At 35.4% G+C, this 72,089-nt stretch overlaps 1 protein-coding gene across 1 annotated transcript; it reads right to left on the bottom strand.

Moving 5' to 3' along the window:
* Positions 1 to 29,745: 29,745 nt before the first annotated feature.
* LOC131164731 (NADPH-dependent pterin aldehyde reductase) lies at positions 29,746 to 53,724 on the bottom strand. Its single transcript, XM_058122160.1, has 5 exons — positions 53,160 to 53,724; positions 53,012 to 53,081; positions 36,375 to 36,568; positions 35,433 to 35,605; positions 29,746 to 30,049 (listed from the first exon to the last, which is right to left on the bottom strand). Exons 1-5 carry the CDS (start codon positions 53,430 to 53,432, stop codon positions 29,980 to 29,982), a joined length of 780 nt encoding a protein of 259 aa, XP_057978143.1. The 5' UTR covers positions 53,433 to 53,724; the 3' UTR covers positions 29,746 to 29,979.
* Positions 53,725 to 72,089: the final 18,365 nt, after the last annotated feature.

Here is a 72,089-nt window from a genome sequence, read left to right on the forward strand (position 1 = left end):
ACTTAGATTTATTTGGTCTAAACCCAATTCAGAGCTTAGAAGGAAAATCATATGCATTCGTCATAGTTGATGATTTTTCAAGATATACATAGGTAATATTCTTAGGTCACAAAGATGAAGCGTGTGAACAATTCATAAACCTATGTAAGAAAATCCAAAATGAAAAGGGATATACTATCACTAAAATTCGAAGTGATAAGGGTAGAGAATTTAAAAATCAAGACATGGAATACTATTGCAATTCATTACGAATAGCTCATAATTTTTCGGCCCCTAGGACACTACAACAGAATGGTGTAGTTGAAAGGAAGAATAGGTCTATACAAGAAATGGCCAAAACTATGCTTAACGAACATAAGTTACTTTAGTATTTCTGGGCTGAGGCAGTGAATACTGCCTGCTATGTTCTAAATAGATTTTTAATTAGACCATCTCTTAATAAGACTCTATACCAATTATGGAATGGTCATAGACCAAACATATCATATTTTCATGTCTTTGGCTATAAATGCTTTGTGCTTAGAGACAATGAACATTTAGGAAAATTTGATGTGAAATCAGATGAAGGTATCTTCCTAGGATATGCCTTAGATAGTAAAGCCTCTAAAGTTTATAACAAACAAACATTGACGGTTATAGAATCTATTCATGTAGTGTTCAATGAGTCAAATCCCTTCTCCAAAAGAACTAATGAAGATGAAGTTGAGATAAACAAGGAATTTGAGAAACTATCTATTGAGAATGATACAGAAAATAAAAATGAAATCAAGGAACCATCCACTAAAACTAATCAAATTGAAAATGAGGTTAATGAACCACCTAGAGAATGGAAGTACATAAAAAATCATCCCATTGATCAAATAATAGGTGAACCATTATGTGGAGTAGCCACCCAATCCTCACTTAGGAAAATGATGAGTCATTTTGCTTTTCTATCTCAAGAAGAACCTAGGAATGTGAATGAAGCAATTGAGGATGAATCATGGGTGTTGTCCATGCAAGAAGAGTTAAACCAGTTTGAGAGAAACAAAGTATGGACACTAGTTCCTAGACCTGAGGATAAAACAATCATTGGAACAAAATGGATATATAAGAGCAAGAAAGATGAACATGGGATAATTGTTAGAAATAAGGCTAGACTAGTAGCTTAGGGATATAACCAGGAAGAAGGAACGGATTTTGAAGAAACTTTTGCACCTGTAGCTAGAATGGAAGCCATTCAATTGCTTTTAACCTATGCGGCTTTTAAGGATTTCAAGCTATATCAAATGGATGTCAAAAGTGCATTTTTAAATGGCTACATAAGGGAAGAAGTGTAGTAGAACAACCCTCAGGATTTGAAAACCATAAGAATCCAAATCACGTTTATCAACTAACATAAGTCTTGTACGGTTTAAAGCAAACTCCTAGAGCGGATTTCTACTAGAAAATGGATTTATCATAGGAAAGATATATATATAACTTTGTTCATAAAGTCTAAGAAAGATGACATTCTCCTATCTTAAGTATATGTTGATGATATCATATTTGGAGCCATAGATAAAGACTTGTGCAATGAGTTTGTAACACTATGCAGAACGAATTTGAGATGAGCATGATGGGTGAACTAAATTTCTTTCTAGGACTTCAAATCAAGCAAGCAAAACATGGAATATTTATAAATCAATCGAAGTACATTAGAGATCGGCTCAAAAAGTTTAATATGGAAGATGGAAAAATACTAGGTACACCTATGAGCGCCTCATTGAAATTCGAAAAAGATGAATAAGGTACACTAGTGGATGTCAAGCTTTATCGTGGAATGATTGGTAGTTTATTATATCTGACTACCAATAGACCTAACATAATGTTTAGCGTATGTTTATGTGCAAGATTTCAGGCGGCACCAAAAGAGTCACATTTGTTAGCTGTCAAACGAATACTTAGATACTTGGTAGGAACCGTGGAAATTGGGTTATGGTATCCTATGTATACATCCTTTGAGATTATCAGCTATTCAGATGCTGATTTTGCTAGTAGCAAAGTGGATAGGAAGAGCATGAGTGGTATATGTTATTTCTTAGGACATTCATTACTCTCTTGGTTTTCCAAGAAGCAAAATTCAGTTGCTCTTTCCATAGCTGAGGCAGAATACGTAGCGGCGGGTAGTTGTTGTGCTCAAACGCTATACATGAAGCAATAACTGACGATCAAACTATAGGATAAGAATCAGGCTAAACACCTTGTGTATGAACATGAGCATGTTTCATTTGGAATCAGGCCAAACAACATGTGTACGAACATGAGCATATTTCATTTGGCATGAGCACATTTCACTTACTAAATATTTGATGCATTAATTGAGGAGGAGCCTTATTAGGCGTAACCCATTTTATTTTATATTTTTGCTCATGTATTTGTCATAATCAAAAAGGGGGAGATTGTTGACTCTATGAGTCCAATCTGATTTTGATAATGACAAATCACTTGGTATTTGATTTGTGCATTGAGATTGTGAACAGAAACTATATTTAGCATGCACGGAAAGATAACAAATCATGGAAGTCATGAAGATTAAAGCATACACATCTTGGCAAAATCTACACATCTTGGCAAAATTCATGGAACTAAAAGAGTTGAAGAATGAAGATGTAAGCGACAAGTTCAAGAGCATCATGGGAATGGGTACTTAGAACTCATGTATTTACATTTTCATATGATTTAATTTGAGGCTCAAATCATAAACTAGAATGACCTTAGGACTCATGCATTTCGTGAAGATCATTAGGGGACTATCATGGACTTATAAATATTTTTAAAACCTCAAAAAAAATATTCTTATAAAAGAGCCAAGAAAGAGAGCAAAGTAGTTTTTCAAACTATAAAGAAAAAATTTAGAAAATAGGAACTTTACAAGACCGAACTTAACGGTCAGTCGCCGGAAGTTACCACTTCAGAAGACCGAAGTTAACCTCAGTCGTCTAAAGAATTTCTTCAGAAGACCAAAGATTAAGTTCAATCTCTTGAAGAATTAATAGTGAAACACAGAACCTGACAGAAGTACCTCAAAAGACTGAACTCAGACTTCAGTCATCTCAACCCAACACTTCAGTCGTCTAGGCCTTTAACCTCAGTCTTCTGACCCTGTGTCCAAGTTGATTTTTTGAAGCTCTAAGGAACTTCAGTCATCTGGGTGTTTATCCTCAGTCGTCTAAACTTGTAGGAAAACTTAAAAATCTAATTTTTAATTAGAGAACTTGCGAGATTTTTTTTTTTTATCCAACAGTTAGGATTGATTCTAAGGGTAAGACACCTATATATTGAACATCTAAAACCTAGTGCAATAAGTCAAGAGAAACAAGAACAAGACTTTTGAAAGAGAAAAGAAGAGAGCAACGTTCTTGAAAGAGAATTGGGAAACTTGAACACATTGTTATACGATTGCCTACACTCCAACTCATACTGATCTAGCTTGGGCAAATCAACTTAGAAAAACAAAGGGATTTCATATACACATCTTGATTTCTTTCTGATATTGAGGTTTGGTAAATCACACTACTTGTTAAGAGTTATTCTCAAAGAGTTCTTCATCTAAACTAATATGCTAATTAATATCTAGTTTTCAAAGAGCTTGTCATTGCAATATCTACTTTTGAATATTTGTTAAAAGGTTGATCTTGAGTGTGCATGTGCTAAATCATTTTTGATAAGATTACCACTTGAAAAAAGCTTTTGGTATTGATTAGATATTTTTGAATCAAGTGAGTTTTCATTCAAAGTTTTGATATTTTTAATATTCCAACATCTACTTGATTGAAAAGTCTAAAATTTATATATAGACACACAAGAGAAATATTATCGTGACAAATTGTGTTTTCAAATCTTTGTAATCTTCAAAGTTTCTTTTTGTATCCAAAAATTTAATCTAAGTCCTCCAAAGCATTGACTTATATAAATATTTTTGGGAGATTTGATAAAAGGAAACGTTAGTGAATCATACTCTTGCATATAACGATTATATCGTTACATACATTCTGAGCTTCAAGTTTCATCATACGATTATGTATTAAGAATTTCAATTGTACTCACTAGCTTTTTTGGAAGCAACATTGAGTTTTTTGCAGAATTGATTGTTATCACGGCGCGAATTGTGAACCGGGTTTAAGGAGAGAGTTTATCTCTTGTAAGCAGCGGAATAGGAGGAAGTTGTACCTCTTGTAAGCATCGGATTGTAAGGGAAGCTTCGTACCAATTTAAGGAGCAGGGATTATAGTGGAATCCTTGAGTGGGTTGCTCAAGGCGAGGACGTAGGTCGGGTTGGCTGAACCTCGTAAAATCGCATTTGCATTCTCTCTTCCCTTATCTTTTGATTTTTCGCATTGCATTTCAATATCTTGCTTGCATGTATGTGTGTTGAATAACCTCACACGAACTTGATACGTAATTTGCTAAATTTAAAAAGAGGGAGTAAGAGGTAAATAAGTTTGGAAAAAATTTAAAATACCCAATTCATCCCCCCCCCCCTCTTAGGATTACACCTAAATCAACAAAATTTGACCTAAAAAGGAGTTTATATATATATATATATATATATATATATATATGTATAAGGGCATGAGACAATCTTAGATTCACTGCCAATATGTAATACACAAATCTGCATCAACCATGTAGATAGCAATTGTACTACCAGTATCAACTCAATCTAGTATATTCACAAAATATTCAATGAACACGCAATAGTTGTGACTAGCATGCAATATAATAAGTTCTTAAGCATCAGTTCATTAGAGATGAAGTTCAAAAATAAAACAATATGTTAGAATAAGAGGTATATAGCAAGTATTTCATTTCAAGCATGCAACATTTTATAAAATATTTTCACTCATCCTTTCAAAAACATTTTTTAAAAAATCATTTCTGATTTCATTTTTGAGAAAGGTTTAACAAAATTTTGGCAGCATGCCGATTGTAATTTGAACAATTTTCCAAAAACATTTCACCTGAAAAGGAATTTATATAAATATAGAAGTGCATGCGAGAATCCTAGATTCACTACCAGCATGCAGTACACAAATCAGCATCAGTTATGCAAATGACATTTATACTACCAGTATCAACTCAATCTAGTAAATTCACAAGATATTCAATGAACATGTATTAGTTGTGACTAGCATGCAATATAATTAGCTCTTAAGCATTAGTTCATTAGAGATGAAGTTCAAAAATAAAACAATAAAAAAATATGTTAGAATAAGATGTATATAGCAAGTATTTCATTTCAAGCATGCAACATTCTATAAAAGATTTTCATTCATCCTTTCAATCATTTTTAGTATCATCTTCAATAATTTCTTTGGCTTTCTATACACTATGACATATTTTCTCTCTTCATTTGTTAAGATTAAGGAAAAGACCTCATATATAGCTAGTAGAACCAAATTCATAACAATGGGAGATTCAAACCCTAAACTAGCATGCCACAAATTTTATTTTATTTTATTTTAGTGAACTTGATCTTCGATAAAATCTCAATCTCAAAAATAAATAAGGCTTAAATTCGTAGATTACAACAGTCAACAAAGATCCCAACACCAATTCCTTATTGTTATTCATATGAAAATTCCATATAAAGATTTGTGGTTTTCGCTCAATTGACAAACAATCCATATTATGATTAGAATTAACTAGATAAGAAATCCTACTAAACAAAAAGGCAATTGTTGCAATGAGGATGAAGGTCAAACATTACAAAGGTGTCGGAAATGGTGAAGAAAAAATTTAAATAAATAAATAGTCATATGCAACCTAATAGGTAACCAAAAAGAACTTAGTCTTTTTTTTGGGGCACTTAAAAAAAGCACTTATTGTAACGACCTGCTTATTTAACCATTATTATTTTTATTTTATTTTTTTTCACTAAAACTTAAAATAATAAACCTAACAGATCATAATCCACCTGTACCCGTGGGTACCAGGCATATATTGAAAATACAGTACGGAAGCTTAAGTAGCAAGGAATATATCCTGAAATATCATTAAATACAAAAACCAAAATTTACTGTATTCAAAATACAACTCCCAAAACATCAAAAACCATTCCTAGGGTAGTTTCGCACAAAATCTATCCGACCCTACCAAAAAGCTTACCCTTTAGAAAGGGCATATCAGCTAACACTATCTCAGCGGGGCTTTATCCACTCTCCTATCGTGGATTTCTGAAATATCCAAATAATTTGGGGTGAGACACCTCTCAGTAAGGGAAAATAAACTAATACCAGTATATGGCAACATGAGTTTTTTTGTGTTATACATAAAAGCATACATAAACATATGTATATATAAACTGTCTGTAACATTTCTAGGAAAAACATGTAAAGTCGTAGCATAGCAAAACATACTGAGTTTCTATAAACATAATCCATCTCTTATAATAATAATACGAAAACAACTCAGGTAGGTTAGCTAGCTAATGTCATGTATTACCCCCACATGACTGGGTTGTGTGGCCCGAAGGCGGGACCTGACAATGGCTGGCCAACCACTGCCAAATCAAAGTAAATGTCTGTAAGTACGATGGGTCTGGGTTGTGTGGCCCGAAGGCGGGACCTGACAATGGCTGGCCAACCACTGTCAAATCAAAGTAAATGTCTGTAAGTATGATGGGTCTGCCAGACTGGTCCATACACCAGGGTGCCAACACTTCAATAACCACATCGACTATCCATCCTCATGCTACCTGGTACGACTGTGATAACACAAATATCACGATAAACATGACCACATAGCTATGGTACCGTGTCTAGTGCAAGTCTAAACCAAACCAACCAGGTTTTGATAACATATATCATATTTTAAACTGTGATACATCATTATTTCATAATAATAATTATCATTTCACTAAATTATATCACATTTCATATATAACGTGGAAATCATCGGCCCGTACGCCTGCTCAATCACATCAATAGCTCAGCCCGTACGCCGGTATATCATTTAAGTAGTTTTGCTCGTATGCCAGCATATTATATAGAAATATTCTCGGCCCGTATGCCGGTTTTTCCATCGTAAAGCTCTACATTTTCTCAGAAACAGAATTTCACAATAAAACTTACTCATGCCACACAAAATGAGTATTAGGTATATTTAAACACGTCGTCATTTACCACAGTATTTTCCAACATAAAATATACATATATATTCATTTTCTTGAAATCAAATACTGTAAGATTATACATATATTTTCATAAAACTACTGGCTTAATTTATCCCCTTACCTGATTCCTGAAAAGCCCCTTAGGTTAAACTGTCCTGCACCCACAGGATTTCCCGCTCAACATCCTGAAAACGATATTTCCTATAATTAAAGTTCAATATTTTTACGCACACTTTGTTTTCTACAACTACAGGGAAAGCCAAGTAATGACTAAAAGCCTTACCCTGAATTTGGGATGGTTTCCAACTCAGCCCCACCCACGATCAGCTCTAACAGATTTGAAGAGAACTCTTTCAAGAGTGTCGTGGTGGCTTCAGATCGTCGAACCAGCAGAAATCAGGCCCAGAAATTAAGAGACAAGAAAGAGAAACCAAAGGGAGGAGAGAGAGACTGATCCTACGCGAGAATTCTGCCAAAAAAATTGCATTTAACACTATTTGTACCCTGGCCTTCATCAACGAGCCACGTCACCTAGTCGACGAGGTCATGAAGACAACTCATCGATGAACTCTTGCCTCATCGATGAAATTTAGAATCACCCAAAACCCTTTCCCGATATTTTCTCATCGACGAAGAGCACCCTCATCGATGAGCCCAATACGTCACGTCTTCAATGAATGCTTTGCTGTGCCCCCTCTTAATTTTCCTTTCCTTCCTCTTTTATTATTTAAATATTATAATTTCTCTAGGTCACTACATTCTCCCCTCCTTATAAATTTTTTTTTTTTTTCGAAATTTGCTATTTACGTAGTTCATCATCCTGTAGAACAAAATGGTCTACTTATTTTATTACTTACCCTTACTTATGGCGAAGGAATACCGTGGTTACATTCCGAGTCCAGGGAGATTACATATACAAAATAAAATTCTCCCCAAACTAAAATGCTACTTACTAATTAAACTATTACATGTACTTGCAAAAGAAATATTATCTGACTACTTACATTTGACTGGTTATACTTTTTGGAATAATTGTGAATACTTCTGCTTCATCTGCTCCTCGAACTCCCAAGAAGCCTCTTCCACTGTGTGATTCCTCCACAAAAATTTTACCAAAGGAATTTTCTTGTTCCGTAACTCCTGCAATTTCCTATCTAGAATATGTACTGGCACCTCCTCATAAGACAGTGAATCACGAAGCTCTAATTCACCATAGCTGATCACATGAGAAGGGTCTGAGACGTATTTCCTCAACCTAGAAACGTGGAATACGTCGTGAATTACGGAGAACACAGATGGCAAAGCTAGCCTGTAGGCCACCGACCCTACTTTCTCTAGAATCTCAAATGGACCGATAAACCTAGGGCTAAGTTTACCCTTTTTCCCAAACTGCATAATTCCTTTTAGCGAAGCTATTTTCAGAAATACACGATTACCAACTTCAAACTCCAATTCTCTGCTGTGGGTATCTGCATAACTCTTTTTTTGGCTTTGAGTTGCACCGATTCTGTCTCTAATAAGTCAAACCTTATCACGTGCTTGCTGAACAAGTTCTGGTCCCACTACTCACCGCTCACCCACTTCATCCCAAAATAAAGGAGAACGATATCTCCTACCGTAAAGCGCCTCAAGAGATGACATGTCAATGCTAGACTGATAACTGTTATTATACGCAAATTCCACCAGCGGCATGAACTAAGTCCAGCTACCCCCAAAGTCTAATACACATGTTCGCAGCATATCTTCTAAAATTTGTATCATTCTCTCAGTCTGCCCGTCTAACTGGGCATGGAATGTCGTGCTGAATGATAACTGAGACCCCAAGGCTTCTGGCAAACTCTTCCGAAAATGTGACGTGAAATGCGGGTCTTGATCTAGCACTCCATGAGGATGAACTATCTCCTAAATGTAAATCTCCACCAAACGGTTGAGGAAGTAGCTGATCTTGATAGGTAAGAAATGGGCAGTCTTAGTCAAACGGTCAACAATCACCCAAATGGCATTGCAATGTCGTCGGCAGCCCTAATACGAAATCCATAGATATATTATCTCACTTCCACTCTGCGATGAAAAGTGACTGAAACTAACCGGCTGGCCTTTGGTGCTCAGTTTTTATCTGCTGACACGTCAAACATTGAGTTACATACTCGGCAATTTCTTTCTTCATACTACTCCACCAGTACGACTCTCGCAGATCCCTATACATCTTCATGCTGCCAGGATGAATTGTGTACAAAGATCTGTGAGCCTCCTCTAAGATGGTCTTCCTGATGTTAGTATCGGCAGGAAGACAAAATCTGGAACAAAACCGTAAACCTCCGTTGTCTACAATACTGAATTCCTCCCTCTAACCACTCTGCACTCTATCCATTACCTCTGCCAATTCTGGGTCTTCTTTCTGAGCAACTTTAATTATTTCCTGCAGAGTAGGCTATACCACTAAACTAGCGATACATACTAAAGGATCACTCTCCACCAACTCTATGCCGAGTCTCTCCAGATCCACCATGATCAGATACTAGATCTCCATAGTCGTCAACACTTATTCCCTCAATTTCCTACTTAACGCATCAGCTACCATGTTTGCTTTCCCTAAGTGATAACTGATAGTACAATCGAAATCCTTAATTAGCTCCAACAGCCTTCTCTGCCTCATATTCAGTTCCTTCTGATTGAAAAAGTACCTTAAACTCTTGTGGTAATGCTTCCAAATCTTCAATGCGTGTACCACTGCAGCCAATTCAACATCATAGGTAGGGTAGTTCTTTTCATATTCTTTCAACTGTTTGGAAGCACACGCCACCACCCTACCATGCTGCATCAATACAAAGCCAAGTCCTTTCAAGGACGCATCACTATAAATGACATAACCCTCACCCCCTGATGGGATGATCAATACTGGTGTTGTGACTAGCCTCTGCTTCAATTCTTGAAAACTCTGATCATAGCTGTCGTCCCACTCAAATCTGACATTCTTCCTGGTTAATCATGTTAAAGGTCCTAATAATGCCAAGTATCCCTCAACGAAACGACAGTAATACCCAGCTAGCCCCAAGAAACTCCTGATTTCCTGGACATTCCTCAGTCTAACCCAGTTCACTACCACCTCAATCTTACTAGGATCCATAGAAATACCATCTCCAGAAATAACATATCCTAAAAACACGACCTTCCCAAGCCAGAATTCACATTTACTGAACTTAGCATGCAGCTTCTTTTCCCGTAACGTCTGCAGAACTTGCCTCAAGTGCACCTCATGCTCCTCATAGCTCCTCAAATAGATCAATACATCATCAATAAACACAACAAAAAATTGATCTAAATATGGATGAAAAATACTATTCATCAAATCCTTAAATATAGTAGGAGCATTCGTTAAACCAAATGGCATAAAAGGGAAGTCGTAATGCTCGTACCTGATCCTGAAGATCGTCTTCGAGACATCCTCTGCTTTCACTTTCACCTGATGATAGCTTGATCTGAGGTCAATCTTCGAATACACTTGTGTACCCTAGAGCTGGTCAAACAAATCATCTATACGAGGTAGAGGATACTTAATCTTGATTGTCACTTTATTAATTTCCCTGTAATCTATACACATCCTCATGGACCCGTATTTCTTCTTCACAAATAATACTGGGGCTCCCCACAGAGATACACTAGGTCGTATGAAGCCCTTATCAAGAAAATCCTACAACTAATTCTTCAATTCTGCCAACTATGCTGGCGCCATTCGGTAAGGTAGTTTAGAAATCGATGTTGTACCTAGAAGTAGATCAATAGGAAAATCTACCTCGCGATCAGGTGGCTGGCCTAGTAACTCATCTAGGAACACATCTGTAAACTTTTTTACTATAGGTGTGCTAGCAAGTTTCAATTCATTCTCTAACATCTCCTTTACAACTACCACAAATCCTTGACAACCACTCAACAATAGTCTCCTGGCCTGGATAGCTGAAACTAGCTGAGGTGACGATCGCACCCGCGACCCTACGAACCTGAATTTTGCTTTTCCTGGAGGTCTAAATATCACTTCTCGTGAATAGCAATCTATACTGGCATAATTGGCCACCAACCAATCCATACCAAATATGATATCAAACCTATGCATGTCCAGTATTATCAAATCAGCGAACAAAACTTTCCCTTGGATATCAACTATACATCCCCGAAGCACCCTACTACACCTCACTGCTGACCCGGTCGGTGTAGTCACTAACAATTCTATATCTAATGATCACATGTCTACCCCACATATTTTAGCACACCCCGAAGACACAAACGAGTGTGTAGCTCTTGAATCAAATAATGCAATAAATTTAAATGAAAGCATACTAACCATACCTATCACCATGTCACCGGCTATCTCAGCATTACCAGGCGTCAAAGTAAAAACTCTGGCTGGAACCGTATTCCTTTGCTGGCCCCCACGTGGTGCCTGATATCCTCCCTGGTATGGTCTAGGAGCAGGAGTAACATTTGGTGGTGTAGGGAAATCACGCATCAAATGCCCCTGTCTACCACAATGATAGCAAACAGCTCGCCCCAGCCAACACTCTCCCTAGTGCCTCCTCCCATAAGTCTGACAGACAAGAGGATTCTGTACCGCCTGCACATCATGACTTCCAGTCACCTGCCTCTGTCCTCTACCATGATTTCCTCTCCTCCACTGACCCTACCTGGGACCCTACTGAAAGCCTGATGATGCAGATCTCTTCTTCTGTCCCTGCTCTTCTGCGTCCATATGCTCGCTAATCTCAGCCAAAGCTGCTCTATCGACCAACTCAACAAAGTCTTGTATCTTCAGCACTACCACCTGCTTAAATATGCTTCGCCTTAAACCTATCTCAAACTGTCTTGCCTTTTTCACCTCATCGGGAACAATATACGGAGCGAAACGAGAGAGCTCTATAAAGCTCACCGTATACTGCTGGACCGATAACTGTCCCTACTTCAGACTTAGGAACTCTTCCACTCTAGCCTCCATGACAGTAGTTGGAAAATACCTATCAAAGAATAATTCTTTAAATTGGTCCCACATCATAACTATCAGCATCGTCCTCTACTGCTCCAGAAGCCTCACAGCAGTCCACCAACTCTCAGCCTCCCCTGTCAGTTTGTAGGTGGCGAAGAGGACCTTCTGTTCCTCCTTACACTATACCACTGCCAAGACTTTCTCAATCTCCTCCACCCAATTCTCGGTGACTACAGGATCTATTCCCCCTGAAAACGTTGGAGGATTCATCTTAGTAAACTTCTCGATAGTGCACTTATGGCCTCGCAACAGACCACTCTGCTCCCTGAAGCTCCTAGCGATCTCAGCCATAACCTGCTGAACCACGCTACGTAATACTGCGTCAGAGTCAGTCCCACCTGCACTCAACGGCCCTACCCCATCACTACCACTCGCATGGGCACTACTTCCTCCTAGATCTATCCTGAAAACAACAAATGCAACTCAGTAATTCTATCCTTATAATATATCCACTAAACTTAGCCTCTTATCTCACACTCTCAGCTTATTTCTAACCCCAGTCCTACATTCTAGGAACATAACCCGACAATAGCTTACTATGGTTTTCCTAAAATAGTTACCCCAAGAAAAACACAGAAATTACCACGGAAGTCCTGCCTCTAGACTGTAGAACAAAATCTCAAATCTTTTCCTATACTTTGGCATCGTTCCTGCTGCATTCTAAAGTCTACAGAACCTGACAACCTAGGCTCTAATACCAAACTGTAATGACCTGTTTATTTAACCATTATTATTATTTATTTATTTTCACTAAAACTAAAAATAATAAACCTAAAAAATCATAATCCACCTGTACTCGTGGATACCAGGGATATATTGAAAATACAGTACGGAAGCCTAAGCAGCAAGGAATATATTATAAATATAATTAAAAACAAAAAAACAGAGTTTACTGTATTCAAAATACAACTCCCAAAACATCAAAAACCAATCCTAGAGTCGTTTCCCATAAAATCTATCCGGCCCAGAAATTAAGAGAGAAGAGAGAGAAACCGAAGGGAGGAGGGAGAGACTGATCCTACACGAGAATTCTGCCAAAAAATCACGTTTAATACTATTTATACCCTGGCCTTCGTCGACGAACTCTTGCCTCATCGATGAAATTCAAAATCACCCAAAACCCCCTCTCAGTATTTTCTCGTCGACGAAGAGCACCCTCGTCGACGAGCCCAATACGTCGTGTCGTCGACGAACGCTTGCTGTGCCCCCTTTTAATTTTCCTTTCCTTCCTCTTTTATTATTTAAATATTATAATTTCTCTGGGTCACTACACTTATCACTTAAAAGAAGCACTTTTGTAAAAAAGTGGCGTTTGTTTGTACTACAACAAACACTTATTGTAGAATGTATCAAAGTTACTCATACCTTGTGCACTCTGGTTATAATTTCAAAGATGCCTAGGCAATTCCATATTATAAACCATTCATTTCTTTTTCAATGTGTTATCTTATTCACATGCATAAGGTTGTAAACAGTAAATTGTAAGTCTGCTTGGATTTCAGAAGGAGCAAGGAATATAAGGAGGTTCAAAAAGACTTACATTTTTCAAAAATTGATTTTCACTGTTAGTATTTTAAGCTTCATCTTTCCCTCATAGGCTCATACATTCCGAGACCCACATAAATGCTAATTATACCAAGTAATATTAAATTCAGAATAAAGAATATACTGATTTCATATTATTACTATGAAACCCAATAATGGCAAATATGTTGCAGAATCAAACTACCTTTTACATACCTTCTAATCACACCCCATAATGCCAATTCATTCAATAGTTTTTTAGTTGTCTCATTGGCACATGATGTGTGCCAACTCAGGATATTATAAGGGTAAAACAAAAAAACAAAAACATTAATATGAATTAGAACATACATAAAAGTATTTTAAAATAAACTAAAACATAATATATTTAAATATTTAAAAAATAGAATTCATTATATTAAATTTTGTCCAATTCAAGTACCTACTAAACCAAAACCATAACCTAAACCAAAATCTAAAAAAAAAATGTAAAGACCGATACTGAATATAATGATTTAAAAACAGAATAGCTGTGACAATTATATTGTTCCAGACTCCCAATCTAGTTCTTGGTCTTATAACTCTGTTAACCACTAAGTTTAAGAAAGGCATCCAATTCAGTAAATCTCAAACAAACAAGCAAAAAATTCTTGAAACTTCACTAGAAGGTCCACATGCAACTGGCCAAAGGAGGCAATTACAATAACCAAGGAACGTATTATTTAGTTAATATGTTTATATTTTATTTTTCTGACTCAACTATATATTGTTATGCAACAATCAATTACATTTAGAAAGAATGCACTAGCAAAAATAAAAGACAATTATCTAAAGGTACAAAAAACTCAATAAGTATTTTAAGGGACAAAATTATAATCCAGATTCGTTTCAAGTAATGGGGTATGCTTCTATCGTTCATTCATATCCATAGTGTAGATGAAATGTCATGAGCTTCTATAACAATATGCTAATATAGTGGCGATATTAATAGAAGATGCAATTATAATACTTGCAAAAGGAGAGAGGTCTGATTCCTAAAACCATCCAATAAATATTTGATCAATTTAATTAATGCTTGCTAGGCCTTAACCCATGCCCCATTTATTATATAATGACCTATTCCAGCATTGGTAAAGTACATTGACATTTAGATTTTTAAGACTATTCATCACTTCTCCAAGTATCATCTACAAAATCAAAGTATAAAAAAACACATGCTTGAATGTTATATTCAGGACTTCTAAAGTCTCAAGGGATGACTAGAAGCTCAAAAGTTTAATTTTAAAAGAAATCTACTTCTTATTTTTTGTACTGATTGTTTAAAATTGAATAATTCTTAATCAATCACTCCACACAAGCAGAACAAGTGTATATTTCCAGATTTATTCAAGAAAAAATGCATATGGTTCATCACTGGAACCTAATAATTAATAATTTTAAAATTTCTCTCCCCAACCCCCTCACGCAATAAAAAAGAAAAAAAAAAGGTGGCAGGGGTTGGAGAAGCAGTAAAGTTATAAAAGAAGCATCTTAAACCTTCATGGAACCCGAAGTAGAAACACAAAAAAATGTTGACATTTTTTCTTCTTTTCTAAAATTATTTGATATTTCTGCCATATGGTAATTCATGTCATGGATCAATGCCTTAGCACCAAGGACTCTAGCCCTAGAATATGTTAGAACTATTGGTTTCTTGAGATACATTATCCAATGACTTTCCTAAAACAGTTAGTTTTTCCATAATATTTCAGTGCAAATAATGTAATTATCACTAAAATTAAATCATCCAAGAGCCAACCAAAACCAAGACCACAAAAAAATTGAGATAATGATCCTATTAATCCTTGTTTATATGTCCCCTAAGACCAGAGTTCATTCCATGAGATTTCCACAAAATCCTACCCACCTCACAGTTCTCAGCAATAAGGATGCAACATACCCTAAATCAAAGGAATTAAGAAAGATGATGCCCCTAGGCTTAAAAATTGGAAGCTAAAATACTGATCTCCCTGGTGACGGCGAAGGCGAGGGGCTGCAATGGCGACGGGTTCTGCGAATGAATGGCAATGGGCCCTCAGCTACGACAGTCAGCGAACGAACGGTGACGAGCCCTCTGGCTGCGATGAATGGCAACGGCACTACGACGGAGAGAGGAGAATCTAGAGGGGAGGATCAGGAGAGGAAGCAGGAAAGAGATAAGGGAAAGGAGGGAAATGAGGAAGATTTGGGCGAAACCTAGTAAATAAAAGAACTAGTAGTGACAAATCCCATAATCGTCACTACTAGTGTGAAATGAATTAATTTTAAAAAAAAAAAAGAACTAGTAGTACGAAGCATTTGAACCGTCACTACTAATGGACTAATAGTGACGAATATGACAAATCCTCACTACTAGTTTAAAATAAATTTATTTTATTCATTAAAAGAAAAGAACTAGTAGTAACGAAGCATCCAAACCATCACTACTAAGGGACTAATAGTGACAAATATGACAAACCGTTACTACTAGTTTAAAATAAATTTGTTTTATTTATTAAAACAAAAGAACTAGTAGTGACGAAGCATCCGAACCGTCATTACTAATGGACTAATAGTTACAAATATGACAAATCGTCACTACTAGTTTAAAATAAATTTATTTTATTTATTAAAATAAAATAACTAGTAGTGACGAAGCATCCGAACCGTCACTACTAATGGACTAATAGTGACGAATATGACAAACCGTCACTACTAGTTTAAAATAAATTTATTTTATTTATTAAAAGAAAAGAACTAATAGTGACGAAGCATCCGAACCATCACTTAATGGACTAATAGTGATGAATACTACAAATTGTCACTACTAGTGAAAAATAAATTTATTTTATTTATTAAAAGAAAAGAACTAGCAGCAATGAAGCTTCCCAGCTATCACTACAAATGGACAAATAGTGACGAATATATCAAACGTCACTACTAGTGAAAAATAAATTTGTTTTATTTATTAATACAATAATAATAGTGACGATTAATTAACCGTCACTAAAAAGTACCTTTTAGTGACGCATTAAAATCATCACTAATACCCAAATAATCGTAGCTAATTATTTCCCAGGATAGTTTTCACAGGAAAAGTGGTTTCCCGCGCTAGTTTGAGCGGGGAAACTAGAGTATTAGTGACAGATGAAATTTCGTCACTAAAAGTGCAGTATTAGTGACAGATGAAATTTCGTCACTAATAATCGAACTAATACTGCACTTTTAGTGATGAAATTTCATCGGTCACTAATACTTCCGTCACTAAAAACTAGTTTTCCTGTAGTGAAAACTAGCATCGTCATGCTTTCTCATCGACATGCTTTCCTAACGACATGCTTCCCCCTATGACGGGTTGTGCGGCCTAAAGGCTAGACTTAGCATATGATATGTCGACCATAACTAAGTCATAAAAAGGTAGTAAGTATGATTGTGCCTACCCTATACCCAGAACTGCATCAGGAGGGTCACCCGAAACTTCATACGGAGGGGTCCCTCGAAACTGCCTTGGGAGTAGTACTATACCCAAGCCACAAATCGACTATCCCGCATCACACTTTCATCCTAGTGTGATTGCACTCATTGGTCAAAACATAGCTACGGTACCGTGCTCATCATAACATTTGATCTCTCAGGGTTCTTAAATCATATATGGCAATTTACCTAATAAAAACTGTAATTATGAATTCATTTTCATAAACTATATAAAACATCAGCTAATCATTATTCTGAAAAATAACTATTATACATTGTCAAGGTATAAAACCACCATATCATAACTCGGTTTTTAGCTGTCATAACAAATCTCAGCTTATAGTCGTCATATCACATCTCGGCTTATAGTTGTCATATCATATAGTATCATAACTGTATAAACATTATATTCATTTATGTCATTTTAAACCATTCTCTTGCCACACAATTTTCATCTGATAAATCAGAAATATAATTAACTATCTAGGAAACATACAAATTACTGAAAATAGAGGTATGAGCATCTCCATGGTTTAATTTAACTCAAACTATATATTTTACTGAAAATAGGAGATGTTCAACACATTCACGTTAGTTTTCCCCAAAAACATATAAAATTCAAAACAACCATTTTCATATGCTTGATACGTTCAGAAAATCATATCTACTATTTCTGTACACACATACTTCAATTCAAACAGTTCATATTTTAAAAATAATTGACATAACCTAATCCCCTTACTTGCTCCTAAAGAAACTACCTAAACCCTTCAGAATACAAAACCCTAGCTGCTTGAATCTGCTGAAGAGCAATCGCCTACGTGTCGGGAGGAGGGGGAGAGAGGATCGAGGAGCACCTGAGAGTGATTTGGAAGGCTTAGGAGGGAGAGAGTGATGAGAGAGAGAGAGAGAGTATGGAATGAAAAAATAATATAAGAACTTAACTTGACTCTGCCCCCACAAGAAACCGTCAATGGTTTCTTGAAACCGTTGATGGTTTGGGCACTTGCCAAACCAAAAACGCTCTTATATGCTCTCAGTAGTTTGCCTTGCAAGAAAACCATCGATGATTTTTTTTAGTCTCTCCTAATTGTCGATGGTTTGGTCCTGGCCAAACCTTTTTTTACTCTTTTTCTTTTCTTCTCTTTTCTTTTTATTTATTTCCTTTATTTTCTTGGTTTGGGTTACTACATATTTTGCATAAAATATCATTTCCCATGAAAATAAAACCAGTATTAACTGACTTGTAGGTGTCAAACCATTTTCTATTTGCTCTCATGTGATAAGAACATCTGGTATCTAGGATCCAAGAATCCTGTGAGGCACTCTGAACCCAATGAAACACATAGTGTATCACTATCACTGCACCCTGAGTCTCCTTTCACTACATTTGTAAATTTTAACGAACCCTTAGACATATATTGGCTTTCCATTTTTCGCCAAACTGATGCCAAAGAATCCTCATGTAACGACCCCAAAAATTGTTATACTTGATTAGGATTATGATCCAAAAAAAATATAAATAAATATATATTTAATTAATTAATTAATAGTTATTATTAATTAAATAATATAATATATTAATTTAATATATTGTAATATTATATAATATATTTATGTATACGTTAACCTAAAGGATCAAAACATCCTTCGGGAATTGAATTCTAGAGATCTCTCTCTCTCTCTCTCTATCTCTCTCTCTCTCTCTCTCTCTCTCTCTCTCTCTCTCTCTCTCTCTCTCTCTCTCCTCATTTTCTCGGCAAATTCTCGGCCGATTGAAGAACGGAAAATATAACTGGATTCCATTCTCGACCACCAACATTTTAACCGAAGTGGATTCGTGATTAGGGCGTCGTAGGCACCACTCCTGGGATAAGGTAAACTCTCTCTCCTCAATTTCTCTTAATTTTTTAGCCAAATTAACGATTGGACACCATCATAGGATCCTAGCTTTGATCCTTATCATTTTAATTGGAGCAGATTTTTGATTTGGGAATCCTAGGCACCTCTCCAAGGCTAAGGTGAGAAGTACAAATTATGTCTATTGTTTTTTAAAATTAACCAATTAAATTGGAGAATATGGGTATTTGGATATCAGGTTGGTTGTTATTTCAGAATTTAACCGGTTAATTGGAGTATGTGGGCCTAGGAAATGTTAAAATAATTATTATTCCGAGGTTGAGCTGATTAAACTAGGGTTTATGAATACAAGGTTTTATTCGAACGCCGCAAGCATTGTTATAGGATCCCTGCAAGCATTTCTTCAGGAAACAGGTAAGGGGAATAAATTAGGTCAGCTTATTTTCTGAAGCTTAATCGTTTAAAACTGAGATTTTAACTATCAAAATGTTCTACGTGATTTTTTGAATGGTTAAGCATATGAGAATTTTGGATTATTATGGTTATAAGTATATTTGTGGGAAACAAGTATTTTGGGGTTGAGTAAAACTCTGGAGTTTATTATACCATTATTTTCAACAATTAGTTATCCCAAGCATATTTTATATTATGAATTATTATTCAAATTGTGTGGCATGAGAATAAATATTTTTACTGTGTATATAAGTATGTCGGATTATGTTATGATTGCATAGAACAAGCATGGTTTGATAACAATTTTAGAAGGTTATGAATATTACAAAAATTACGATATTGTTCAGTATATTATGACAATATAGTCGGCCTAGTGCCGTGACAGTATAGCCGGCCCAGTGCTGTGATCAGTTGTGACATGACAATATTTTATACAGAGATACGATATGATAAAATTTAACAGAGTTATAGAAAGTGTTTAATACAGAGTATTAGCATGACAGTGTTTTTATATACAAGAGCTGTGGTATGATAGTTTGTTATATCCATGTGGATGATTCGAAAATTGTAGCTCGACCACTTACAAATACATAGAAACTTTTACCTTACACACAAATTATATAACCTAAATCAGACAAATTATAAAACATGAAACATATAATCTTAAACTATGAAACATGTAATAACAATAATGATAACGCATAAATTACGCTTAAGATAACCCAAATTGCAAATATAACTACATGATGAAAACGCTCATCGAAACATAATGTTGTTCGTCATGGTAGTACTACGAATGGCGGGTCTGAGGGACGACGGTACGAAATGCCTCAGACTCAGTAAATGTATATGATGATTGGCTGGTTTGAGGGACGACGATACGAAATGCCTCAAACTCAGCAAGAGCATAGTATGAATAGCTGATTGAGGGACAACAGTACGAAACGTCTTAATCATGCATAAAATGTTTGATATGAATCATGGTATATGTACGCGATGAATATGAATAGTTGATTGAGGGACAGCGGTACGAAATGCCTCAATCATGCAGAAAATGTTGATATGTATCATAGCAAATGTATGTGATGAATTGTGAATTGAATATGAATGGCTTATTAGGGGACAACGGTACGAAATGCCCCAATCTCAACAATTGATTTATACGTGTACACATCATGTGACTTGTAATTTGTATATTGTTAGAATTGGTGTATTCCCAAGAGGGGGGGTGAATTGGAAATTTTAAACTTTTCTCCTAAGTTAAGTTAGAAGTCAATATGATTTGGTAACCTAGGGTCTTTCTACACAATTCCAAATGTGCGAATAAATAAAATACGTGGAATTTAAATCATGCACATCATTCATATCATAATATATACGTGTGGTAAATATAAAGTGCTGAAACGTAAACACACACACGATATGTTATCAGGGTTCGGCCAACTGTGCCTACGTCATTACCTCTAGCTCGCAAGCCCGAGGATTCCACTAATAGCTCACTTAAGGGTGGAGCAGCACCGATTACAATCAGGTCAATTAGCATAGGGCTGACCTCAACCTTAACCAAGTCAATTAGTGGGACTGACCTCTACCTACACGCCTTAACAGGATGGCGCACTTAGCTTTCCTAACCGGGTCTAAGCCAATCCGGGACTATTCCAGGGCTAGTCTCCCTCTCCAGGCCCGTGCCTGGAAATACAACAGATGTGTATTACAATCAAATGGTACAATGATTGTGCTTTCGTGTAAATCAGATATGTACCCAAATATGCGCAATTACATACACCACAAATGATATAATATGTAAGATCAGTGTGGTCTAAATATTTCAACTCTCAAATATATTTTCTATCAGTGTAATGCATACGTGAAAGTGTCAATCAATCAATATTTGTATCACAAGATGTTCAGCCAATAAGTTCAGACAAAGATGTCAAGTCTCAAATATTTCAATCAGCAGGATGTCTCAAGCATGTAAATATCAAATAATGTATATGCTTGGTTTGCAAAAGATGTGTAATCTTTGTATTCAGCAGATAATATATGAATGAATGAATATTGCAACAAAGATCACTATCTCATAAACAAATATCTCTTCAAATATTTTTCAATATAAAGCTCAATAGATATTTGAAAATAATTATGAAAATATTTTGCAACCAAAATACTATACGATCTTCTCAAGATATTGCAATGAATGTACAGCCTCAAAAGATCAAATAAAAGTCTTCTTAGGAAAGACTTATTAACAAATTCCCCTAAGAATACTTAGGTTTAGCTCTCAATAAAATCGTATCAAACAAGCAGAACATGGAGAGTAAACCTTTCCAATCAAGCACTCAATCAACATACAGAGAGTTTGAGCAATAAGAGAAGGTAAGTATGAGTGGTTCGGGCTTAGATATGAGTATTATATGTTTTGGAAATTTCAGAGAATTTCTCCTAATCAAAGTGGCTAATCTCTTGTAATTTTTCATAAATGATCTCATATATATAGACATAGGAAGAGATATGACCGTTAGGGACCTATTGGGTATTATTAGGGAAGTTTAACGACATTTCAAATATTTTAACCCTATTTAAAAAATGTTTAACTACGGTAAAAATCATTGCAACCCGAGAGGTCAGTCGACTAGAAAGGTTTCGGTCGACCAGATCTCTTATGGTTCGGTCAACCAGGGCATTTTTGAACTGAATGGTCGGTCGACCGAAAGTGCCTCTTTAAAGGCGATTTTTCATTTTACCGAGGTTCGATCGACCGAGCCATTTTGAATTGTCTGGTTCAGTCGACCAGACCGTTGGGATTTTTCTCAAGGACCCTCGATCGATCGACCAGGTAGTTGGAGTACAAAATTGGCTCGATCGACCAAATGGTCAAATTGTTGACCTATGGGGGTTTCGGTTGACCGAGGGGTTTTGAACTGCATTGGTTCGGTCGACCAGGGCCTTGGTCAACTGTTGACCCAGGCCTGTTTCGATCGACCAAGGCAAAATGAACTGCCCTGGCCGGTCGACTAAAAGTGCACAATGTGTGCATTTTGGTCCTGTTTCAATACACATTCACCCTATTCAAGTGCCTAATGCATGCAAGTGCAAAGGTGAGTGTCCTAGGGTTATTTATGTCCAAAATCAAGGCACCGAAAGGATCTGGTTTTGGTCGACCGAAGGGTAAACCCTAAGGTCATTTTACGGTCACTTTTAGTTTGTATTTGGTTTGATCTTACATAATAAATCATGCATGTGTTGTGTGTGCTTATTACAAACCAAATATCATAATTACTATTACAGACCCTTGAATAAATATAAAGTACAATACAATTAGAAAAAGGTCTTCAACTTCACTCTCTCTTTGTACATTGTGATTTCCCAATATAAGTTGCTGCACAAAACCTCGAACACCCATTAGTTGCAAGGAGTATTTGTCATAATCAAAACCGGGCGTGACCAATAAGGTCAACATATATATATAGGGCTTTTAAGCCGAGCTATGAACTGAAAAAGAATATGCAATATGAAATTAAATAGGTATGAGTATAGTTTAAATTGCTTTGTCATTTCAGTAATTAAAAGATGAATCATACGTTTATATATATAGACTCATTACCACACAGTGGCACTAATTTATTCCGTCTTACTGAGAGGTGTCTCACCCAGTTAATATTTCAACATTTCAGGATCACCAGGTACCTAGACCTAGGAGCTCAGGAACGAGGTGTAGATATTACAGATAGGGTAAGTGTTAGTCTGGATCTGTGCATATAAATGTTTAGAGTTTTGGATTATAGTTTTGTCTGAGGAGATGGTGTAATGGTTGAGAGGTAGTACTATGGTATGTACAGTTATGGATAGGTTTATTTTTGCTTCCACGGGCAGTGAATGGGCAAATGTAATATTTATATTATCATATATATATATATATATATATATATATATGTGTGTGTGTGTGTGTGTGTGTGTGTGTGTGATTAAAATGAAAAAAAAAATGGGAATGTAAAAGTATGGTATCAGAGATGTCACGATGGTGTATTATTATGATTATTATTATTATATCAGAAGATATTTTCTAGGGCGTTACACCTCATCCATGATGTGATACAGCATGTCATCAACCAAACAAAGTCTAATGGTTGATACTGTCGTTGCCCTCAATTCCTTCCAACTGTTGATTTTTTGAGTTTGATCCCTATTTTAATGCTGACAAAGTACTTGTATCTCATGTATGCATTAAACGTTTTTGAACATGTTCATGATTCAGCACACACATGAGGTAAAGAACATGGAAGCCAGAAGGGACGTAAGACAAAATATTAAATTTTTAATGCCCTTGGTCGACTGACAATTTCATGCTTTAACCATCTCAGTCGACCGAAGCATTGTGCTCAGAGTCAAACATTTGACTAGCTCGGTCGATCGACCATGTTTGAACTGAGTGTTTACGGTCGACCGTCGCATAAAGTTGGCTCCTCCATCGCCCTTGATCGACCGGCCAAATCAGTTCAAAAATGCCTTGGTCGACCGAACCATGTGGATGGCCGACCAACCATGTGCCTTAGTCGACCAAACCCACGAAGGGTTCCGGATCGCCCTTTGTTAGGTCAACCGACCCGATCCCTAGTCAACAAAACCTATGTTTAATTCAAAATTCATTGTGAGAGCTCAGCCGACTGGCCTTGTGCTCGGTCAACCGAGCTTGCATGGTTAGCCGATCAGCCCTTACTTGGGTCAACCAAACCTTGCAGGTTCCAGCACTGTTAAGGGCTTAAACATAATTAACTTTTAATTAAACAAATTTGGAAAATACCTAGCGTGTCCCTTAGGGTCATAATTTTCAAAAAAATCTATAAATATCCCCTTATAACCTCAAATTAGCAACTTTGATAAGCAAATAATTTTCCCTCAAATATTTTTAATCTCATGTTAATCAAAGTTCTCCCAAACTATTTTTTATTGCAAAAACCATTTCTTTGGGACAAAATATTTTATTCTCTCCAACTCTCTTTGTTACTTTCTTTGAAATATTTTTAAGGGAGTATTTTGTTTGGGCATTTTTTTTTTAATTGTGTTTATTGTACAAATACCTTTTGAGCTTAAATCCTAACTTCTCCAAATAATCTTTTATTGCAAAAATCTTTACTGGAGAACATATTTATCTTTTATATATATATTCATATATATTTTATTTGTGCAAGAACAATTTGAAGAGCAAACCCTAGGTTCTCTTATATTTTTATTGAAATATATTTTTGGGAGAAAATTTTATTAGGGTCATATCTTTGAGCATTTTATCACACGCATCATTTCTCAAAAATTGAAAATAATGTTTTAAGAAAACACCCTTACTCTACTGAGCATAACTCATATCATATTAGAGTGTATGTATTTGAGCTTTAATGTGTACATCTCTGCTTGTATTCAAAAGCATTGTAATATGTACAAAAATATTTTTATTGTACCGGTTGTGTTCAGCCTGGAATTGAACTAGGGAGTCTCCGCCCCATAACGGAGACTAGTTCGGTTCAGTCCGAAAATTGAACTGGGGAGTTTCTGCCCCATAAGGGAGACCAACAGGCTCAACCTGGTAATTGAGCTGAGGTTTTCTTCGCCCCATAAGAATAGGATGTAAACGGCTTCAGCTCTGCCCATTTAAGTAAGCAGGGATAGTGTAATCCTTGGGGGGTATACCCAAGGCGAGGACGTAGGCTAGTTTGGCCTAAGCTTGATAACAAATTGTGTGTCTCTCTTTCTCTCTCTATCTCATTTAAATCTCCGCACTTAAATTTATATATGTGTATGCTTGTTTATTTACTATTACAATTATTTGCATGCACACATTTAAATTAAATGAGATATACTGCACACGTGTATGTCTGCACTCATAGTTTAATTATTTTACATACACGTTTGTATTATGAATAAGATATTATATGTGGTGAATCGGCGTAAATATTTAATTTAACCAAAATATTTTTAAAACCCAATTCATCCCCCCCCCCCCCTTCTTGGGATCACACCAATTCCAACACCTTTCGGTTGAATTCCGCATAAGGCCTTCACCATGCCTTGCTACACCAAGAGATGCTTCACCCTTCTCTGCTACAAACCAAAATTCTTGGTTCCATCAAACTTGACAACCTCAAATTTCGTAGATGAAGATGCAAAGGTCATTACAACAATGCTCTTATACCAATTTGTTGTGTAACCCCCCCCCCCCCTTTCAAAATATGCACAGCGGAATATATATGTATGTATGTAAAGGATCAAACACACTGTAGCAATCTAATTATGAATATAGAACAATCCACAATCACAGCAAACTAATGAAAGAAATAACAATCACAAAGACACAAGGAATTACGTGGTTTGACAATGCCTATATCCACGAGAGTAAATGGCAAGGACTCACTATCTTCTTATGAAAATTACAAGAGCAATGCAAGAACCCTCTCAAAAATACTCTCAACCACACTTTACTCTTTATATACAACATATACTATGTATATATAAGCCTCCTTAGAGGTTTTCCCCCAAAACCCAACTGTATTAAGGCCCATTTATACAAAATTTGGAATTTGCGTTGGGCATCTCGAGCCAAACCATCAACAGTTTTCCCTGCTGCACCCTAATTTCTTTCATGCTTTCTTTTAGAATGTGAGCTATCCACTTAGTATGTGAGCCACAATTCACAACACACTCTAATTATCACACTGCACCCGAACTCCACCTTGCTGGACACCCAACTCTTTGACCAATCATGTAAGCCACAATGCTTCTTTGGCACCCTCAGCAATTGCCATGTACTCCGACTTAGTAGCAGATAAGGCAACAAGTGAATGCACCATAGACCTCCAACAAATAGGTCCTCTCAAAAGGGTGAATACGTACCCTATGGTAGACCTCCTGTCATCTAAGTCTCCTGCATAGTTAGCATTCACATACCCTACCACTAATGGATCACTCTGTTGTCTACTGAACATAATGTCATATCCGGTTGTACCCCTCAAGTACCTGAGAATTCACTTGATTGCATCGCAATGTTGTCGATCTAGATTCAAAAAGAACTTGCTCACCATGCTGACAGCTTGTGCCAGGTCTGATCTTGTACACACCATGGCATAGATCAAACATCCCACTACACTGGCACAAGGACCTTCGATATATCACAAACCTCATCATCCATCTTGGACACTAGACGGTAGATAGCCTAAAATGACTCGCTAACGGTGTACTCGCCAATTTTGGTCATACTAAACCTCTCCAACACCTTCTCCAGATAGCCGTCATTAGATAACCACAATATCCCTACAACTTTGTCCCTGCAAATCTCCATGCTAAGAATCCTTTTGGTTGCACCCAAGTTTTTCATGTCAAACTCTTTACCCAACAGAGTCTTCAACTGATTCACCTCGGTCATGTCTTTCGTGGCAATGAACATGTCGTCGACATAAAGCAACAGAATTATGAGAGAACCGTCCTCAATACTCCTCACATAGATGCAGCAATCATACTCACACCTCTTGTAGCCGATACGGATCATATAGGCATTAAATCGTTTGTACCACTGCCTTGGAGACTGCTTCAGTCCGTAAAGTGACTTCTTCAATTTACAAACCAAATGCTCTTGTCTAAGTTGGAAAAACCCTTCCGAATGTGTCACGTAAATTAGTTCCTCCAAATCACTATGGAGGAACGACATCTCTACGCCCATCTACTTCAGATGCATGTTGTATTGCGCCACCAATCCCAACACTACCCTAATGGAAGTGTGCCTGACCACAGGGGAGAAGATCTCATCACAATCAACTCCCTACCTCTGTGAGTGTCCCTTTGCTACCAGCCGAGTCTTCAACTTCTCTTTCTCTTTTTTTTGAAACTGCTTCTTTCTTCGTGTACACCCACTTGCATCCAATTGCCCTATTCCTAGCTAGAAGCTCCACTAAGTCCCATGTCTGGTTCTTATGCAGTGATTCCATCTCCTCCACCATAGCGCCCATCCAACTACTTTTCTCCTAGCTATGCACTAAATCCTAAAAGGTAGTAGGATCCTCGCTACTAGTGATAAATGCATAAGGCATCAGATCGTCAAATCCGCACCTGGGGGTGGCCTGACAATGCGTCTAGGTCTGTCTATAGCTATATTGCGATGCTTCTGATCTCCCAAGCTAGAACTCCCTGCACTATCAACTCTGCCCTAAGTCTCCAACTCCACTTACACCGCCTGCTGATCTCTCGAACTAGAACTCCCTGCATTTCTAACCTGAGTCTCCAACTCCACCTACACAACATGCTCGTTGCTGCTGCAGTTTTATGGCATCTATTGCTTCTCTTCTTTCTGAGTATGCCACAACATGGCTTTCTCATTGAAAACCATGTTTCTGTTGATCATCACCTTATTTTCCACTAGATCCTATAACTTGAACCCTTTCACACCTTTCTGATACTTAAGGAAGCTGCGCCGTCTAGACTTTACCTCAAGTTTTAATCTCTCCTCACCAGGACTGTGTGCATAGGCTGGACACCCAAATACTCTCAAACCGGAGTAGTCTACCTCGTTACCTATCCACAACTCCTTAGCAACTTTCCCATCTTGTGATACCCTTCATGATCTATTAACCAAAAAACAAGTCATACTCACCGCCTTGGCTAAAAAATTCTTAATGAGCCTAACATTCAACTTAAGATACTGAACCCTTTCAGCTAGGGTTCAGTTCATCCTTTCTATCACACCATTTTATTGTGGTGTTCGTCGTATTGTAAAATGTCTCCTTATGCCATGATGCTCGCAAAACTTTCTGAAACTCGAATTTGTGTACTCAGTTCCATTTTCTTACCTAAGACACTTAATCTTTCTTTCGGTCTAATTTTCCACCTTAACTTTCCACAATTTAAACTTGACAAACGTCTCTGACCTATGCCACATGAAGTAAACTCAAACCTTTCATGGGTAATCATCGATGAAACTCATGAAGTACATATGTCCCCTTTGTGATGCCACTCTCACCGGCTCTCAAACATCCGAGTGAATGTAATCAAGTTTTCCCTCCATCTTGTGCGTGGTTGTCATGAACTGAACCCTATTCTACTTCCCAAGCATACAGTACTTGCAGAAATTTAGCTTACATGATTTGACCACCTTCAAAAGATTTCTCTTGTGAAATTCCTTCATTCCACGCGCACTTATATGCCCTAATTGCATATGTCACAAAACGGTACTGTCAGACTCAAACTCTGCAATTGCAGCTCCACCTACAATCGTAATACCCTACAATGTAAAGATATTCTCCGGTACTCTCAGCCCCTTCATCACGGTCAGAACACTCTTACTCATCTTCATTACCCCACCTTCAGACTTGTAACTAAACCAATTACAGTCTAAGATACCTAACAAAATTAGATTCTTCCTCAACTTCGATATATGTCTTGAAAAAATATTAAAAAGTAAATTTAAAAAAATAGGAGTGAAAATATCATATGTTGAATTTAGCAGCTCCAGCTCCTCTCTATCTAGTGAAGAAATGTCCCATCAAGGATAATAGCAACGTCTAACAATCTAAATTCAAAAGTATTTTTTTTTTCTAATTTTCATTGTCATTTATTGATCAGTCTTTAATAGTATACATTAAGCAATATATTTATTTATATATTAAAAAATTAAAACCTTTTTAAACACAAAAGAATCAGCAGAATGTTAGAACTTAGGATGGTTGATAAATAAAATCACATTTTTCACATTATTTTGAAAGTCAAAAAACATTAGGAAAAGAAAAAAATATATATCAAAAAATCCACATTTTCACATTTGATTACTAAGAAAAGAAAAAAAAATTTAAAAAAAAAATATATTACATTTACGAACAAAATTTTGATTTTACACATTATCAATATTTAATTTTTCTCAAATTTTAATCTTATAAAAATAATTTTTTATTTTTAATTAAATTTAATATAAAAATAAAATACAATGAAAAATAAATTTCCTCCTTATTTTCTTTCTTTTTTTTTTCCCCAATTAAAATCGTTAATTCAAACGGACAATAAGAATTTACAGGAAAGTTTATACAATATTTTTTTTCAAAATACATAATTTTTTCAATAATACATCAAAGCGACCCATTGAATTTAAACCGTTAATTAAAGAAAATGGCATGTAGCTATTATCCTATACACAAAGGATGCGTAAATGCGCACATATTAATATTAAAAACTAATATTAATATGAAAACTTTGCAGGAAGTCTGCTGCCATAAAATTTATATTCAAAATTGGCAAAAGAATATCAATTTCCCCCTTGTTTTAAATCAGTATGTTGTACATGGAAAAGGATATGCACATCTCAAATCTGTTTCAGCTAACACAACACATACAGTAAGCATTTGGGGGAAGAAGAAGAAGAAAGAAAGAAAGAACGAAAGAGAGAGGAAACTATTAAAGACAGTTTGTAACAATACTGCACAAATGAAAATTGTTTTGTTGAGATCCTTCATTATACGGTAAGAGACGCGCCATTATCCGCTGCTGTAAGATTGAGTATCATTGTAGCTGCCTTCGGAGCCCTACAAAACAAAGGTTGCAACGTGAGAGAGAGAGGCAGGTGTCCTAAGCACACAGGTAAACAGTTTGAACAGATTAAGGACAAATCAAACAGATTCTTTAACATGTTTATCAAAGTGCTTTTAACCTATTCACAGTATGATTTAAACTTATGCCAATGGCAGCTCGCTGTAGGGGGACTGTCATCCAGCCATGAAGAAAATATGAGGGAAAATAAAATATAAAATGTATGAGAGAGAGAGAGAGAGAGAGAGAGAGAGAGAGAGAGAGAGAGAGAGAGCCATCTTGTTGTTTTCATGATGAAAAGAACATATTTTCAAATAATGGCCTTTCTTTGACACAATCAAAATGAGTCCTCGCACATAATTTTATTTAGCTCTACAATATGAAACAGAACACAATGTAGCCCTTGAATTCATGCTATTATTAAATCATGCATTAAACCACAAATTTAAATAGGAAAAGTATCAAGCATGATATATATAATTTGGAGCAGAGATCCAGATTGATTCAGCATTCATTGGACGCATGCTGCATGTGGATTGATTCCCCTTGGCTTGTTCTCTTAAGCCTTCCACATAGCCTTAAATGTCGAATCAAAGTTTAATATTTTAATGTTTTGCGGAAATTGTTTGATAGACAAAAGCATGTAAAGTTGTTGTGTTTGTTTTATTTCAATGAATCAGATAGACTACATGCTATGTTTGCAGGGTGCGAGCTATGCTTCTTGGATTGATTTCTTAACTTAATTTTCATATAATTTCATTTGCATCAACTTTCTTGCTATTTTGCATTGGATTAAAACTACTAAATTTTCCACAAAGAAAATTCAAAGGGCATATCCAGATGCCCAGTGCACCCTACGATTCATTGAACTTTCCAATTTGCAATTTGATTCCAAAACTCTAATTTTCAATTAACAACCTTTTCAATTATTGGAATCAAATTAATTTTTGCTTATGTTTCCATAAAAAATTAAAATAGAATAAAATAAGGTACAATAACTTAGCATTCATAACCCAGGGGCAATGAAATAGTCCCATAACTTAGAATGTGTTGGTTGGAGGTAGTTGACTGTATCGTATAACTTAGCTTCAATCACCTAGAAGTGGTCTTACCATTCTTAATCCAAATTAGTGAAGTTTCAAGCTATTTAAGGTTTGCCAAATTAGAGGTGCCACCATTTTTAGATTCTTGGTTTCCAAACCCTTCAAGTGAACTTAGAAGTCGTGGCTATGGTGACCTATCAATAATCATTAACCTTAAATGTACTCAAAAACAGACCCAACTTAGAAAGAATCCCTCATTCCCCTAGATTGAGATCCCCAAAACAAACATTTTCAATATCCAAAACAAATAAAGAGAGTATTTTTTGTGGCCCCAACATGGATGCAGATGTACAGTTAAATATTATGAGGAAGAAAGATGGAGATGGCATTGTTACTGGCCAGCTAGTATGCAGGTATGTGCTATCATTTGCAATTACATCAACCCAAGGTCAAGTTTCTTGCCAACCACAGAGATTGATGATGTATACAAGCATAAAACTTAGTTCTAATTCCATTTTTTATTGAAAGTATTTTATTTGGTAATATCTTTTAGCATATAGGTCAAGATTGCTCCAGGGTTTTTCTTAACTTGGGAAGCTTCTATAAATGTAATTTTGATGCATTTTTTATGCATGAAAATCTAATGAAAAGAGAATCTGAAAGGCAAGAGTAGGTGGCACACATGCAAAGAGGAGAAGAGTTCCCATCTTATGATGATTTGTTCAATTATGCGTGATGTTTATGCAATGTTTTTTTTTTCATTGGAGTTCAATTGATTATGACAAAGGCGGTAATCAAGTTACTTAGCTAACAAAATGGTGACTGAGTTGTTAGGCTATAGGTTTGGGGTACATAGAGAAGTGCATAGATGAAGAAGGTTTGAGCCTTGGCTACCCATTTGTGTTTTTTGGAGTCTTTGGGGCAAAAAACACAGGAGGGTCTTCAGTTTCTAGGGGAAGTTGTGTACAGCTAAATGTTTTTATGCACTGTGACCACATAGGAGAGTTGTACATGCATTTTGGCACCTTGTAACAAATTTTTACTGATCAAAAGGGCTAAAAAAAACAAAACAAAATATATGGAATTGTGCCCATAGTGTAAATCTTATTTCATGTATAGGTGAGATAATGATCTTGAAGCTTTCTTGGAGTAATTGTATGGCTTTCAGTGGGGGAGCATAGTTTCTTTTTGTTCTTGAGCATAACCTGGTTTGGAATCATGGGTGAGGATCTCTTTTATGGCAATGAAATGGTTCCCTGATGGATTATCTTCGGTAGGCTGGGAAACAGCAATTAGAACCACAAAAAATGGGCTAATTTTTGGAGTTAGGATTGAGCAGGCATGGGAAGTGGATTTCTGTGTTTATACCATGTGGGTCTATGGGAGATGGCTAGAGTATATTTACCCAAGAATTAGTTTGTTGGTTGAGTTGCTTTCTCCTGCTACTGGTGTCATTGTTTCAGGACTACAGCAAGGCCAGAGAGAGTAGTATTTCAATAAGTTGGAACAGAAAAGTCCTCTGTGGAGTGACTGTGAATTCATGATGGTGAATCGAGCAAAATCATGTGCATAGTGCAATGTAGAGAGGTAGGTGGAGCAGATTGAAAATTCAGTGCCAAAAGGCAAGGATCTGCATATGGGGAATACAAGGTTGGCTTCAGTGATGGCTAGGATTTCTGATGGAGATCATGGGATGGAGTGTGCAGGATGCTTGCCTATCATGTTGTATTTGGGCCACAGCTTGGAAATAGCCCTCAGGTGCGCCAGCAGAATTGGCTTAATCAACCACCCAAGTATGCTGTTAACAAGGCCTGAAATAGTACTTCAACTAAGCAGGCACACAAACTACTTAACTATGAGCAACAACGGGGATGTCCAATGTAAGGTTTGGAAGCAGATAGATACTTGGGCTCACTAGAAGCGAAGTTGGGCTGGTGGAGAACAGGAGAAGGGAAGATTGATTAAATTGAACAGCAAAAAGGGACCTCTCAAGCGTCTGTTGAATAGATCAACTGAAGGGAAATGGAAAGCGTTAATGTTGTGCAGTTTTCAGAAATCAATCACTGGTGGCTGGTGATTGTGGGATAAGTTGCAGGGATCAGGAAGGGTAGAATTCGCAAAACAGTTGTATGCACAAGGGGCTAAGGTTTCAACATAGATTTACATAGTGCTTATAAAGGAGATATTGGAGATGAGCCTCTGGTTGCTGGTAAGGTCATGAAAAGGTTGATCCTACCAAGTATTATACTCATAGGCAAGTGAGTTTTAAAAAGAAATATGGATGGTAGTTATTGTATTGATGAAGAATTGGGGTGATGGTGATGACACGAGTGAATCCAATAGTGAGTTTGCTTGTGATAGCAGATTAGTACTGGATAAGTTTTGTGAACATTGGATATGCCTCTGATTCCTCTGTTGTTGCTGGTGATAGTTTCCATGTGTCACAACTCCACTTGAAGGTTTATTAGAGGGTTCTCCTATTTTTGAGGATAACTGGATGGATTAAAAGCAACAGGTGATTGATCAGTTTGAAGATGGTATTTGCCTATCCTGTCTCCTGCAGATGAGATTATTTGGAAAGATTAACACATTTGGTTTGCAGAATGGAATGGAATACTATTTTGGGTGAGAAAACATGATAAAATCAAGTGAAAAATTATATTTCATTCCACTCATGCATACCAAATGTACAATTAGAAGCTCAGCAACTAATGGATAAAACAGGTTAGTAGTTGACCTATTTTGGATATCGGGACCAATGCGCACCCTTTCCTTCATTGCTGGGTAGTGAGACATCTTTGGCATGCTTTATTTTCATATATTGATGAAGCATGGGTAGCTCCACAAAATGTGTATGATTTCTTGCTAGTGAGCTTTCCAGATTTTGAGAGAAGTAGCAGAGATAGGAGTATATAGATTTGTGCAGTGTAAGCCATCTTATGAACTCTAGCTTGAGAGGAACCACAAGAATTTTCAAGGATCAGACTTCTCCTTTTTCTTGCTTCAGGATAGAGTTAATTGTCAGTTCTTTCTAGGCACTCTTTTGCAATTTTTTGGGGGATATCGCTGTCCAATCTTCTAAGGAATTGGAAGGCTGTGTTATTGTCATATTTTTTGTGGCGGATGTCTTATCCTCCATCTTTTGTACTTTTTAGTCTCATAAGTGAAAGAGAGAGGGAGAGAGAAATGAAATGGGGCCAGTGGGAGTCAGGAAACTTGCATCATTCAACTAATTATGATGGAGAGGATATAAAAAAGGTTGTCCTAATTAGTTTTTGATTAGCATGTTCCCATTTTTGTCTTTTGTTTTTGGTGTATTTATTTTGAGGTTCCTCGTCCTTCTATAGCTTGTAATTTCTTTTTCTTCTCTCTTAATATATTGCTATTGTCAGAGAGAGAGAGAGAGAGAGAGAGTTAGGAAACTTACACTGTTCAATTAGTTATGATGGAGAGGATTTTAAATAGGGTTTTCCTAACTAGTTTTTTTTCACCAGTCTGTTTCCTTTTCTTGTCTTTTGTTTTTTATTTTTCTAAGGATTCCTCCTCCTCCTATAGCTTGTAATTTCATTTTCTTCTCTCTTAATATATTTCTTTTGTTATGCGCGCGTGCATGTGTGTGTATGTGAGTGAGTGAGTGAGAGAGAGAGAAAGAGAGAGAGAGAGAGAGAGGTGAAATGGGGCCAGTGGAGTAAGGGAACTTGAATTGTTTGATTAATTATAATTGAAAGGATATTAAAAAAGGTTTTTCTAATTAATTTTTTTTTCATTAATCTGTTTCCTTTTTCGTCTTCTGTTTTTGGTTTTTCTATTTTTAAGAATTCCTCTTCCACCTATAGCTTGTAATTTCTTTTTCTGCTCTCTCAATACATTTCTTGTGAAAAAGCTAGGTTATTATGAATGGTTATGTGAAAATTCATATAGACATTTACTAAATTATTGTCATTTGTATAGGATATTTGGCATCTATCAAGATGTGGGCAGCCACAATGATGCAGTATAAGAAGCAAGGGATCATGAAAAATACTTGTGGTGCCAACATTATGTAGGGATTCCACACATTGAACCTAAAGTCTATTACTTATCAAACCATCATCATCTTTGGATGCCAGCCCAAAAAGTTTCTTCCTTTATCTCTATAGAAAATACTCTTGTTTTGTTGATGAATTTTTTTAATGGAAAGAAATACTTTCTCTCTAGATAATCATCATTTTCCTGAATTTTCTATCAATTAACTAAGGTGCATGCACAAAAAATTTGCATTCATGAGAAGAGTATCAAAAAATTACAAAACAAATAAGACACTAAAATCTATAAAATAAGGAAAAGACATAAATACCATGACTCAGGTGTTTGGTACAGGGAAGCTGAATTGCCAAAGCATGACGCAAGCATGTCGGTGTTTATTACTCCTGGACTAAGTGCAACAATTGCAAGTCCACTGGGCAACTCCTTTGCCACAGACCTCGTCAACCCCTCAACTGCCCATTTTGAAGCACAGTAAGGTGCTACCTGTAGCATATTATTAGGTTGCCGAAATGAAGCAATGATGTATAAGAAAAAAAAAAATTGATTTCAATTATGAAAGAGGGAGGAAACTCAAGACCAAGGTTATCAGAAGCAGCCTGTGTCCATGTGAATGTAAACTCTATTGCCTAATCTGATCTTGATACATTAGCATTTCCAAATAGAGCAGATAACAAATTCATACAAATGACATGTGGCCTAGCACTCTAATATCCAGATCCTTTACTTCACCTGGAGTACCTGTTCCTCATACTTGGATATGTATGACACATCTACCCTGTTTGAACACTTCAAAATAGTGGGAAAATCTGAAAGGGAAGGCAGGAAAACAAGTTTGATACATGGGCATCCACCCACCTGACACATACAAGTCCATGTAACATAGATTTAGCACTTAACTAGAATCAAACAAGACCTGCAAAACCCCCAATCCCACTCCTAAATTATTATAAATCTTTAACTATTATTTGCGGTGACTAAGCTAGTTAGCTCATGAGAATGGACAATGCTTCCACCATTTCAGTGTCAGAAGCTACTATTTGCGAGTCCTTGCTCTATTTAAAACCGGGAAACTGTAATATTCACTTAAAAAAATAAATCAGGATTTATGCAAGAGAATTTCAGTGAAACTTTCCCGATTAACAACAACCAAAACAGCAGCAATAATACTAAAAATAGTGGTACTAGCAGCTATACTAGAGTAAATTGACAGAATAAGAATAGCTCAAAAGTACAGCCATCTTTGCAGTTTTACCTGTGCAGCAGCAGATCTTCCCCACCCTGATGACATATTCACAATAACACCTTGCTTGTTCTCAATCATACGAGGGATGAAGTGACGCAATATATTTGTTGTCCCTTTTAAGTTAGTATCAATGACAGTATCAAACTCTTCTGCTGGGACTTCCCATAGCCTGTTGTTTTGATTAATTGTACCTGCATTGTTCACTGGCAGATCCCCACATTCAGTGTTACATTTGCACCTACCTAGGTAGAATAAAGGACGAAGACACAGATATAGTATCAAAATCAACAGAAAAAGTGGCACACAAGAATAATATGATGTCCCACCATCCCACCATCCATTATATTTCCCCTAGATTTTCATATTAGAAATAGTTGTCCAGAAATCAGCCCCTGATATCAGAAATTAAACAAATTTGAAAGATAAATTGTATAAACAAGAAAGCACAAATTCAGCTATAAGGATTTTTTTTTTTGACCCAGGAACTGCCACAGGGCAGGGCCACTTAGTGACCCACCCCTGCAGCATAAACCTGGGGGTATACCCCACCCCCCAGTTCCCCGAGGTATACCAAGGCACATGATGCACAGTGCGGAATCAAACCCAGGCACTTGCCTGCAGTCTGCCCTTGTCCACCTGAACACACCGTGGGGGGCAAACAACTATAACAATCTATTGTCCTCCCTTAGACTCAGTTTTTCTCTATTCTCTTTCTTAATATATTTCCTTTGCAATAAAAATAAAATAAAACAAAACCAAGAAAGCACAATTTTTTTATTTTCACAGAATAACTACACAATAATAATTATGCGATTTATGGGCAACTACAGTTCTAAAAATTGTCTCAACATGTCAACAAGCATCATATATCCAGCACACCCTCAGCAGCCTAACATGAACATGTCAAGAGATAATTTTACACTTGCTTCCAGGCAGACACATGTTGTCAACATGTCAACAAGCATCATGCACACCCTCAGCAGCCTAACATGAACATGTCAAGAGATAATTTTACACTTGCTTCCAGGCAGACACATGGATATGAATTACGTTATATCTATATATTTTGAAAAAAAAACATAAAGACTAAAAACTCACAAAAGATGTAATTATAAGTCAATTATTGGACAAAAGTATCCTTACTTTTAAACATCAATTTTTATAAATCCAACATTTCCAAAAAAAAGTAAATCTTTACACCATATATAGAAATATAGATAGTGTAAATCATCTAATTGACAAAAATATTCTTATCTTTTAAAAGTAAGAGCAAATATTCTTAAAAGAAATTATTTTCTATGATATATATACATAGAAAGTAAATTCAATCAAAATTAAATAAAATTCAATTTATATTATCTAAAAGTTAATGCTTCAACTAAAAGAAAAAATTCCGTTTGGTTAAAAAATAAAATAAACTAACATTATGTACAGATATCTACATTTGTATCTATACTATAATAAATTAATAAAATTAAAATATCCATATATTTTAAAAGAAAATAAATTCAACCAAAATTAGGTAAAATTACATTTATAAAATCTATTACTAATATGTTAACGATTGAACTTAAAAATTTTAAAAAAGAAAAATGCTTCACAACACAACCCCACACTCCTTTACCCAGTTAGGAGCCTTGACATTATATAGCATGACTCATATATATATATATATATATATATATATATATATATATGTATCATACATAAAAGTACAAATAGTGTAGCTATTTTTGTAGACAAAATGTTATTATCTTTTAGAAATAAGATAGTATTTTGAAAAAATTCAATTCAATAACACGTAAAAAAAAAAAATTTCCAATAGGTCAATATTTGGACCTAAAAAATTCCATTTTATAAGAAAAATAAAATAAAATTAACAAAATAGTATTATAAATGTTGAATAAAAGGTGCATCCGAAAATAAAATAGGTAAATTCCTCTTATGTCTTCTAAAATTATTGTAAAGTGTCTAACATCATTTTAAAAAATAATAATATAATTTATAAAAAATAAATATTAGAAATGAAACAATAGAACTAGAAGCACCCTCCAAATAATAAAATTTAAATTTATTTAAAATTTAAAAATTGATTAATTGATAGTTAATATTAAACAAACAATAACAATAAATTAAGTGTTTAGGTAGCAAATCACAATTTACAAATTGTAATAAGTTTATTAATATTCTCATGGGAAGAAGTAGTCATATATCGAGATTCTTAACTATAAAATAAAGAATAATGAAAATATACTCATTAATTTTTTTTTTTATAATTCTATGTAAGCATTAAAATTCAATATTTTCATAATTTTAATTAAAATATTCATGTCAATACATATATTTTTTTAGATTTTTTATTTCATTACATTTACATGATTTCATAATTGTACCTCATGTCAATATTTTTTGTTATTATTATTATTATTTATCTAACAAAAAGTAGACAAATGCAAAACCATAACAGTCCTCTCTGTTAGAGATTTATACTGAAAGACATGCTTTATGTAATCAGTTTTATTGTTTATTGATAACTTCAGTTATTCCATTTTAATGAAAATCTTTGTGAGCAATGTTTGCCTGACATTGTCTATTTAATGATTATGCACCGTGTCTTTTATTCTATATAGTCAGTGATCTAGTGTGTAAAGTACAGCTTACACGCAGAAGATTAGATCATCAGTTCTTATAGAATATAAGTTTATTGTTCACAGTCTTAAATGGAATTGGACACACCATTAGTAGGACTGTAACACAAGGTTTTAATAGGTCTGTCTTGACTATAGGGAATGGTATAGTTTCAACTCCTTGTGCTAGCACACTTTGTGTGTATTGAACAGGACCGTCTTGGGGTAATTATTTTTATACTATTAATACCTCATGATTATTATGAGTGTTTATGCTCTTAATCCTAATATGATTATTGGACACATGCATGTAGTGTTTATTACTTTGATACATAGAAGAGTGAAATTCTTTATGAGTCAACAAACTCAGTGAGTTGGGTAATGACATTATGTGTATGGTGAACATTAATAATTGATGAAATCCACGTCCTGGTCTCAAGATTAATGATACCCCCTTAAAGAAACTTATAAGTTTTGATTGTGTCAAACCCTACAGGTGGATTTTGAATCGGACAGATCAAATAAGTTAAGTGGAAGGTCCCAAGGAATTAATATGTCAATTAATTAAATTGTCAGTAATTTAATTTAATTAATGGGTATCTGTAATCTTTACATGAGGAGATAAATAAGCATTTAATAATAGGACCTCGAAATTTAATTTCGAATATGACAGGGAGTGCAATTATAATTCTTTGGTGGTATGAATTGTAATTAACATAATTAAGGATTAAAACGGGTCGGATTAGGAATTCTTAATTACATTGGAAGCCCTAGTCATATTTGCCCAAAGGTCCCTGTTGTAGCCTATATACACGTGCTCCATTCAGTGGCGAGGGTTAGACGAAAACGCACACACAAAGGCCGACGTCTTCGTGAGAAGCAAACCCTAGCTGCCGCTAACGAGCCCACTCTATGAGGAGCAAGGCGTGTTCGAGGAATACAGTAGAAGATCCCTAGTCTTCATCAAGAGTTCTTCTTCAATCTCGCAGATCCGAGAGTTCCTCTTCGTGCTTGCAGATTCGGGAACTCTTCTTTGTGCTTGCAAATTCGAGATCAAACCAGAGTGATCTCGCAGGTATGATCCTAATCACGTAATTAGGATTTGCAAGATCGAATTTTTTTGTGATCCGGGTTTGAAAGATCAAATTTTTGTTTAACCCGAGTATGCAAGATCGTTTTTTATTGTTATCTGTATGCACTACAATCAGATCTTAGGGCTATTCCACAGCAGGCCCCTTCAATTGGTATCAAAGCCTCGGCTGATACTGTATACGGATAATAATAATACCATGTTCGTCAGTTTTCGAACCAGCTTTTGCGTAGGGTAGAACGTGTGCATGCGCTAACTTCTGTTTTGCAGCGTTCCGCCTGGTTATTATGGTCACATGAATGTATGGTTTATGATTGCGATTGTTTAAAAATTCGTAGCATGTGAACTCCACATTATGGAGGCATAGGATTCTGTAATATGATGCAGCCTCATCCGAGAAGGAGACTCGTAGCATGTGAACTCCGGTTATGGAGGCTAGGATTCTGTAATCTGTCGCAGGTTCATCTGAGACGCAAGCACAATTGCGGCGCATAGCAATGGCGAAAGCTGGGTGAAACTCTAGTTGTAGAATAGTGATCAGATGGTCGCTGGCGGCGCATAGTAGTGGCGGAAACGAAGAAAAATCCTAGAACAGTGTTGCGGTTTAAATTTGAATTTGAATTTTGAATTTTGAATTTGAATTTAAATTTAAATTTAAATTTAAATTTGAATTTGAATTTTAAATTGAATTTGAATTTAAATTTAAATGGAGGGTTTATAAATAGACTTGTAGCCACATTCTACAGGCCGGACCCCCGTCGACCGCCGGCACTCCATAATGGCAAGCAAGGAATCACGATTTTATGATGCGAGCTGCTGGAACATAATAGCCAGGATTTTTATTATATCATATTTCTTGTTTATATATGCTTGCTTGGCGTGTTTTTTGTTCTTATGTTATGTCATTAGAATGTAAGATTTAATATTTCAAAATTAGTCTATGCATTTGCAATTAGAGAATAAAATTAATTCTCAAGTTATAAAAAAAATAAATAAATAAATAATTTAAGGAATTTTGGAATTTTATTTATTGTTTGTATTTTAGTTACCAATATTGGAATGTTAAATTTATTGGAATATTAAACTCGTGCAAATTTGCATCCCACATGAATTAAATAACTAAGTGAGTGAGGGAATTTATTACGTATAAATCCCATGGTCTCCATCACTAGTTTATAGGTGATGTAATTAATTTTATGAGATGATATTAATATCTTCCTCCCCATCAGATGGAATTAATTACAGACTCACCAAGTATAAACTCTAGTAATTGTTAGTATTGGGTCACCTCTCCATCTGGGGGATTCACTACGAGACAATAGGTCTAGTGTTATGTGATGGTATACACTTGGCTATGAATAATAGTATTCTCACCATCTGAGTCACTGCTACTGTTTATAGGACCAAATTAATTTTTCTTGGCATGGTCACTTGCCTGGATAGTAAAAGTAATTGGTCCTCACCACAAATATTGAGTAATAGACGACCTCCCATTGAGGCATATTACTCACGGTGTGCTAGGTTGCTGACAGATTCTTTAAAAGAAAAATATTGGTAGAGGGAACCATATTCTTGTAATTGAATTAAAAGTTTATTATTGCTCATCATATTTTATTATAATATGTGGTTCTCGGGATTAAAATGGATTTCAATCCCCTGGGTGTTATTCTCAAAGAAAACAAACTAGTTGGACCTAATTATGTTGACTGGAAAAGGAACTTGGACATCGTACTGACTGCAGAGGAGTACAAGTATGTGCTCGTAGAGGTATGTCCACAAAAACCCGGTGAAGGGGCAACCGATGAGGAAACCCAGGCTTATCGGAAGTGGATTAAGGCTGATGAGATGGCGCGGTGTTACATTTTGGCATCTATGTCGAATGTTCTGCAACATCAGCATCAGTCTATGCTTTCTGCCTATGATATAATGCAAAACCTCAAAGAAATGTTTGGGGTTGAGAAGACCCTGGACCACCCAACACGTATATCTCATTCACTAGTAGTTAAAACATGTTTAGCGGTGATATCTACCAATAACTGGTGTGTAGATACGGGAGCCACTAATCATATTTGCAATTCTTTGCAAGGGTTCCAGCAAACCCGCCAGCTAAGTGATGGGGAGATTAACGTATTTCTGGGAGATGGCACGAGAGTGTCAGCAGTTGCAGTAGGAGATATTCGCATTTCTTTTGGTAGAGATAGGATTTTAATATTGAAAGACTCTTTTATGTACCTTCCATTAGAAGGAATTTGATTTCAGTTCCCAAGTTGGTGGATAATGGATTTTCCGTTTATTTTAATGACTTGATTGTTATTAAGTCAAATAAACGTTTTATCTATTCTGGTACATTGGTGGATGGTCTTTATATTATTAATCATGTTTCTCCTACAGTGCAACTAAATGAAGTGAATAACACTAATAAACTACCATATAAGAGAAAGAAACCTTCTGAATTGAACCAAACTTATCTTTGGCACTTACGCTTAGGTCATGTTAATCTGAGACGGATTTCAAGGTTGGTTTAGAATGGACCATTAGGTTCATTAGAAGTGGAGGCACTACCAGTCTATGAATCCTGCTTAGAAGGTAAGATGACCAAACAGCCCTTTTCGGCCAAGGGCTATAAAGCAAAAGAGGCATTAGAACTGGTTCACTCTAATTTGTGTGGCCCCATGAATATCCAGGCTAGAGGTGGTTTTGAGTATTTCGTTACTTTCATTGATGATTACTCAAGGTATGGGTATATTTATTTGATACGTCGTAAGTCTGAATGTTTTGAGAAATTTAAGGTATTTAAGACAGAAACAGAGAAGCGTCAAGGTAAGTGTATCAAGACACTACGATCTGATCGTGGTGGCGAGTACCTCTTAGGAGAATTTGTGGATTACTTATCAAAGGAGGGAATTGAATCCCAGTTGTCTGCACTTGGTATGCCACAATAGAATGGTGTAGCAGAAAGAAGGAATAGGACTCTTATGGACATGGTCAGATCTATGATGAGTAATTCAGATTTGCCTAATTCGTTTTTGAGGCACGCACTAGAAACAGCAGCCTATATTCTGAACTTGGTCACATCTAAGTCAATACATACTACACCCACAGAATTGTGGACTGGGCGCAAACCTAGTCTACGGCATGTTCGAATATAGGGTAGTCCAGCACGCATATTAAAAGGGAAAACAGATAAGTTGGAATCAAGGACAGATGTCTGTTTATTTGTTGGCTACCCTAGAGGAACGAAAGGTAGTTTAATTTATTGTCCTAAGGATCAAAAGGTCATTATTAGCACCAATGCTCGATTATTAGAAGAGGACTATGTAATGAATCACAAACCCAGAAGTAGGATTGTTCTAGAAGAGTTGAGAGGAGATATACCAGCTATACCAATAGTGCAAGAAGAACCACCACAAGACAGAGTTATTGACATCCCATTGTCTCGTTGTCGTGAGAGGAATGTTGTAACTCGAGCTGAATCTGACCCATCACGTGCAGCTACCATCAATACGTCGGTTGTACAACCAGGGCAAAATGATGGTGCACAAGGATCAGAATCAACACAACAAAACGTGCCTCGTCGTAGTGGGAGGGTTGTACACCAGCCTAATCAATATATGTTCTTTGGAGAGTCTTATAACAGGATCCCTGATGAACTGGATACTGAACCCGGCAACTACTACGAAGCACTTCAAGATAAAGATGCAGAACTCTGGCAGAAGGCTATGAAATCTTAGATGGAGTCCATGTACTCTAATCAAGTCTGGGATCTTGTAGAGCCACCCGAAGGAATAAAACCGATCGGATGCAAGTGGATCTATAAGAAGAAGAGAGGAGCAGAGGGGAGGGTGGAAACCTTCAAGGCTAGGCTTGTAGCGAAAGGGTTTACTCAGAAAGAGGGAATCGACTATGAGAAAACTTTCTCGTCGGTAACCATGCTAAAGTCTATCCAGATTCTCTTATCCATTGTAGCTCATTTCGATTATGAAATTTGGCAAATGGATATCAAGACAACTTTCCTTAATGGAAGTCTTGATGAGTGCATCTATATGGTGCAACCAGATGGTTTTGTAGCAATAGGCCAATAGCACATGTTGTGCAAGCTTAAGAAGTTCATTTATGGACTTAAGCAGGCATCTAGGTCTTGGAACATCCGTCTTGATCAACCCATTAAATCTTATGGTTTTGATCAATGCCCGGATGAATCATGTGTATACAAAAAGCATGATGAAAACGTGGTGGTATTCTTGGTGCTATATGTGGATGATATCTTACTCATCAGAAACGATGTGGGGGTATTATCTTCGATAAAGGTATGGTTATCCGGATAGTTCGACATCAAGGACTTGGGAGAAGCCAGTCACATCCTTGGGATCAAGCTTATGAGAGATCGCAAGCAAAGGATATTGAGCTTATCACAAGCTACTTATGTCAATATGATTCTTGCCCATTTTAGCATGCAAGATTCCAAGAAAGGATTACTTCCTTTCAGACATGGAATCTCTCTATCCAAGGATCAATGTCCTAAAACACCGATTGAGGTGAAGAACATAAAGGCAGTTCCTTATGCATCGGCAGTAGAAAGCCTCATGTATGGTATGCTTTGCACTAGACCTGACATCTGTTTTTCCATAGGCATGGTCAGCAGATATCAGTCTAACCCAAGGCGGGAACACTGGACTGCAGTAAAACATATAATCAAGCACCTGAAAAGGACTAGGGATTATATTTTGGTTTATCAGGTAGATGGTCTAGTACCAATTGGGTACATAGACTCAGATTTTTAGGTAGATAAAAATTCCAGAAAATCAACCTCGGGAAATGTGTTTACCCTAGGAGGTGGAGCCATTAGCTGGAGAAGTATCAAGCAATCATGTGTTGCTAATTCCACTATGGAGACCAAATATGTGGCAACCTCTGAGGAAGCAAAGGAGGCCGTTTGGCTCAGGAACTTTCTATTGGATCTAGGAGTGGTGCCTTCAGTACAATCGCCTATTACACTTTACTGTGATAATAGCGGGGCGGTTGCTAACTCAAAGAAACCCAGGACCCACAAGAGGGCAAAACACATCGAGCGTAAGTATCACCTGATACGAGATATCGTGCAAAGAGGTGATATGATGGTAACCAAGATTGCATCGGCAAGCAACCTGGCAGACCCGTTTACAAAGATCTTACCAGCTAGTACTTTTGATAGTCATGTAAAGGGAATGGGAGTGAGATGTATGGCAGCATGGCTTTGAGTATAAGTGGGAGATTGTTAGAGATTTATACTGAAAGACATGCTCCATGTAATCAGTTTTATTGTTTATTAATAACTTCAGTTATTCCATTTTAATGAGAATCTTTGTGAGCAATGTTTGCCTGACATTATCTATTTAATGATTATGCATGTGTATCTTTTATTCTATATAGTAGGTGATCTACTGTGTAGAGTACGACTTACATATAGAAGATTAGATAATCAGTTCTTATAGAATATAAGTTTATTGTTCACAGTCTTAAATGGAATTGGACACACCATTGGTAGGACTGTAACACAAGGTTTTAATAGGTCTGTCTTGACTATGGGGAATGGTATAGTTCCAACTCCTTGTGCTAGTACACTTTGTGTGTATTGAACAGGATCGTCTTGGGGTAATTGTTTTTATACTGACTATATAAAACAATTAATGCCTCATGATTATTATGAGTGCTTATGCACTTAATCCTGATATGATTATTGGACACATGCATGTAGTGTTTATTACTATGATTCATAGAAGAGTAAAATTCTTTATGGATCAATAAACTCATTAAGTTGGGTAATGACATTGTGTGTATGGTGAACATTAATTATGGATGGAATCCACATCCCGGTATCGGGATTGATGATACCCCCTTGAGGAAGCTTATAAGTTATAATTGTGTCAAACCCTGCAAGTGGATTTTGAATCAGACACATCAAATAAGTTAAGTGGAAGGTCTCAGGGAATTAATATGTCAATTAATTAAATTGTCAGTAATTTAATTTAATTGACGGGTATCTGTAATCTTTACGTGGGGAGATAAATAAGCATTTAATAATAGGAGCTCAAAATTTAATTTCGAATATGACAGGGAATGCAATTATAATTCTTTAGTGGTATGCATTGTAATTAACGTAATTAAGGATTAATCCGGGTCGGATTAGGAATTCTTAATTACGTTGGAAGCCCTAGTTATATTTGCCGAGAGGTCCCTGCTGTAGCCTATATACACGCGCTCCATTCAGCGGCGAGGGTTAGATGAAAAAACACACATAGAGGCAGACGTCTTCATGAGAAGCAAACCCTAGCCGCCGCTGACGAACCCACTCTATGAGGAGTAAGGCGTGTTCGAGGAATACAGTAGAAGATCTCTTGTCGTCATCAAGAGTTCTTCTTCGATCTCACAGATCCAAGAGTTCCTCATCATGCTTGCAGATTCGGGAGTTCTTCTTCGTGCTTGCAGATTCGAGATCAAACCAGAGAGATCTTGCAGGTATGATCCTAATCACATAATTTGGATTCGCAAGATCAATCAAATTTTTATTGTGATCCGGGTTTGAAAGATCGAATTTTTGTTTAACCCGGGTATGCAAGATCGGTTTTTTTTTGTTATCCATATGCACTACAGCCAGATCTTAGGACTATTCCGCAGCAGGCCCCTTCACTCTCAACACACATTCATATGATTGGAATAACACAAAAAAAATTCAAAAGGAATGTAATAAACTTGAGGCATAGATGGTCGCGCGAGGAGGGGGGGCAGGATTTTGAGTGCCTTGAAGGTACACAGCCTAGGAAACTCCTCCTTTTTTATTGTTGACAGGTGAGATTTTCTTTTATGGCCTGTTTGTAAGGCAAAAGGACTGAACAGAAATTCCAACACTTTCGGAAGCAACTGTCTCCGTCAACAACCAACCACCTTTAACCTTGCTACCCAAAGAGGTAAAACATTTCTTGGGCAATTCCAATTTTTTGTTGGAGCATTGGTACATGCCAAAAATGACTTTCAAAAATACTTTTTTTTTCAAGAAGATGAGAGTTGTGGAGGGATGTTAATTAGGATTTTGGCATGAACTGCAGTTTTGTTTCTTATTTTCAAAACATGAACATGAATGTATTGCACCCTAAATACACACACAGGAAATACGATTATGCCAAATAATCCCCACCCCACCCCTCAAAAAAAGAAACGAAACAAATAAAATAGAAATAGAGAATCCCAGCCCAATCACTACAGAAGCTAGAAAAGAGATTTGAAGCAAGTAGATCTTGGGCAGGGTACTCATAAGAAAACGACTTTGGATTTATAGGATTCTTTATGACAATAGCAGCATCTACAGTAATTTAAAATTGAAGAAAGCATTTATGTTTACATGAGCGGTACACCACATGGAAAGCAGGATTGTTGGTCTAAAATGGTGCAGACAAACACTCAACAGCCTCTTTTAAAGGTTTCTTAACTGTTCCTAACATCCAAAGTCTCTTACCAGCTTTAACTCCTTGTCCCAATAACTGAGACACTTACAGTCCCCAAAAAAATAAGCAAAAGGAAACAAAAGAAAATATTCCCCAATATGGTTTGTAAACATAACTATTAAAAATTCATACGCTTTTGAATTTCAACCAAAATAAACCAATGCATTAAATCAAGCAGATAAAACACTACAGAAGGGAGGAATGGAATGAGCATTCAACATTCCATGAGAAAACTACATTGTTGTTAAGCAGGTAGGGCTGTTCAAAGACCCACCCAACTCACTCAAACCAAGCCAACCTGACCCAAAGAAATGGTTTCAAACTGCAAGTGGGTTGGTTGGTGGGTCCAATTTATGTATAACCAACCCAACCCGATCCTAACCAAATGCAAATGACATAAAGACAAAAATAAATAATAATAACAAGGGGACCTAAATATAAGTAAGTTGGTTGATGCTATTGTTTTTCTATGGAAAAATTACAAATACCCTCTATGGTTTAACTCAAAAATGAGGAGGTATCCTGTGGTTTCAATATGACCACTATACCCCCTTGTGCGTTCTAAAAATATGTAAGATAGTAATTCTATTATTTTCTATGAATAAAAGGTGATGAAAAGACCAAAAAATCCATAAACAACTAATTATATAATAATATTAATTAATTGGATTAAAATCCATACAATTTTAAGGCTTAATAGCATGAGCTTGCAAGGTAAATTGAGATCAAGTACGGATTTGACGTCTAAGTTGCTGGAGAGGAGGGAGTAATTTTTCATGAATGTTAATCAAATTAATTAATATCCTAATTGTTTTGTGGTATTTTAGCATGTTTTTTCAATAAAAATTAATGAGATTATGATTAATATAGTTTTGGAAAGCGCAAGGAGGTTTAGTGAACATAATGAAAACCACAAGGTACCTTGTTTTTGAGTCAAACGAAGGGGGTTTTCGTAATTTTCCCTTCTGTTAATGAGAAATCCAACATTTATTTAGCTCGAATGACACTTTCACATTAGTGTTTACAAGGTTACATATCTTATTATGTTTTGCAAATTTATCTCGCATATTTCTTTGCATTAATTTTCCTTGTTCCAAAGAAGCTAAACCCCCAAACCCGACCCGACCCACTCAACAACCAAACAGAACCAAACCTTATAGTCAAAGGTTTGACTTAGGATTCAAGACTCACCAAACTGATGAGGTTGGGTCAATCAAAATTTTAGGCCCAACCCAACCCAACCCATGAACACCCTATAAGTAGGTGCTCTTCCATATTCCTATGTTATTACCTATAAAGGCCAACATAATCTTATGCAAGAAACAGCAGTCGAAGTTGTGTTGAAGAAACTCAGTTTGTCAAGGCTAAACTCCGAGGCAGAGCTGCCCCTATTGTTAGGTATCCAATTTAAGCTGATGCACTGTATGCAATTCATATGGTTTATCAACTTCCTCAAGGGTCATGAGACTTGGAGATCCAGATACACTGTTTAAGTAGGGTCAACCAAGAAGCATGTTAAGCCCCCACTTGCCCTAAAAGCATAAGCAGTTAGGTTATGAGTCAATAATGCATACCAAGCCTTAACATTCCCCCGCACATGTCACCACACCCACACATGGAGATAAACAAACAGTTTCTTTAGATAAGATGGCAAATGTAATTAGAAGAGAAAGAAATTACAGTGCATTATAGGATAGGGTATCCTCCAAAGGAAAAAGAAAAAGGTACTAAAAAACAATCAAAAACTAAAACTTAAGCAGCAAGTCTCTCCAATTGCATTGCAAATCAATGAGCTGAACCTCTGGCAACACTCCAAATAGAGAACATCAAAAGGAGACCAAAAACACCCTTCTCCACGCCATCTCTTCATCCACCTTCCTCCCCCTAGAAAATTATAGAATTACGCTCCAAACAAATACTCCACACAATTGCAAAAGTAGCACACATCTTCACAATAATTTTGCTCTTTCCTAGAACCAAAACCCTTAGAACTTCTTAGAAAACAACTTTCCAATGTCACTGGGAAATCCCAAGGCTCCCCAAACAAATGAAAGAGCCCAGACCACATGCCCCGCAAGAAAGAACAATGTAGAAATAAGTGAGCATTCATTATAATACTTCAATAAAATAGGAAACAAACATCTAGTGACTACACTTTCAAAGATCTTCTAGCATGGAACCAATCATTATTACTAATCCTGTCAAGAATTGCAGACCACATAAAATCCCTGATTTTTTAACATTTCTGGCTTTCCAAACCAAAGAATGCAATGCAAAATGGTGCCCATCTACATCATCTTGAGCTGATCAAAAAGAGTTACCAGGAAACTCAGCCAACCCACCCAGAACCAAACTCTAGAACCAGAATGAGAAGACAGAGTAAAGGCATCTACAGCCTCAAGGCATGGTTGATTCCCTAGCTTCCCTCTCACTCATATTCCCCCTCAAATAAAATTCCCAAGAGGCAGTAGTACCCTCAATAATCAAGAAGTTATAAATTGGAGCATTAAAACAATTGGAAGGACACGTAAGGCAAGGAAACACAGAACAAAAAGGAGCCACACCAATCCATTAATCCTCGCAAAATTGTGCTCTATCCCCATTTCTCGCCCCGAATTTAACTCAAGAAAAGAATAATGTGAAACCTGAAAAATGAATTTCCAGGGACTGCAATAAGTAGCATTAATCCTGATGCTGGCATCCGAAGTTTTCTGCTGGATTCCAAATCTAGTACAAATTACTTCATGCCATTAAGATCCAGGTTCCAAAGGAAAATACCATTGCCATTTATATGCCAAGGCAATTTTCTTAGAAATCGATTTACCCAGGCCCAGACCAACCTCAACTTTAGGGAGGTAAACGAACTGTTAATGGTTATTTAGTCATTTAGCATTATTATTATGTGTTACAAGTTATGTTAGTAAGTGTGAGTCAGTAAGGGTATTATGGTCATTGGTATTGTAATTGACATATACTATAAATAGAGGGAGAGACCTTTCATTGAAGTTAGGTCATCCATTTTACCAAATTATTCAGCATTGTATCAGAGCATGATTCTGAAACCTAAACCATCATTGTTACAACCACCATCAAAACCAGAGCCTAAAACCCTAAATTGACTGCACGCCTACCATCATAGAAGAATTTCCAGCAACAATATAGCCCTAGAAAACAGCCAGCACTTGCCAGAAGTCAGACCAGCCACTGGAAATTTCCTGGGTGACACTGCCAGTTCAGGAACACAAAATCTGCTATAGATTTTGCAAAAAAACAACACCATAGCCACCCACAAACAGTGCCAATCTGCCCCCACTGAAATCCGATCTCCAGGCAGTGCCCCATGCGCCCTCACCTGCCGTTAGGCTGCCAGGGCCGACCCCATGCTCCAGAGCATGAAGCTACTTTGTTAGGCATGTTTTTGGCCTGAATTCCCAGCAGTACTTGAATTCCTGTAAAAACATAATGACCTTTTCATGATGTTTTTTGTCCAAAAATCTCACCTTTTTTAATTGCTCATCTGTGGCACCCGAGTAATGGTTATTTGAGGCTTCATGAAGCTGTTTGTCAATGGTTATTGAGTTTATTGGGTCTGAAACAGTGGGATTTGCTGTGTTTTTTATTCAATGTTCTAATTCCTTCCATAGACCAAATATCAAATTGTTGGGCATGTGTTTTGCTCAAAGACCCAATCTTTGTTTTTGATCATGCACTCATAGTAATCTGTTAGTTGTTATTCGGTGTTAGTAACAGCCATTGGTGACTCTCTTGGAGCAGTGGTAGTGTTCATAAGCTGTTTTTATGAGGCTGTGGCAGTGTTACATAAGTTTGTTGGTTATTTGTCCATGGTAGCTTCAGTGGTTCACCTCTCCAATTATTCCAGTGCTGTGTGTTGGTTTCTAGGGGCTGTGTCTGAGTTTCTTGGTGCTGTGCAGCCTGGTACTGATTTATTTGTGACCCGTTCATGGTGGGTCACCTTGTTCGTGGTTGTTTTGGTTGTTCCAACAATTAATCGTGTTATCATTGGTCTAAGTTTGTGAGTATTGGGATGGAGTTTGCACATCCCAAAAGTATGGTTCCCTCATTAGTCACATGTTTGAGTGAACTGCGTATTGTGACTATATCAGAGGTATCAATCGTCTCAACAGGCATCTAATCACATTGCATCTTTTGCCCAAAAAGATTATTCTACAATCTGTACGTTGTCTAGTATCTTCACCTAGTCCTTGGATAATTAACTCTGTTGCCACTGACCATATAACAGTAGCAACCAATGTCTTTTCTGCCCTCCTATCCTAAAAATCTACCTCAAGTTACCCTTACTGATGGTCCACTATTGCTGTAAGTGGATAGGAACAGTAAATCCTACTCCTTCCATCTCTCTTTCTTTTGTTTTATACATTCCTAAGTCCCCTTTCGATCTCATGTCAGTTAGTAAGCTTACAAAGTAACTAAATTATTCTTTTACTTGGGCCAAGGAATTGTTGAGTTTAGTTAATAGTTTACTATCTGTGTTCAGTATTATTTAGTATAGGATTATGTGTATTTGGGGTGGTTCATAATATTTATGTAATGCTGGGATTTGTTTGTAATTCAAATAGTTTAAGGGGTATGAGTGTAATTTTTTTGTGTTTAGGCTCTCTTATAAATAATGTGTGAAAGCCATGCTGTAGGCAGTTGTTGAATTTTTTAATTGGAACTGAATGTGAGTTCCCCCCTTGTATCTCCTCTCTTCTCCCTTCCCCTTCCTTCCTCTCTTTAATTTTTTCTCAATTCTCCCATGGCTTCAGAACCTTGATGCTGCCCCTGCATCATTATGTTATGACTTTTGACTTTTTATTGTGTTCTTTAGTATTTGTTTTTCCTTCGATGCATGGACTTTTGGTCCTTTGCGTTGTATACCCTCTTTAAAAAAAATTTCTCTTCTCACCAAGAAAAAATGATAATTTTGAACAAGCAAGTGCTATAAAAGCTCTTTCTAGTCCAAAACTCATTTAGTCTTAAACCATGTGATTCAGTAATGCTCTTCAGTACTCCCATGATATAGATATTTCAGGATTAGTGTCCACAAAATATGGAAATACTAGCATATATTTAAAATAGTAATAAAATAGTGTAGGAAAAGGCATCACACTGCCATTTAAAATAGTAATAAAATTGAACCAAAAATCAAAACCTTAGAATATGATGAGAGGATAGGGTTCTTTTAAAAATGAAAACGTTTTACAACCCACGAGTTCACTGTTCCAAAATATGGCGTTCAAACTTTCATCCAGAACCAAGTTCAACAATACAAATCTCCAACAGGTAAAGAAAAGCTTGTATAAAATGCTCATCTGTCAGGTATTCCAAGGATAGTGTGCCACTTGCATACTCTAATATACAACAGTTCCAAAAGTTGCACCGTAGAGGGCACTCAACCAACAAGTTCATGAACACGAATGAGAATTTTACCTATGATATCTGGCACCCCCTTATTTTCCATCACAACACGCGCCATCTCCTCGATGCTGCTATTTGATTTCTACGAAGACAAGGCTAAACAATTATTGTCACAAACTAAAACTCACATTCGAGAGAGAGAGCGAGAGAGAGGACAGACCACATCGGTGGTGAGGAGGAGATGGTTATCGGAGGGGAGCTCGGGACGGAGGGAGTCGAGCCTCTCCTGAGAGCGAGAGCAACCAATGACTGTGTGGCCTCTCTTGGCCATCTCCAGAGCTAGGGCTCTGCCCAACCCTTTGCTGACTCCAGTTATCAGCACCTTCCGATGACCTCCTCCTCTGCTCATCGTCGCATTCGTTCCTTCCTGCGTCGGCGCCGTCTGTGACGTCCTCATTTCCCTTCCCTCCCTTAATGCTTCAAATTTACGCATCACACCGGTGGCACGCGCCACTGTTGGCAGAGTCCTGAGGGCGTACAAAATTATTGGAAAATCGAAAACTGGACTGAAAATTTTGATTTTTTAGTATTTGATTTTCGATTTCGATTCAAAAAAAAGTCTATTTTAATTTTAATTTTAGTTTCATAAATAGAAAAAATCGATTTAAATCTAAATTATATATAAATTAGTATAATTAATATGCATTACGATATGATTGGTCCATTATTCTAGTTGTAGTAGGCTGCACCACACTGGATATGCTCCCTTAATATAAGTGAAATTCTCCTAGGGCTTCTTCTCAAATTCCCTTAATATAAGCAAATTTCATTTTTATTGATCTATGGTCCCATATACTTATTTTACTCATGAATGGTACAATTTCATTTTGATGGATTCATGGTTTCATTGCGAAAAAGAGGAAGCCGCATTTTACCCTTGAACAAGTGAGTTGTATCTCCCAATCCTCCTTTCGGGACAACTAATAAGCCCCTCTTCATATTACCTTTAATTTACTTCTAGTCCTTTACACATTCCCAATTCATTTTAGATAGAGTCATATAGAAATTTGATAGCATTTTTTATTGGTCATGGTCAAACAATAATAATTTGCTACATTTTAAGAAAATAACATCTAATTTTATTGTTACATTCATTAATTAAGCTTCAGGCATTCAATTTGAGTTTATTGTGGGAAATAAGTTGTTTTTACCGTGTATATGGACACCATCTTGATTGTTGGTTTGTATTCTGTTATACTGCTTCTCAAAATTATATTTCTAAATGTGTGCAAAAAGCCCTCAAATTTTATATCTTAATATAGAATTTATTTGACAAGCAAGCATGTGTTAGGGTGTTATCTATAGTTTTTCTTTCAGCATGAGATGTGTCCCCACTATCTTATGGGTCCTCATGTTCCTATAGAAACATATTAAACATTTTACTATTAGTTTTTCTTTTAGCATCAAGTGTAGTGTGGCGTTTACCTCTATTTATATATGTTATGTTGAAACATGTCTCACATGAAAAGTGTAATATGGACATTTTTGGGATTAATGAATTAAGGAGGTTATTGGCTTTTAAAATTCAGTGAGAGTTAATGGGAAGTGGAAGAGTTTTTCCTATTTATACCTACTTTTATGGGGAGTGGTATAAGGGGTTTCATATTGAAGTTAGGAAATTTATCCTCTCTCTACCTATCTCTTCTTTTCATCAGTTTTTTCTCATATGATCTGGTGAAGCATCAAAAGGGGTTAAGCAAGAGAAACGATTTCTACAAGTATACTTTAAGATTGATTTACGTTATGGCTGATTCCGGTATGTTTGTTTATGAATCTTTTATTTTTCGCATAAAGGTGATACATGTGATGATCATGATAGTTAAAGATTCTTATTTCAGCAAATAAAATTAGGAAAAAAATTCTTACATGTGGTACCAGAGCATGGTTGAAACTATCATGATTTTCCTTTTAATATAGAGATCGATTTTATTAACATCTTTTGATCTCGCTGTTTTTTTACATGTAATGTTTTGCATTCATGATGTTCGTTCATTCGATTCTGAAAAATTCTTATGAAGTTTGTCGGATTTAATGAAATCTTGATGAAAGCATGTAGTGGTTGGATTTATTGGAATTTTACATTATTGTAATATCATGATTCCGAAATCGTCAAAGGTTTTTTGAATTTGAACCTCGCTGCCCTAAACAAAACCAATGAACTGTATATATGTTTTATGATAGTAAATTAGTAATGGTGGCTATATATGTTATGGGCTCGCTTGCATTGGGTTAATAATTGCATTCGTGCATGCATAGGCTAAAATGTTATGGGCCGTATTTTACATATAAGTGAGCTACTCTTTTTCATGACAAAATTCTCATTCTTGGATATTATGTATCTGCTTTGAACATGGACAAATTTTTGCTTGGTTATTTATCAATTATTGTTTATTTTATGGTTAGCATGTTGTCACCAAAGTAATCTTGCTGGGAAAAGTTATAAATATTGAATTGAATTATGACTTTACAAAAAAAATTAATATGGAATGATTATTTGATTATTATGATTTGACCCAAAGGTGCACCAACTTTTAAGTAATCGTTAAATTAGTTAGGATAATTTATAGAATGATAGTGAGTTTGGAATAGATGCCCAAAGGTGACAAACCAGTCAAACTTTAAAAGGTTATCAATTATGCTTAGGTGGGTGAAAATCACCATTAAATATGAATATTAGTATATTGCATTAGTTAATTCAAAAATTGAACGCAATTTTACTAATTGAAGTGATTTTTCTCAAAGCATTAATGTTGTGATGATTTTATTGTAGTGTCAGTTCTTGTTTCGCTTCATTCGCTAGCTTCTTCTGTTCTGATCTTTAATGAACTAATCTCTCCGACTGGAAGGAATAGATCCAATTTCACCTTGGTGTTTTGGATCTTGACTTAGCATTGCAAATTGACAAACCAGCTGCTATTACTGAAATAAGCAGTTCGGAGCAGCAAACTTTGTCTAAGTCATGGGAAAGATCGAACAAATTAAGCATCATGTTTATGGGAATATTTCAAGGTTGTGGAAGATTAGTTTCGTTCAGTAGACAAGTCCCTTGGAGGGAGATTAATGGTTGAACTTACCACTATGAAATTTGATGGTAGTTGAAATTAGGAATAGCTTCCCAAGAGGGGGGGGTGAATTGACCTTTAAAAATTTCTTTTAAGTTTCAGTCATCTGAAGTTCCTGAAACCCTTTAAAAAATGAACTGGACACAGGATCAGATGACTGAAGTAGGGTTCAGACGTTAGACGTGGTTTTGTGTGCTGTTCAGACAGCTAAAGTTCCTCCTATGAACAGTGTTTAGATGGCTGACAGCTGTGTTCCCATTTCAATGTTTTGGCCATAAATTTTTCTATATAACTCAAAATTAGGTGTTATTGGTGTCAAAAGAAATCTAAGAGAAAATATTACAACTTTCATGTTGAATACATTTTAAAATAAGGAGATTTTGATAAATAAAAATTCACCTCAATGCGGATGTATAAAAACTGACAGCATTTAGAAAAACTCTTTTTGGTGCTTTTCATTTCAAAAATGATTCTAAGTTTTTAAAATAATTTTTGACCTTATAAAAATATTTTTCAAGTATTTTAAAAGGTATCTAGGTCCAAGAAGTTAACCTAAGAGTTTCAAAATATTTCAAACGATATTTTAAACATTAAAGCACTTACATGAGACTTCTAAGACATTAACATTCTAGGTTCTTGAGTTTTCACGATTTGTCCTTGGATTGACTAAATCTTTTCTTCAAGCTTCCATATTCTTTGAGCTTTCTCACTTTGCCTTTCTTTGGCTCTTTTGACTTTAATATTCCTTGACTTTCAATAGCTCATTCATGTCCTCATATTCTTCAAGATTTAATATATCATCTTTAAATCCATACTTTGACTCATTTAAGTTTCATTTGATCCTTGTGAGCACTTTGACTTTACTTTCTCATATATGAACCCTAAAATATCATTACTCACACAGATACATTAAATTTCACTTGTTTGTTAGTATCAAAACAAGATAACAAGATTTTAAACTTTGTAAGGCCAACAATCTCCCCTTTTTTTATGATGACAAATAAAGAGCAAAAATTTAAGTAAGCCTTAAAAAGGCTCCCCCTTTCAATAAGTTTCATCTTAATAAAATCAATATTAATTTCATCAATCATGCTCATTACTTTCTTTTGGTTTTACAAACTTTTTCAATCAATATTAAATACTTAAATACTTCTTTTGAATAGATATTATGCTCATGCTCAATTATGCTCAATTTTTACTTCACAACTTCTTCCCCTTTTGACATCAATCAAAAAGAAAAGAAATGATTTAAATTCAAATACAAATCATTTTAAGCATATCAATAACCATGTATTCCAAACATATGTACACACTCAAGTTATTGTTTTTCAATATAGCATGGGTAGTGTGTAGCTCACATCATTTATTCAAGATACCAACTGAAATTAATTTGATATTTTTTTTTTATTTTACCAATTTAAAATTTAATTCATGATATCAATTGATTAATGATTCATGACACTCCCCCTGAATTCAATACATTCAGTTTTGTTATTAATTTTGCTTTTATCATCCCAAGTAAAATATTGAATCATATCATGTATCAAATATCAATATCATGCTAAGATCATCAATGTCACATCATGCTCATAGACATAATCATGCTCATAAGTAATTTGATTTTGTGATACCAAGTGAGCTTTTAGATTTTATATCTATTGAAATTTTTAACACGTGAAACCAAAACTACTTTATAGATACCAAAGCTTAATATCACATAATGTATAGTTCATGAATACCAATATAACTACTATATTTTTCATAGCTCTTAGATAAAGAGCAGTATGTTTATCCATGTGATTCATTTAAAATCATGCATGTTCAAGAATTATCCTTATTTCAAAAATTTATGCTTAAGCTCAATAATCTCATTCTCAATTTTCAATATAGTGAATCATACTTTTCAATATAAATCAGGTCAAGTTAACTAATACACATGTAGCATATAGCATATCAACACATCACATGTAGGCAAGTAAGCATGTAGCATGTAACATCAAGGCGCCTATATAATAAGCTCAGATTTGATATTTTCTTTATATTTTCTTAAATTAAGCCTTGTAAAAAGTCATCTTATGATTTTGGCCAACAATGCCATTTTCTATTTTATATATGTGTGAAGTTATTATTTCATTTTTGGTACCCATATTTTCTTGGATCCGGAGAATTTTTCAAGGGAGGTTTCTTTTATTTTCCATGCTTGTTTGGTTTTAACACCTTTCCTCTTAAACAGACATTCAAACTTTATATGCCCATTTTTCTTGCATTGATAGCATATGGTGTTTGTGTAGGTATTAGAAGAGATGCAAGTATAGTCTTTAGATTCTTTTGAGAAATATCCCATGTAAGAATTCTTCTTCATTTTATTTTCAATTTTATTGAAACCAATGTCTTCTTAATTTAGATACATTCTTTGTAAGTCAATCATCTTATCAAGGTTTTCCTTTCCTTTTGTGAAGTTGTAAATAATTTTACCCTTATCTTTGATTTGATTCTTGAGATCATTTAACTCTATGTCTTTCTTATTATCAACCTTTTCTAATGATTTCTTTAACTCTAGAGATAATTTTCTTATGTTATCCTCTAATTCAGAAATATTCATATCTTTCTCATACACAGTAGAGAATAAGGATCGAAGGTCTTCTATCATTTGGTCATTCTTGCTTTCTAGTTTCTCAATTTTCAAGTTGTTTTATTTTTCAACAAGATTTTTGGATTTTATTTCTTTCATTGTTGATTCATACTTATGTTCTAATTGCTTTAGTTTTGAGTCTTTATCTCTTTCAGCATTCTTTAAGAATTCTAACTTTTTTATTAAACTTTCATTCTTATTCTTCAATGAGGTGCTTTCATCAGCATCTTATGTACTTTGAATAGATCATTTTGAAGTTCATCATAAGATGACATACCCTCATCACTTGATTCATTACTACAAGAATTATTTGAAGATTTAGTTGAGGAGCTTTCTTCGTTATCCCATGCCATAAAGCACGTGTAAGCAACCTCTTTGTCACTTATTTCATTCTCCAAACTACTTGTACTATCCCAAGTAGTGGCTTTCATGGCCTTTTTGTTTTTCTTCTTAGACTCTTTATTTAGTAGTGGACATTCCGATTTTATATGTCCGACTTTATTGCAATTATAGCATGTAAGAGTTTTATTTTTAGATTTCTTTTTGCTGATTTCTTCTTCTGATTCATCTGATTCAGATTTTTGATTTCTTCTCTTGAATTTGTTTCTCCTTTTTAGTATCCTTGCTAGCTTTTTAGATATGAAGGCTTCTTCATCTTCATCCATTTCACTACTTGAGTTTTCTTTTAAGGCTTTAAAGTCTATTGATTCTTAGGCTTTGGTTTTCCCACTCTTTTTATTCATTGCCATTTCATATGTGAGAAGAGAACCTATAAGCTCATCTAAGGAAGTGGTTTTCAGATTTCTACCTTCCGTTATAGCAGTGGCTTTTGGTTCTCATTTAGGTGGCAGCCCTCTAAGAATTTTCCTTATCATCTCATAAGTAGTGTAGGTTTTTCCTAGTGCATTTAGGGAATTGATTATATGAGTGAACCTAGTAAACATATTTGTAATTGATTCATCCGGGTTCATCTTAAAGGCTTTATACTCACTTGTGAGCATATCAACCCTATTATCCCTAACATATGGTGTTCCTTCATAAGTAACTTCTAGCTTATCCTATATTTCCTTAGCTGATTTACAAGCCATTACTCGATTAAATTCATTAGCATCCCAGGCACAATATAAAGCATTTATAGCACTTGAATTTGTTTGAAACATTTTATAATCTTGATCGGTCATATCTTTCTTATCTTTTGGGATTTGTTTTCAATCTACTATCTTAGTGGGAATTTGATCTCCATCTATAATAACTTCCCATACTTTCCAATTCATCATTTGGAGATAGATTTGCATTCTCTTTTTCCAAAAAGTGTAGTTCAAACCACAAAAGATAGGAGGCCTAGTTGAAGATTGTCCCTCTCCAAAGGGAGCTACACCTAAGTTAGCCATTAAGATCTTTTTACAACTACTTGTTAGGACTTGTTATAACCCCGCTCTGATACCAATTGAAATTAGGAATAGCTTCCCAAGAGGGGGGTTCCTTTGTAGAATTCTTACACTAATTTGTTTAATTTGTTAAGCACTCAAAAACTTAGTTTCTTTATTTAATTCTTAACCATATAAACATCCAATCATTCAATCAAACCAATTAACAATAATTATAAAGCAAACAACCAAGTCAATACACAACACTTATGTAATGCAAAAACTCAAAATGATTGTTTGTTGATATTAGCCAAATTTGAACCAAGCCCTGTAGTGAATGAAAATTTATGCTTATTGATGTAAAGCCCTGTATAGATGAATCCAATCACTCTTTCCAAATTTTTAGAACTCAAATAAACTCTTGGTAAATTTATTTTTGGGATGTTAACCAAGTAACGTATTCTCGTATGGTTTCCGCAAGATATGGTGTAACCAGCGTACTCCCTTTCGGTTTCCGCAACCCAAATTAAAATTAAACCTTAAGTTTGTTTGATTTCCAAATATACGTAGTTTATATGATTTTCAAATTTAAACCATCCACGCAGTTTAAATATGCACTGAAAATAAAGAATAGGGAAAGAGAGAGTGAGACGGAGATTTTTATGAGGTTTGGCTTATACCCAGCCTACATCCTCACCTTTGGCAAACCACCAAAGGATTCCCTAAACTTGTTCCGTTGACGGGTGGAATAAAACCTAATTACAAGCGATACCCCAGGCTCAAACACTCCTTCACTTAGGCTAGAGCCCGCCTCTCCAAACGATGTCCCCTTATTCGGTCACTCCTTTAGGCTAGAGCCCGCCTCTTTAAGCAATATTCCCTTACTTAGCCAATGATCCAAATAATCCTTGGAACGTCAAGGAACTACAAGAAACACAAGATAAGATCTGCATACAAGTATACTCTCTCAAAGAGCAAGTTAGTACAATTTCAGCACTATATACTTCAATGTAAAATATCAATATGAAATTCAATGAAACTTAAGTGTAGAATTCACCAATATCCTTCTTAGATGAGGATTAGCAGTAGGAATTCAGAGAAGGAAGGATTAGCACTTCAGAATATCTCAGCAAAAGAAATTTGCAATGAGTGAGGAAGAGAACTTTGGAAGAACAAGAGTGCTTTCAGCTTCTCAAAACAGATTTTTTAATTCTTGAATCTATTTTGATTTAAAAAACCATGTATTTATAGGCTTTCAAACTTGTTTCCATGTTGCTAAAGTTTCCTTGGAGTGTTTCCCAAAATTTTAAAAAGTTTGGAGCCCAAGCAACGGATATTTAAAAATTAAAACTTTTAAAATTTTTGCCCGTTAAATAGTGTTCAGATGACTAAAGTCTCGGGTTTAGTCATCTGAAGTTCCTGAAATTGTTTAAAAAATGAACTGGACATAGGGTCAGATGACTGAAGTAGGGTTTAGATGTCTGAGGTGGTTCTGTGTGCTGTTCAGACAGCTGAAGTTCCTCCCGTGAACAGTGTTCAGATGGCTGATAGTTGTGATCCCATTTTAGTGTTTTGGCCATAAATTTTTCTGTATAACTTCGAATTAAGTGTTCTTAGTGTCAAAAGAAATATAAGAGAAAAACCTACAACTTTCATGTTGTACACATTTTAAAATAAGAAGATTTTGATAGATAAAAATTCACCTCAATGCTGATGTATAAAAACTGACAGCATTTGGAAAAACTCTTTCTGGTGCTTTTCATTCCAAAAATGATTCTAACCTTTTTAAAATAATTTTTGACCTTATAAAAATATTTTCCAAGTATTTTAAAAGGTATCTATGTCCAAGAAGTTAACCTAAGAGTTTCAAAATATTTCAAACGATATTTTAAACATTAAAACACTTACATGAGACTTCTAAGACATTAACATTCTAGGTTCTTGAGTCTTCATGCTTTGTCCTTGGATTGAGTCCATCTTTTCTTCAAGCTTCCATATTCTTTGAGCTTTCTCACTTTGCCTTTCTTTGGCTCTTTTGACTTTAATGTTCCTTGGCTTTCAACAACTTATTCATGTCCTCATATTCTTCAAGGTTTAATATATCATCTTTAAATCCATGCTTTGACTCATTTAAACTTCATTTGATCCTTGTGAGCAGTTTGACCTTACTTTCTCATATATGAGCCCTAAAATATCATTACTCACACAAATACATTAAATTTCACTTGTTTGTTAGCATCAAAACAAGATAACAAAATTTTAAGGCTTGTAAGGCCAACAGTAGTCATAAAATGAATGAACATGTCCTTGAAATGACCAATCTAGCTGTCAGACTCAAATCTCTGACTATGAATGTTAATAAAAGTTTCCTTGTTCAGTTCATTTTGAATTCCTCGCCTACTTAGTATAATTCATTTAAGATTCACTGTAACACTATTAAGGAAAACTGAAATGTGAATGAATTGGCGAGTTTGTTAATTCAAGAAGAGGCAAGGCTTAGGCAACAAGGATAACATTCAGTTAATGTTATAAGTCATGGAGTTGTAAGCAAAGGAAAGAACCAAAGAAGAGTTTCAAGAAAGATCCATTGAAGGTTGCGGGACCTTCTCATAATAATGAGGGCCACAAGAGGAAACATAATGGACCAAAATGCTATTTCTGTTATAACTATGGGCATTTAAAGAAAAATTGCTTGAAAAGTAGCGTTTGGTTAAAAAATAAAGGTAAGTTATTAGCTTGTGTACGTGTCAAATCAAATATAACACTAGTTCCTTCTAATACATGGCGGATTGACTCTGGTTCTACTATTCATGTTTCAAATTCAATGTAGGGATACCTTTTGATCCACAACATAAAGGAAAATGAGCATTTTATAGTCTTGGAAAATGGAACTCAAGTACGAGTTGTTGGTGTTGGAATTTTACGTTTGTTTTAAGAGTTAGGCCATTGTTTGGTCCTATTTGATACTCTTTATGTTCCTACTATTTCTAGAAATTTAATTTCCATGTCAATACTTTATTATGATGGCTATGCTTTATATTTTGAACTAAGGGTTTTAGTTTGTTGAGAAATGACTTATTTGTTGGTTCTAGTGTTTTGTCTGACGGGTTATATAGATTTAATCTTAACAAAAATTTCGCTTAAACACTCCTCACCATGTATCATGATGTTGGAACTAAACGTAGCAGAGTTAATGAGAACTCCTCTTTCTTGTGGCATAAAATACTAGGTCATATATCTAGAGAAAGAATGGAGAGGTTGGTAAAAGATATGATTCTTTCAAACCTTGATTTTACTCATTTCAATGTATGTATGGATTGCATTAAAGGAAAGCAAACCAAACATACAAAGAAAGACGCCACAAGAAGTGGAAAACTTTTGGAGATTGTCCGTACTGATATTTGTGGACCTTTTGACTCATCGTCTTTTGGTGGAGAAAAGTACTTTATCACTTTTATCAATGATTTTGCACGTTATGGTTATGTCTATTTGTTGCATGAAAGTCTCAAGCAATAAGTGCTTTAAAAGCATATATTGCTGAAGTTGAGCTACTATTATATAGAAAGGTGAAAATCATTCAATCAGATAGAGGTGGTGAGTATTACGAAATGGATGATGGAATAAGACAATGTTCAGGAACGTTTGCTAAATTCCTAGAAGAGCATGATATTTGTGTACAATACACAATGACTGGTATGCCCCAATAGAATGGTGTGGCTGAAAGGCATAATCGTACTCTTATGGAAATAGTTAGGAGTATGTTAAGCAACTCCTCAGTATTCATTTCATTGTGGATGGAGGCCCTTAAGACAGTCATTTATTTGCTTAACCAGGTTCCTAGTAAGGCAGTTCAAAATACTCCTTTTAAATTGTGGACTGAAAGGAAACTGAGTTTAAGACACTTTCATATTTAGGGTTGTCCATCAGAGTCTAGGATCTATAATTCACATGAAAAGAAGTTGGATTCTAGAACTATAAGCAGGTACTTTATTGGTTACCCAGAAAAGTCCAAAGGGTATGGATTTTACTACCCTAACCATAGTACGAGAATTGTTGAAACCAGAAATGTTAGATTCCTTGAGAATGGTGAAATTAATGGGAGTGATGTATCACGTAATGTGGTCATTGAAGAAGTTTGAGTACCTATCCCAATCAACGAAAATTGTTGTTTCTCCAGTTATCGAACAATATGATAACATTGAACAACAATCTAGTGATCAGTCACTACATAATAAGAATGTCACCAATGAACCAGTTGCAGAACAATCAGAAGGAATAACATTAAGGAGATCTCAAAGAGAAAGGAGATCAGCTATTTCAGATGATTATTTGGTATATCTGCAAGAACCTGATTATGATTTGGGAAAAGTAAAGATCCAGTTTCATTTTCATAAGCCATTGAAAGTAGTGATTCTTAAAAGTGGATCAATGCTATAAATGATGAGTTGAAATCAATGGAACAAAATAAAGTTTGGGACGTTGTTGATTTTCCTGAAGGTTTTAACACAGTCGGGTGTAAGTGAGTTCTTAAGACCAAACACGACTGCAATGGCAATATTGAACAACATAAAATTAGACTTGTTGGAAAAGATTTCACTCAAAAGGAAGGTGTTGCTTACAAAGAGAAGTTCTCTCCTGTATCGAAAAAGGACTCTCTTAGGATCATAATGGCTTTGGTGGCTCATTTCGATTTGGAGTCACACCAAATGGACATGAAAACTGCTTTTCTGAATGGGAATTTATATGAAGAGGTTTATATGGATCTACCTGAAGGTTTCTTGATTAAAGGAAAGGAGCATATGATATGCAAATTAAAGAATTCTATTTATAGACTTAAACAAGCTTCCAGACAATGGTATCTTAAGTTTAATGATACCATCGCGTCCTTTGGATTTAAGGAAAATATTGTTGATATATATATATATATCTAAAGGTCAGTGGGAGCAAGTTTATTTTCTTGATTCTGTACGTTGACGATATATTGCTTGCTAGTAATGATCTTGGTTTACTTAATGAAACCAAGAGATTTCTTTCTATGAACTTTGAAATGAAAGATATGGGTAAGGCAACTTACGTGATAGGAATTGAAATATTTAGTGATAGATCACGTGGATTGTTAGGGTTGTCTTAGAAGGACATATCAATAAAGTTCTAAAAAGATTTCATATGGTTGAATGTGCAGCCACTCTTGCTCCTTTTTGTAAAGGGGACAAGTTCAGTGAAAAGGATTGTCCTCAGAATGCATTAGAAAAGAAAAGAATGGAAAATATTCCTTATGAATCTGTTGTTGGAAGTTTGATGTATGTTCAAACTTGTACCAGATCGAACATTAGTTTTGTAGTTGGAATACTTGGGAGATGTCAAAGTAATCCTGGAATGGAGCATTGGAAAGCTGCAAAGAAGGTTTTAAGATACCTAAAAGGAACAAGACACTATATGCTCACGAATCGAAAGTCTGATCAATTAGAGGTGATTGGCTACTCCAACTCAGATTTTACTGGTTGTGTTGATAGTCAGAAGTCAACTTTTGGTTACTTGTTCCTATTAGCTAGAGGAGCAATATCATGAAAAAGCGCCAAACAGACTATCATAGCAGCATCTGCTATGGAAGCTGAATTTTTGGCATGCTTTATGGTTACTGTGAGACCATAATTCATGCTTTTTGGTTACAAAATTTTATCTTGGAACTTGGAAGTGTCGATAGCATTGCCAAGCGGCTGAGAATGTATTGTGATAATTCCGCAGCAGTCTTTTTCTCAAAGAACGGCAAATATTCTAATGGTGCTAAGTACATGGAGCTCAAATATTTTACCGTTAAGGAGGAAGTTTAGAAACAAGTAGTGTTTATAGAACATATTAAGATTGAGCTTATGATTGTAGATCCTTTGACTAAAGAGTTAGCACCAAAGACATTTAAGGAACATGTTGATCACATGAGTCTTTATTGCAATCCCTGAGATATGTTTGTGGATCTTTATGTTTTTGTTTTATAACATTTATAGAGATATCACTAATAGTGTTTCTGACATTTTTCTTGCTTACCATCAATTACGTAATTATGGAGATGGTTTATTGATGACAAGAATCGTCTGTGACAAAGACATTGCGGGGACATTATAGTGACTTCCTACTGTGGATTATAATTAAGTGGTTTACTAGCATTGTAGTACATGGAAGGGAATATGTTGCCTTATTGATATTTATCGCCATAACTCATGTTGGTAATTTATTTGATTATGATATTATTATAATCTCACTAAAGTACGAATAGGCTAATGTTATCAGCATATTATGTTTGCCTTGTCAATCCAAATAAATGTCATTCATATGGGCTAAGTGGGAGAATGTTGAAATATGTCCCACATGAAAAGGGCAATATGGACATTTTTGGGATTAATGAATTAAGGAAGTTATTGGCTTTTAAAATTCAGTGAGAGTTAATAGGAAGTGGAAGAGTTTTACCTATTTATGCCTACTTTTATGGAGAGTGGTATAAGATGTTTCATATTGAATGTAGGAAATTTGTCCTCTCCCTACCTATCTCTTCTTTTCATTAGCTTTCTCCCATATGATCTGGTGAAGCACGGAAAGGGGGTTAAGCGAGAGAAACGATTTCTACAAGTCTTCTTTAAGATTGATTTATGTTATGGCTGATTCCGATATGTTTGTTTATGGATTTTTTATTTTCCACACAAAGGCGATACATGTGATGATCATGATAGTTAAAGATTCTTATTTCAGCAAATAAAATTAGAAAAAAAAAAATCTTACATATGTTAGTTATAGCAGTCACTGTTCTACTTCACTGATCTTCATAACAAAGTTGTGTTGATAAATATAGTTGGACGTACAATTTTTCTTTGTTTTTTTTTATTTTTTATTTTTAATCTCTTTCATCATGCACTACATTCTCATATATTTTAAAGAATATTAGTTTATTAGATTGTGAGTGTTTGTATATTAGTTTATATTTCAAATCTAATGAATTTGCAAATATACATGACTTTTATAGATATCTAAAATTGGGGACTAAGCAAGTCTCAATACAACTCCTTGTTTGAGCCCAAACCTTTGCCAAGCCCAAGCATGAATATAGAATCAGGAGATAATGTTGCTATTTCAGGAGCAAAGTTAGGTGACAAAAGGAAGTTTGAATCAAGATCAGAGGTATTAGACCATTTTACTCGATTATGTGTTAATGACATTGAAGAGGTAAAAGCTTAATGTAAATGTTGTCTAAAGTGTTTATGCTGATTCAAGAAGAAATGGAACAAGAGTTTTATGGAATCACTTGAATACATGTGCTAAGTATCCCTACACGAGATCTCGTGATTGTAATCAATCACAAATTAACTTCAAGTCAGAAACAAAAATGGAGGAAAAACAATTAACATGCCAAAAATATAACGCATGTATTCTTAGAAAGGATTTAGCACATATGATGATAGCAGTGGATGAATTACCTTTTAGATTTGTAAAGGGACAAGGTTTTAAACATTTTTGTATCCTTAAGGAACCTAGATTTAAGGTTCCATCACAAGTGATAGTGGTCAGGGATTGTCTTCTTTTATATGAAGAAGAGAAAAAGAAATTCATAAAATTTTTGAAACATAATTGTTAACGAGTTTGCCTTACAATAGACACTTGGACTTCTTTACAGAATGTTAGTTACATGTATTTGACTGTGCATTTTTTTAACATTGAATGGAGGTTACAAAAAAGAATTTTTAGTTTTGGTCCAGTTCCTAATCACCGAGGAGAAGTGTTAGGTTTTGCAATTAAGAAATCTTTGTTAGACTAGGCAATTGATAAAGTTTTTACCATTATTGTGGGTAATGCAAGTTCTAATGGTACAACCATTAGTTACTTAAAGAGTAGGGTGAACAATTGGAAGGGTAGTGTGCTCAATGGTGAGTTTTTGCGCATGAGGTGTGTTGCGTTTATCATTAATTTAGTTGCGCAAAATGGATTGAAACTTGTGGGAGATTCGATACTTCGAATTAGGCAAACAGTAAAATAAACTAGACAATCATCTAGTAGAACTACGAAATTTAAAAAGTGTGCAGATGGGGAGAAGGTTAATTGTAAAAAGCATTTGTGTTTGGATGTACCTACTAGATGGAATTCCACATACATGATGTTGGACACTACTTAAAAATTTTAAGAAGTTTTTTTTATTTATAGAAATGATGAAAAAGATAGAGATTTTGCACTTGATCTTTCAAGAGATTATGGAAAAGGAAAGCCAGTGAATTGGGATAATGTGAGGAGGATGGTGCTATTCTTTGAATATTTTTTTGAATTCACTTTGCATGTTTTTGGTTCTAATTATGTGGCTTCTAATACTTTTTTCAATGAAATTTTCATAGTTAATGCTCTATTGGAAGACTGGTGCAATAGTGATCATTTTGAAATAAGTGAAATAACATTCAAAATGAAACATAAATATGAGGATGTTTGTTGCCACCGTTCTTAATCCTCGATACAAGTTAGAGTACGTGGAGTGGAGCCTTTCTCAACTTTTTTCTCCTTCTACATCTCTAATTTTGAGTAAAAAGGTAAAAGATGATGAGTACAAAAATGGGGGTAGACAATGTAGTGGACTTGGTGGTAAAACTTTTGAAACTAGCTATAGTTATGCTAGTCGTATGGTGGATGCTGAGCAACCATTGATAAAGATAAGGATGCTTATGGTGGATAAATTCAAGAGGCATAGGTCAGAAAAAGAAGGTGGGGAAGGCAAGAGTGATCTTGATAGGTATCTTTATGAGGACCTTAAAGAGGCTAATTATGAATTTGATATTTTAGGATGGTGGGTGTTCTTAATTCTTTTAGGACATCATTGACTTCTAAGATTGTGAAAGCTCTTATATTTTCTCAAGATTAGTTACGAAATTCACCACTACCAGTTAAGTATGAAGAAAGCCTTGAAGAACTTGACAAACTTGAGAAATGTAAAAAAATAATTTTTAGAGCATCTTTTTCACATTTCCTAGTTGTTTTATTCTAATTATTGTTTTGTATCTATTTTCTCTAATTTATTCACTTTTTATTTTTTTATTCATTTCAAAATTTGATAAATTTGGCCTAAATTCTCCTAGTATTGACACCGTCGATGATATATAGGTAAGATAATGAATTCATTTGTTTTAAGAACATCGATCTTCAATTTAATTTTATTTTGTTATAACTTTCATATTGATTCATTTTATTAGGAAGCATGAATGATGCTTGTATGGAGATTGGAGAATTGAAGTTACAATCTTGAATATTGAAGAATGTGGATGACTCTAATTCCTTGAAACTTAGAATCACTGATTTTCTCTTTTGGTGAACAATTTTACTGTCTATTTTTTTTATTTGTAATTTAGGATATTTCATATTTTCTTTGTTTATTGTGAATGTTTGTTTATTTGGGCAAGTAGGAACAAATAAACCAAATTGTTAAAGTGCCAAAGAATTTTCTTGCTTATTTTGTGAAATTAGGGATAGAGAGATTTAATTATTAAAGTGCCCAAGGATTGGGATATTGTGGTTAATTGATATGTAATTTGCATTATGATAGTTTGTAGGAGCCTAAGAGCTAAAGATCCAAAAGTGATCACTAATTAGCATAAAAGCTACTAAACTAGTAGAAATCAGGAACAAAATGAAAAGGTCCAACAAGACCAACAGTTCCCAACCGTCTAAGCTATTAACAGGTTCAATTTTATTAAAATTAAGAAATATTATTAAAAATCAAAATATCCAGTATATAAATTTTCAACAACCCTTGTGAAAAAAAAATTGTCTAACATTAAAAAAAAAATTGGTTAAAAAAAAAGAGGAATTGAACCACCCAATGTTTGGTTCTCCGAGGGATAATAAGTTCGGTTCGGTTTTGGTTTCATTTTTGGTTCGCAAGATTAAAAACCACAAAGTTTGGTTTGATTTTTAGTTTGGCCCATAACCGAGCTGTTATGAACCGATTACACCCCTAGTCCCAGGTTTTGATTTTAAAATAGGAGTTATTTTAATTGCGTCAGGGGCTTACTTATAGGGTTATTTTTGAATTTGCATCCTAAATTTTGACTTATTTGAATTTAGGAAGTCAATACACAAGTAAATTTGTATTGCATTTTGTTCAAATTCGTATAAATCTAAATTTAAGGTCTCAATTCCAAATTTCCAAACATGGGGTCACGACAAGTTTGAAAGATTCAATTCTAACTTTTGAATTTGGATCATAAGTAAAATCAATAAAATTTGTGTCTTATTTTTATTTCTCTATTCATTTTATTATTGTCATTTACACATATTTAAAATAAGCTTCCTTTTATTAATTGACATTAAAAAAAAAAATTTAAAAACTAAGTAAGCTTTTTCATTCACTAAACATGACAAGCATTGTAGCGCAGAAATAGCAGAACGCATGCCAATGACCGGAAATAAAGTAAATGACAGAGACTTCCCTTGCACTAGCATTTTTTCTTCTTTGAAAAAAGTAAGAAAATATTTGGTCCGAAACAATGCAACAAGTCAACTAAACAAAACAAGGAAACAACTACCAATAAAAAAAAAAAAAAAACCAATACTATTTCTTTGCCACCAATGAACATTTTAACAACTTTGCCCACGTTGTTAATCAAACTCCACCTGTGAGGACGGAAAATGAAAGTCTCTTTCTCCTATCGATTCTACATCACATTGCCAGAACAAAAATATTGGATGCATCAATATGCAAATTTTTGGTACCTAAATTCAATGAAATTTGAAATATCAACAAAATTCTTGCGGAGTCCAAAGAAATGAAATATGAAATAAAAAAAGGTCCACGGTTTCCATTTCATCTCTATTGAATTTTAATATCAGAATAGCTAATATAGTCATGATTCAATGGGTTAGGTCCACTAGTCCTAATCTTTCACACACAGTCGATCCCAAGCCTGAATAAAGGAGGGGGGTTGCGTTAGGTAGTTGACAACTAATGTAAAATTTGTCAGATCACTATGATATGAATCTATAGCAAATATTTGTTGGGGTGTCCCCTACGAGCAATGCATTGCACTTGTACCACCAAAGTGTAGCGAAAAGTGAGCGAGGGTGGGCTAGTTCGTCGCCTCAAAGCGACGTGCCTTGTCGGCGTTCGGGTACAATGTCAAATAGGCGAGGGTTCTTCTTCTTGCATCATTCTGGACTTAGCTAGGTAAAAAAGTTAGTTAAGGAAATTAGGATTAGATTAGTAACTTGAAATATAGGGACACTTACAGGTAAAAATATGAAAATTGTGGACACAATGATTAGAAAAAGAATTAATATAATTTGCCTTCAAGAAACTAAGTGGGTGCAGGAGAAAGTTAGATTAATTAATAAATCAGGATTTAAACTTTGATACACTAGAAAACAAAAAATATAAGAATGGAGTATGAATTATAGTGAGCAAAGAGTAAATAAACTTGAATCTATTGAACGAAATGGTCCATGATCCACAAATTGACGGAAAATGATTCATATAACCGATCCCACCTAGTGGGACCTGAGACTTGATTTTTTTGTTGTTGTAGTTGTGCTCACCTTGTTAATAAAACTAGTAGTGTTCAAAGAAGAATTTTGAAAAACGAAAACATTTCTAGCCTTCCAAATATTATAGACGCAAGTAGCTCAAGAAATTCTGCTAAGAACAATAATAGGACCACTCCTTGTGTTGATAAGTTTGTTAATCTCCTTCTAATTGTTTCTACTCAACTGAGTAATTGCATTCATAAAACAAATGTTCTCTTGTTTCAACATTAAGATGGTAGAAATGGTGATCAAGTATAATAATTTCACCCTATTTTGATAATATATCTTTAATTTAACAAGTAGAGATGTTAGGTTGAAATAGGATATCTTTAATTTCTACAACAAAAACAAAATTTCTCCCTGACCAATGTTGAATTCCATCTTTGATAATACTTGAAACTACATCGTTTAAAGTGAGGGAGAGGTCATTTTGTAGATTAGGCCCAAATTTTTCCAATTGTGAACCTAAAAAACAACTAATAAAAGCA

This window comes from Malania oleifera, chromosome 9, assembly GCF_029873635.1.
Source record: "Malania oleifera isolate guangnan ecotype guangnan chromosome 9, ASM2987363v1, whole genome shotgun sequence".
Lineage (NCBI taxonomy): Eukaryota > Viridiplantae > Streptophyta > Magnoliopsida > Santalales > Ximeniaceae > Malania > Malania oleifera.

Coding starts and splice junctions, on each gene's coding strand:
- LOC131164731 (XM_058122160.1), bottom strand. CDS start 53,432: ATGCGTAAATTTGAAGCATTAAGGGAGGGAAGGGAAATGAGGACGTCA. Junction 53,082..53,159: donor TCCTCCTCACCACCGATGTG/GTCTGTCCTCTC, acceptor TTGTCTTCGTAG/AAATCAAATAGCAGCATCGA. Junction 30,050..35,432: donor TACCAAACACCTGAGTCATG/GTATTTATGTCT, acceptor TTTGTTTTGTAG/GGCTCCGAAGGCAGCTACAA.